Source organism: Globicephala melas, chromosome X, assembly GCF_963455315.2.
Source record: "Globicephala melas chromosome X, mGloMel1.2, whole genome shotgun sequence".
Lineage (NCBI taxonomy): Eukaryota > Metazoa > Chordata > Mammalia > Artiodactyla > Delphinidae > Globicephala > Globicephala melas.
Window position 1 is genome coordinate 26,546,911 of NC_083335.1, and position 60,948 is coordinate 26,607,858.

Below are 60,948 nucleotides of genomic sequence, written 5' to 3' on the forward strand. Positions count from 1 at the left end.
ATAATAACAAAATAAAAATAGGTACCATTGATTAAGTGCAGTCCTTACTATGTATCAGGTACTGTTTTGAGCCTTCACATTCATTATTATCTCATTTATGCCTTAAAGGTCTTCAAGGCCTGGGAAGCTTTCAGATTTTTTTAATATAAACTTATTTATTTTATTTTATTTTGGCTGTGTTGGGTCTTCGTTGCTGCATGCGGGCTTTCTCTAGTTGCGGTGAGCAGGGGCTACTCTTCGTTGCGGTGCACAGGCTTCTCACCGCCGTGGCTTCTCTTGTTGCAGAGCATGGGCTCTAGGCGCGTGGGCTTCAGTAGTTGTGGCACGCAGGCTCAGTAGTGTGGTTTGCGGGCTCTAGAGCTCAGGGTCAGTAGTTGTGGCACACGGGCTCAGTTGCTCCGCGGCATGTGGGATCTTCGCGAACCAGGGCTCGAACCCATGTCCCCTGCATTGGCAGGCAGATTCTCAACCACTGCGCCACCAGGGAAGCCCCAAGCTTCCAGATTTTGAAGACATTCATCAGACTCCCAGCCTCTAGCACCAGAGTTCCATGGATTTCACTTAGGATCAATACCTGTGTGATAGTCATTCTCCCATCTAGAGTAGGGGCTCTAGCCAAATGATCCCACTTTCTGCTCCTCCTCTGCTGACCCTGATTCACTCAGGACTCTGTGAGGGAGCTGAGGCTTAGAGAAAATAAGGGACTCACTTCTACTCACACAGCTAGCAGAGTCTGAGTAGCAGAGTTTGAGTTCAGACCTAGGTCAGCCTGACTCCCTAGCCGGATTCCTGACTCTGGTCCTGTTACATCCTACTGGTCTGTGATGTTTTCTTTTCCTTCTGTTTTTATTTGGTTTTGAGGCATGGTGGCTTTGTGTTTTCTTAGGTGTCACAGCTCTTATAAATAAAACACTAACAAAATATCCTCATCTAGGAAAAACTGTGCAAATAAAACCATGTGCCTATATTTACAGAAATTGAAGGCTTTAAAATAAGTAATAACTAAGTCACCCAAAAAGGGCAATTGATATTAATTTTTTTACCACTCAGTGACAGATAAAAGAAATGTAGTTTTGCATTTTATCAGTTACAGGCATACCTCATTTTATTGTACTTCTCAGATACTGCATTTTTTACAAATTGAAGGTTTGTGACAACCCTACATCAAGAAATTTATTGGTGCCATTTTTCCAAAAGTAATTACTCACTTGGTGTTTTTGTCACATTTTGGTAATTGTCACAATATTTCAATTTTTTCATTATTATTATATTTGTTATGGTGATGTGTGATCAGTGATCTTTGACATTAGTATTGTAACTGTTTTGGGGCAGCACAAACAGTGCCCATATAAGACAGAGAACTTAATGGATTGTTGAAATGACGACAAAGGATTTAGAATATTACATAAACTTAGTTGATAAAGCAGCAGGGTTTGAGACGATTCACTCAGTGGACAAAGAATGTCATCTGCCATTTCAGTAAACAAAGGAGACGGTGGTCATCAAGGCATCAGTCACTGCAGCCGCCCCCAACGGTGCACACTGAAGGGATTCAGGATGGAGAAAAACTGGATACTGGCCCTAGATAGTTGAGGTGCACATCAAAGGGATAATTTCAATGACTCTTGCATCTTCCCACACATAGAAAAGCACTAAAATCATTAACGAGATGGCTGTTTTTTTGTGACTGGTAGTACTCTTTTACTGTTCGACTACATTTTTTTTTTTACGGCAAAAACTCACACACACACACACACACACACACACACACACACACCCCTCCTCCTTATCTCTTTGGAACAGTCCCTCAGAGCTATCTGAGAGGCTGTATCCTGGGCTATAGTCCTCAGTAAGTCCACCAAATAAAACATAATTCTCAACTTTTACATTGTGCTTTTTTTTTTTTCAGTTGACAACTCCAATTTTGAAAGAAGTTCTATGTGGGTAAAATGCTATCAAACAGGGCTTCCCTGGTGGCGCAGTGGTTAAGAATCCGCCTGCTAATGCAGGGGACATGGGTTCGAGCCCTGGTCCAGGAAGATCCCACATGCTTCGGAGCAACTAAGCCTGTGCACCACAACTCCTGAGCCTGTGCTCTAGAGCCCGCGAGCCCCAACTCCTGAGTCCACGTGCCACAACTCCTGAAGCCCACGTGCCTAGAGCCCGTGCTCCGCAACAAGAGAAAACACTGCAATGAGAAGCCTGCGCACCGCAACGAAGAGTAGCCCCAGCTCGCCGCAACTAGAGAAAGCCCACTCGCAGCAACAAAGACCCAACACAGCCAAAATAAATAAAATAAAATAAATTTATTTTAAAAATGCTACTAAACTGCACTGCGTGTTATAGAGAAATCATTGGTGAAAGGAAGAGTCAATCAATTTGGCAAACTTCATTTTTGCTTATTTTAAGAAATTGCCACAGCCACTCCAGGCTTCAGAAACCACCACCCTGATCAGTCAGCGGCCATCAACGTGGAAGCAAGACCCTCCCTCCACCAGCAGAGATTATGACTTGCTAAAGGCTCTGATGATGGTTAGCATTTTTTAGCAATAAAGTATTTTAAAATAAGGTATGTACGTTTTTTTCAGACATGATGCTATTGCATACTTAATAGACTACAATATAATGTAAATGTAACTTTTATATGAACTGGGAAACCAAAAAATTCGTGTCACTCACTGTGTTGCTGTGGTCTGGAACCGAACCCGCAATATCTCTGAGGTATTCCCATACTTACATAGTCTTGATTACCATTTATTAGTTAATCCTCTGTGTTCCTTTTAAACAGCTTTATTGAAGCATAACTGACATTCAATAAACTACACATATTTAAAAGGTACAATTTCATGAGCTTTGAAATATGCATATGAACGAAACAGTTGTGGTGTCTCTTTTCTATCCAAGTCATCTACAGCCAACCCAGGAGAGGAGCCAGGCTTTGTTTGGTACAGATTCTTGCGCCATAAAGGATACCAGGTGACTAAGTGCGCTGGAGAAAGACTTCAAAGCAACTACTGTCGGTGAACTCAGAATCACCAACGTTAGACATAAAGGACCGCCGCACTTTTTTGTTCTTTTCTCCGAGAGGCCGTGACTAACTGGTCAGAATTGCAGGCTACTCTTGGCGCCAAGGCCAAGAATAAAGCACCATCGCACTGCAAAAACAAACTGCGTTTAAAGGCTAGGCCTACAGGGGGAGAAAGCTCCTGGAGGAATGCCTGGAAAGCGGCAAAGCCTCCGGAGTCACTAGCTCAAAGTACAATAGTCGCTTTGCTGAGCAAGGTCGCCTTGACCGCTGCCAGCAATCGCGGCCGCCCACAGCTGCAACGGGCCCTCCGAAGGTACCAAACGCAGGAGACACAAAAAGCCAATGTTTCGCCCAGATCGATCTGTTCCTGTTCCCAAAACGCTGACCCACATGTCCAAAGGCGCGACAGGCGGGCCAAGATCCCTCTCCTTCCGCCACCTCTCTCGGCCTGGCCCGTCCGGGTGCGCCCCGCCGAGGAACCAAAGCACGGAAACCCGTGTTCCCAGCTCCTGTAACAATACCAAGACGGGGTGGAGAGGGCAGGGAGCCAACCACTTCTGGTTAAGTTTCGTTTTTATTAAAATCTTCACGTGACTGCCCGACTCTTGACTCAGCGATTTCTCCGAACAGCCTCCTTTAATGTATTGGTTTGTCATCACCGCCTTCACCTTTTTTTGTATAGTCCTATCTACCAGTTTTGAACTTTTATGGGGAATTCTCCCATTGGATACAAAGAACAAATAAATCACGGGTTAAATTCATTTAACCAATTCATTTCAAGCCCGCAAAATGATAAGATACGGGTTTTAAATGATCACTTGACAGTTTCCTCCCTCATTCTCCACGGAAGCAACTGCCACACATTTTCTCGAAAAGATCTTAAAAGGTTTTTTTTTCTTCCCACTCCTCTCCCTTAGTTATTGGATTATTATAGACCTATTTTTAAACAAATGGGAAAATTATATAAAGACTTCATAAACAGATGTCCTGGAATCCACCACCCCTCACCAGACACACCCCAGCAGTGACAATTCTGAAGTTTTGTGTGAATTGAATTTTTAAAACTCAAACCTTGATTTTTATTTTTAAAAGTTTATTTTAATCTTTATGATAAAAATACTACAGCTATTATAGAAAATGTGGACAATCAGACAATTCAAAAGACAAAAGGAGACTTACGTGGTGGTCCGGTGGTAAAGAATCCACCTTCCAATGCAGGGGGATGCGGGCTCGACCCCTGGTCAGAGAACTAAGATCCCACATGCCGTGGGGCAACTAAGCCCGCGCGCCACAACTACTGAGCTCATGTGCCTCGAGGAGAGAGCCGGCGTGCTGCAAACTACAGAGCCCACGCGCCCTGGAGCCCGTGCACCACAACTAGAGAGAGAACCCGCATTCCACAACTAGAGAGAAGCCCATGTGCTGCAACTAGAAAGAAGCCTGCAGGCCACAACTAGAGAGAAGCCCGCATGCCCCAATGAAAATCCCATGCGCCACAACAAAAGATCCTGCATGCAACTAAGACCTGACGCAGCCAAAAAAATAAATTAAATAAACCAATATATTTTTTAAAAAGACAAAAAGGAAGTTATTTACAATCTCAACACTCAGAAACAATCCCTGTTAATAATTTGGAGTCTTTCCTTCCAGGCTTTTTATCATGTATTTTAAAAAATCATTGTAGGGCTTCCCTGGTGGTGCAGTGGTTGAGAGTCTGCCTGCCGATGCAGGGGACACGGGTTCGTGCCCCTGTCCGGGAAGATCCCACGTGCCGCGGAGCGGCTGGGCCCGTGAGCCACGGCCGCTGAGCCTGCGCGTCCGGAGCCTGTGCTCCGCGACGGGAGAGGCCACAACAGTGAGGCCCACGTAATGCAAAAAAAAAAAAAAAAAAAAAAAAAAAAAAAAAATCATTGTAATTATACAATTTTGTTTATTTCCAGTTTTTTCTCCCTCATTACAATGTTTGCATTTTCCCATTGTATAACTTTTAATGACCCTTTGATAGTCCATTGTATGAATGTAACATGCTTCACTTAATCCTCCATTTTGAGACATTCAGTTTCAGTATTTTCAATTGAGTAAACTATTTGAAATAGCCCTGTGGTAAATTCTTTCTGTGAAGTGAGGCATCCTTTGAAATGCAAATAACCACTCCCAGATCAAATCTACCTTTATAAGTGTAAGGGCGGAAAACTTTTCTTACCCTTCTAGATTCTTTAGCTGATCTAATAATTAAATTGACATAAGGCAGATTAACAGGAGAAAAACAATTTTAATTATATTTAATTACATATGTATAGAAGACCCACAAAGAAAATGACGAGTCCCTGGCAGCCAGGTACTTAAGGCTTCTGTACCTTCCTGAGCTAAGGAGAAGGGGGTAGGGGTCTGGGGCTTCAAAGGGGAGGAAAACAATTCACAGGAAGATGGGAAGAGGAAATGTTTAGTAAACAAATGTTTGCCATGCCTTGCAAGGGAGTCTTTGTGATATAAAAGTTCTCTCTGGGAATAGCTCTCTTCCTCGTATTGGCCCCCTACCTCAATTCTTCTAGGCAGTTAAGGGGGAGGTAAAAAGCTTTTCCTGAGTCTGCTGGGGTTTAATTGCCTTCATCTCAAAACAATACACATGGCAAAGTGTTACATCTTGGGCTGATCTGTTCTGCTGCCCCTCAGCAGTTTTTGAGTTCTCATTTATTGGGTTTGCTTAAGGTAATACACACCTGAACTTTTTTTTTTTTTTTTAGTTTGGGAGTTGTTTGAGGTTTTCCTACAAATATATGTCTGAAAAAAAACCCCAAAACTATGTTCTAAGCATCCTTTGTGTTTTATCCACAGCGCTTCAACACCATGTATATCCATAAGTATCTAGATCAGGGACAGGAGTGATGTGACTCCCTTCCCACTCTTTTCCACTGAGTAGAGGAGAGAAACTTGGAGAGAATAGGCAAGCACCGGCACAGTGATTAGGCGTGGGGAGGAGGGGGAGATAGGGACTGAGCGCCTGGGGACTAGAGGGAAGTAAGAGTGTACTTGTCCCCAGGTGTTTATAGCCTGGCGGGTCAAACTAAATCAAACCTGGGACTTCCCTGGTGTTGCAGTGGCCAATGCAGGGGACACGGGTTCGAGCCCTGGTCCGGGAGGATCCCACATGCCTCGGAGCAACAAAGCCCGCGCGTGCCACAACTACTTAAGCCCGTGCACCAAGAGCCCGTGCTCTGCAACAAAGAGTAGCCCCCGCTCTCCGCAACTAGAGAAAGCCCATGCACGGCAATGAAGACCCAACGCAGCCAAAAATAAATAAATTTATTTTTTAAAAAAATCAAACCTGTGTGTAATATTGGGCAGGCCGATTCTAGGTCACACAGCGTCTTATTCTTTCATAGCTGTACCTCTGATCTGGCCTAGTGTCAGCACAGGGAGGAGAATAAATCCATTCCTCCAACAATGGTTACTGAGTATCTTTTTTTTTTTTTTTTTTTTTTTGGCATTACGCGGGCCCCTCTCGTTGCGGAGCACAGGCTCCGGACGCGCAGTTACTGAGTATCTTTTACGTACCCGGCACTGTACCTGATGCTTAGGATCTATCAGTGAACAGCAAAGGCACAAATCCTGCACTTTGTGTCATTAGCATTTTAGTGGGGGAAGACAGACCCTAAACAATAAACATAATAATTAATAAATTATATTTTATGTTAAGAGGAGACAGGGGCTGTGAAAAAAAATGGGCAGGAAAAGGGAGTTTGAAAGTGTTTGTGTATGGGTATGTGTGTGTGGGTGTGTGTGGGTGTAGGAGGGTGTTTCAGTATTAAATAGAGTAGTCAAGACAGGCTCCATTAAGAAAGTGACAGGTAAGCAAAGACTTGGAAGAAGTGAGAGAGCCATCTGGATATCTGAGGGAAGACTATTCGGGGCAGGGTGGGGGAGGGATAAATTAGGAGTTTGGGATTAGCAGATACACACTACTCTATATAAAATAAATAAACAACAGGGACCTACTGTATAGCACAGGAACAATATTCAATATCTTGTAATAACCTATAATGGAAAAGAATCTGAAAAAGAAAAAATATATATATATGAATCACTTTGCTGTTCACCTGAAACATTGTCAATCAACTGTACTTCAATAAAAAATAAATTAAAAAAAAAAAGAATGTTCCAGGCAGAGAAAACAGCCAGTGTTAAGGCCCGGGGGTGTGACTGTACATGAAGAACAGAAAGGCCGCTAATGCGGATGGAGAGGGGCAGAGCATCTTGCTTAAGTGAGTAAATGGCTAGATACTAGATTACAAAGCAAGATGTTAGCAAGGATGCAAGTTGAAGGTATGAGTGCTTGAGCAGCCCCTGAGTTGGAAAGAAGTCATCAGATGAAGATGTTTCTAGGTAGATTTCCTGGAAGTTGAGTGGCAGAGGGGAGGGAAGGGTGGGGAGGGCACGGAAAACGGAGACAGGGCCTCACACTGCCCCACAATTGTTGTCCAGATGTGCAGGTTTCTAGAGGGCTAGATGAGAAACCAAACTCTTTATTGAGACCATTGAAAACTGGCATGTGCTCTTATTCTGGGACTTTTAAGTGGCAAAGGAAGCAAGCAAACCAACCAAAAAAACAAAAACAACATTTTCCATCAAAATCTTATAAATGCCAACTTTGGGGGCAAAATGCTCAGGGCTCTTAGTCCCTAAAACTTGCTAGTCTTTCATACAGGGGTTGTTGTATTAGTTTTCTGTTGCTGCTTTAACAGATCACCACAAACTTGGTGACTTAAAACAACACAAACTTATTATCTTACAGTTATGGAGGTCAGAAGTCCGAAAATCGAGGTGTCAGCAGGGCTGCATTCCTTCCGGAGGCTCTGGGGGGAGATGAGTTTCCTTGCTTTTTCCAGTTTCTATAGGCTGCTTGCATTCTTTATCACGTGGTCCCTTTCCTTTTATAACATCGCCGTCCTTTGTATTTTCATTCACTGTAAATTCCCTGCTTTAACAACTACTGAGGCACGAGGAATTTCAGAAAGCTGTGGGATCTAAGTTGATAGAGTGCTTAGAAGTCATCTTATCTAACTTTTCTTTTAGTGCTGAAATGCATTTTGCATTTTCTGGATAAATGCTCCTTCAGCTTCTTTGTAATACACTTTAAGTGACTCAGAACAAGTCAGTGCGAGTTCTTACTTTTTAAGATCTTATGGTTAGAAACTCTTCCTTCCTACTGAACTGAATCCTGGCTGCTGACTTCAAACTAATCTTCCTATGTCCTCTCCAGTTCAACCTGTAGGACTTTGAAGACAGCTACCCCGTTAGGACTTCTGTTCTCCAGCATGAGCAAGTCCCCGTGGGGAGATCTCGCAGTTCTCTCCATTCTGGTCTCCCTTTCCTGGAGGCTTTCTGGTTTAATGTCCCAAAACTGTGGTAACCCACCCAGAACTGGATCTATGACTCCGGGGCAGAGTCCATGGGGATATCACCTCTTTTGACTCGAGTTTTCTACCTAAGTGGTCCAAGCTTGCACTTTACACCTTTTTTTTTTTTTTTAAGAGTCACACTGTTGACTCACATTGAGTTTGTCAGTAATAAGCACCTGCAGATCTTTTTCGCCAAGTATGGTCTCTTCCATCCTGTACCTGTGAAACACTAAAAACAAACAAACAAAAAAGTCAAAGCAGACTTTATGTTGATCTCTGTTTAGTTTTATCTCAGTGGTTTGGACCCACTGTACCAGTCTGTTCCACATTGTTAGAAATCTTGATGCATTTGAATCTGAATCATCAGAATAGCTCGAGCTCCTAGATTTGGATCATTTGCAAAGTTTATGACCACTTAATTTTAAGGAAAATATTCCTATCATTTAAAACACAATTTTCTTCTTTCTTTTCCATACTTATACTCACTTCTAACGCATTGGAAATTAGCATTGTCTTTCGGTGTGATTCATTAAACACTGAACAAATCTTGGGTTTTTTTTTTTCTTTAGAGCAGAGAACCATAATTGCTTTTCCCATATCTGACTTACAACAGCGACAGATTAATTTTCTGCCAAAACTATATTTTTAAGCAAGTAAATGGACCACAGACTTTTCTAGATATGTTTTCATTTAGGTTAGAGTTTCTCAAAATGTATCCCACAGACCAAATACACCTGAATCACCTGGCTATTTTCTAAAAATGCAGATCCCTGGGCCCCAACCAGACTCTTAGATTCTCTGGTAGTGAGGCTCAGAAATTATCATTTGACATAAAGCACAGGTTATTCTTATGGACACTAGAGTTTAAGAACCCTGCTTTAGGACTTCCACACAGTGATCTATAGCAGTGGGTCTGAACCCTGACTGTACAGGAGAATCACGCAGAGACCTTTTAAAACCTCTGACAAACAGACCACACCTGGCATTAAGTCAGAATCTCTGGAGGTGGGATCCTGACATCTGTATGTTTTAAAAAGTTCCTCAGGTGATTCCACTGTGCAGTCATTATTGAGAAACACAGATTTTTTTGAAGTATAGTTGACTGAGAAACACGAATTTATATGTTCCACAATATAGATTTTTTTCACATCTTTAGGTAAAATCTATATTTTATATATATAATTGTATACCTAAAGTTCTGTTTTCTTTTTTTTAAATTTTATTGAAGTATAGTTGATTTACAATGTGTGTTAATTTTCACTGTACAGCAAAATGATTCAGTTATACATATATATATATATACCTTCCTTTTCATATTCTTTTCCATTATGGTTTATCACAGGGTATTGAATATAGTTTTGTGCTATACAGTAGGACCTTGTTGTTTATCCATCCTATATATACTAGTTTGCATCAGCTAATCCCAAACTCCCCATCCATCCCTCCCCCACACCCCTCTCCCTTGGCAACCACGAGTCTGTTCTCTATGTCTATGAGTCTGTTTCGTTCCACAGTATAGATTTCGGGGTTAAATAATATTTAACAACGTGTCAAATCTCAAAAAAAAACCCTTTGAGCTCATAAAATGTCACCTGCTTACTTTGGACTTTGAATTATTTGTGCTGGAGTAAAAAAAGAACTTATTGCAAAAAAAAAAAGAACTTATTGAGAGGAGAGACATAAGGTGCCTCTTATTCAGCACTAAACATTCCAATAGTTTACAGACACCATTATTATTCAGACAAGGAAGGTTGATGACTGCAGCACCATGTTAATCACTGCTGGCAGCGCTGGGGAAAAATATGCTAGTAGAAGGCATGCTCCTCAAGGAACTTAGTCTGGTTGGAAAGTCAAAATGGACCTCGGAGAAGCTAGAGTGAAAAGCTATACAAAACATCGTAATGAAGTACCGAACTGTAGGACACATGTTAAATGCTAGTTTATAAGCTCACCAGAGAAGGAGGGTTTGAACTGCATCTTGAAAGCATTTCAGGATTTGAATTGTTGGTGGAACAAATGGACAGCTTCATGGATGAAGGATATTAGTTCTGATGACTTCAAGTGCAAGCAACGAAGTTCCCCAACTAACAGTGACTTAAGGTTATACAGACTTTTATTATCCCACTTAACAAGAAGTTGTGATGTGGGCAGTCCCAGGGTTTGTGTAGCAACTCAACCATATCATTGACATTTTTGTCTTTTTGCTCTGACATCCTCAGTGCAACAATGATGTCTCCCCTCATGGTTCCAAGATAGCTGCCACAGCACCAAACATCACATCCTAATTCTAGTACCTCAAGCAAGAGGTTGATGGAGTGTTTTTCCAATTCATCTCATTTTGTGAGAGGAAAAATCTCTCCCAGAAGCTCCCTCAGAGTCCTCCTCATGTCTCATTAGCCAGAACTAGGTCACTTGGTCATTCCTATATCCATCACTACCAAAGGCTTGCATGAGTGGTTTAGAGCAATTGTGACTCATCTCTTGGAGCTGTGCACATTTTCACCTGTAACATAATCAAGGTTCTGTCACTAAGGAAGTAGGGGGAATGACTCTTTGGTAAGCAACAAGTCGTGTCTGCCACAGATGTAATGTCAATGAAAACTTATGTAGCAATAAGGAGACCGACAAAGCTAGAGAAGAGAATGTATACTGTAAAGATAAGATTGGCTTGGTAGAGAGGAAATAGATTGTGGAGGCCTTAAAAGCCAAGCAGAAAAATCTAGAGTTAATATAGTCAGAAAGAGAGAGCTAGCGAAAGGGTTTTGAGTAGTAAGAGGATGTGGTAAGAGCAATATCTGAGAGAGATCAATGTGACATTGGTGTGTAAGAAGGATTAGAGTCAAGGAGAGCAGCTAGACAATGACGGCCTGGTCTAGGGTGGGAATAGAGTGCTAAGGATAGATTCAAGAGAAATAGTAAAAGAAACATCAACAGCATTTGGTGAGTGGCTAGTTTGGGTATGGAGGAGCTGGATTAAAGATAAAGTTAAGACATTAAAAACAAAGTCTAGAAATCTTCATGAGGACAAAGGAAATGGGAAGGGTCATCTGGCTTGGGGAACAAGAGAAATGATGAGTTTGGTTTAGGAGAAATTAAGTTTGAGGTGACAATGAGCTGTTTGAGTGGGTATGTCCAATGGGCAGATGGATTTTCAGAGATTAGAAACAGCACCTGGTGCTAGAGACTTTGTACAACCAGGGTAATGGTTAGGAACATGGACACTGGAGCTAGACTGCCAGGGTTTGCACTTAATAGACATGTGACCATGGGCAGTGCTATGATCAAATGTTTGTGTCCCCCCTAAATTCATATGTTGAAGCCCTAATGCCCAACGTAATGATGTTTGGAGGTGGGGTCTATGGGAGGTAATTAGGTCATGAGGGTGGATTAGTGCCCTTATGAGAAGAAACATGAGAGAGATGATGTCTCCACCATGCGGGAACACAGAAAGAAGGTAGCTGTCTGTCAACCAGCTCTGGCTCTCACCAGACACTGAATCTGCCAGCACCTTGATCTTGGACTTCTCAGCCTCCAGAATTGTGAGAAATAAATATTTGTTGCTTACGCCACCCAGTCTATGGTAATTTGTTATAGCAGCCCGAGCTGACAAAGACAGGCAGGTTATTTAACCTTTCTGTGCTTCTGTTTCCTCATCTGTAAAACAGAGACAATAATACCTACTTTATAGAGTTGTGAGAATTCCATGTGAAAGGCTTACAACAATCCCTGGCATATAGGACACGTGTAGCCATTACTATCTTTTTGGTGCCACCAGCTTAGAGGTGACCCTAGAGGCCTGCCATGGATGTGCTCTTCAAGTCTTCTCATTTTAGCTGCTCTTTTTAGAACAAAAGATACCAGAATCCTTCATTATCAGACAGACCTATCTTGGAAACCCAGAAAGAAGCTAGGATTTTAGACTGTTACAGCTGAAAGTGACCATGGCGATTTTCTAGTCCAAAGTTTCTTGCAGTTTTTTTTAGCCACAGAGCCCTTTGTTCAAGCAAAATTTCCCACAAAAACCCATGATCTAAAACAGAGAAAACTGGGGACTTCCCTGATGGTGTGGTGGTTAAGAATCCACCTGCCAATGCAGGGGACATAGGTTCAAGCCCTGGTCTGGGAAGATCCCACATGCCGGAGCAACTAAGCCCATGCGCCACAACTACTGAGCCCACGTGCCACAGCTATTGAAGCCTGCACGCCTAGAGCCCGTGCTCTGCCACAAGAGAAGCCACTGCAATGAGAAGCCCGCGCACTGCAACGAAGAGTAACCCCTGCTCACCGCAACTAGAGAAAGTCTGCGTGCAGCAACGAAGACCCAACACAGCCAAAAATAAATAAATAAAATAAATAAGTAAAGATCTAGCAGTAATTAAAAAAAATACATAAAACAGAGAAAACTGGAGCCATTCTTGTTGGTGTGGAGTGAAAGTCAGGACATCCTGCCCATCTGCTCTGAGAAACCTCCTCTGAGCCCATGGACTCCCTGGAACACACTTTGAGAAACACTGCTGTTGTCCAAACCCTTAGACAGTAGAGGAAATTGTGATTAAGTGGCTAAAGAGATTAAGTGACCTGAACAGGCCACGGAGTGAGTAGTGGCCAAACTGGGCTCAGAAACCAGCTTTCCTGGGTTTTATGCTGAGGAGCGTGAGCGAGTGTTAGGTGCGAGCCCTGTGCTGGATGCGGCAGGAAGGTTGGTATCTGAATCCTGGTTTCACAGGTCTGCAGGTGGCTGTGTCTACCCTGGAAGCCACCCTGGCTCTCAGAAATCACTGTGTCTGGAGAGAAAGGGGGGGGGGATATGGATGGAAGGAAAGGGATGGAATCAAGTGAAGTGTACTTATTGTTCGTGCCTCCTATTACATCCCTAATGAAGGAGTTGACCAGATGGACTGTCTTCCTCAAAGCCCATTGTAAAGCCAACAAGGACTTCCATGAACAGTCAGCCGGAAAAGGGAATAAATAACATCTGGAAGAGTGAAGTTGCTAGGAAACTTACACATTTCAATTCATAAGAGCGCTAAGGTCTCCATTTAATAAATTCCGGAACTGAACAGGGCCCTCAGTGTTTTCCTGGCCTTTCTCAATGACATGAAATTTTAATGAAGGGGGCCTTTTAGAGCACAGGGTCTGAGCTAACTGAGAATAGGGCACTAGGCAACAAATACAGAGGTAAGAGTTCTATTCCCAGCTCTGCTGCCTATTTGGCCAAGTAACTTGACCTCCCTGGGCAAAATGAAGGGGTTGAAGCAGACAAGAGCTCTTCTGATTTTAAATGTCTATCATTCCCTATCAGGAGCCTGCAGTAAGTGGCTGCCATCTTACTCCAAAGAGCTGGCAGCAGCCTTCTCAGTTACACTTGAAGCCTCAGGTTATTGTCACTGTCAACAATGTCATAAAGTGGGGAGGTAAGAACCTCTGACTCTGAACCCTCTCCTCCAAACCCCAACTGCAAAGGAAGGGAATGATATGACATTATTGCCTAAGCAACACACAGTCTCACAGTTTTGTGGGTCCTAATGTCCCTCTCCTTCATAATCTATTCAGTTGAAAGAGAATGTGGAGATTCCAGTGAAGAGCTAAGGGAGGGGTGTGTGTGTGTGTGTGTGTGAGAGAGAGACAGAGACAGAGAGACAGAAAGAAAGAAAGAAAGAAAGAGAGAGTGCGACAGAGAGACATATAGACGAAGAGAAAGTGGTAGAAGCGGAAGTTAGCAGTTTGTCCTCGGTCAGCGGGCTGGTCTAGTGGAAAGAAGGCATGTATCTTGCCACTTTCCCTGATGTGACACAGATGGAAAAAACTTGGGAAATATTCTGCTGGGGAGACCATTCCGCCAGCTCAGCACTTAGGCCATATGATCTCCAAAAGCGAGAACCTATTCTGAGACTTGCCATTCATTCGTGAATTTGATAAGCATTTACTGAGCGCTTACTATGAGCATAGATCGGTGAAAAAAATGGCCATGTCCCACTTGCTGTACAGCATAAATTATTGTGACATTGTAAATCAACTATATTTCAATAAAAAATAAATTAAACAAAAAATGGCCATGTCCTCTGCCCTAAAGAAGCTCACAGGCTCCGGTGGGGTCTGGGCCAGTGAACAGACAATTACAGTGTGCTGAACGCCATGATGAGGGAAGTCCAGAGCTTTAGGGGAGCACGTTGGTGAAACCCCCTTAACTCAGCCTTGACTGGTTAAAGTAGATTTCTTGGAAGAGAGTCATGTCACCTGAAGGAGAAGCAGAAGCCAGCCTGGTGTTGGAGGAGGTGGGAGGAAAAGGAATGTTCTAGGCAGAAGTAGGACCACAGGTTATTTTAATCTTCCTCTTGGTGTTTAGCAATGTTTTACAAGCGTTCTTCATTGGACATGTATGCATTTATATAGAAAAAAGTTTTAAATATGAAGGATAGCAATGGCCCTTCCTTAATCAGTGAGCACCAGTGAGAAGTCATTAGGTCTATGACACACTGGCAGAGAGAAGGGAACCCTACAATTACTACGACTAATAACAGTAACAGGAATGTTTGTCAAGTGCTTACTACTTGTCAGAGTTTTTCATGTACCTCATTCAATCCTTGCCATAATCCTACGTCATAGGTACTACTATTATTATCTCCATTTTATGGATGAGGAAACTGAGGCCCAGAGGTCACACAATTAGTAAGTAGTAGAGGCAGGAGTCAAATCGATGCAGTACAATGCCACAGCCCTGCTCTCAACTACTGCACTATACCACCCCTCTTTAAATGATTAAAGTGAAACACACACACACACACACATACACACACACACACACACACACACACACACACACAAGACCAACTAGTGTTTAAAGTTGTCCCTCTTCTAAGAAGTAACTTCCTTCCATCAGCTATGTCCCTTCTCCTCCAAGTCGGAGGGGGGTGTGTGGCGAGGAATATCAGATGCACACAGAGCATGGAATGACCTTCCTAATGTTGCATGATAATCAGATGGCTGAATGGGTTCCAAAGATCCACTTCAGCATCACAATGGCTGGACCTCACTCTGCTCCGGCCACACCAGCAGTGCTTACCTTGTGGCAAGTTTCCACTTTTCAAAACAGTGACATAAGTCTAAGTAATTTATTAAAATTCCCTTATTATTAATGGTGTTGTTATGTGATGCAATTCCTATGTTAACCACAGGGTGATGCTGCAGACAGATCTAGGGATTTGTTTGGGGAAGAGGGGTTTAAGAATATTTGCGTTTTATAAATTATGGTACAGGAACTTCCCTGGGGGCGCAGTGGTTAAGAATACGCCTGCCAATGCAGGGTACATGGGTTCGAGCCCTGGTCCATGAAGATCCCACATGTCGCGGAGCAACTAAGCCCATTCAACACAACTACTGAGCCTGCACTCTAGAGCCCACAAGCCACAACTACTGAGCCTGTGTGCCACAACTACTGAGCCTGCGTGCCACTACTACTGAAGCCTGTGCACGTAGAGCCCGTGCACCACAACAAAGAGAAGCCACCGCAATGAGACGCCCGCGCACCGCAATGAAGTGTAGCCCCCACTCGCTGCAACTAGAGAAAGCCCGCGTGCAGCAACAAAAACCCAACACAGACAAAATTAAATAAATAAATATAAATTATGGTACAGCTACGCAATGAAAGCTAGTTAGAAGAATGAGGCAAAGCTATACGACTTTTAAAGACCATCTTCAAGATATGCCACTAAGTGAGAAAAGCAAGTCAGTAAACAATATGTAGAGCATGCTCGTATTTATCTAATTTAAAAAATGTAAATATATATGCAGGTACATGCATAATTTTTTCCCAAGAGTTGAGAAAAAGAGATTGTTACCAGTTATTACTTTGAGGAGTGGGACTGGAGTCCAGGAGCTAGTGGGAAGCAGCCGCATAGCACAGGGAGATCAGCCCGGTGCTTTGTGACCACCTAGAGGGGTGGGATAGGGAGGGTGGGAGGGAGACGCAAGAGGGAGAGGATATGGGGATATATGTATATGTATAGCTGATTCACTTTGTTATAAAGCAGCAACTAACACACCATTGTAAAGCAATTATACTCCAATAAAGATGTTAAAAATTTTTTTAGAAAGTGTGTTTCCCTTAAATTTCATACTTTAAAAAATTATTTGATTTCTTAAAATGATTTGCACTTATTAATTTAAAAACCATTATTACAAAAAAAATCTGATTGCTGTAAAAATTGAAATACTGTAGAAGTTAATGAAAGTCTCTTCTCCCCCACCTCTTAACCCCATTCCCCAGAGGACAGGTGACCTCGGTTTGGGGTCTCTTTACTCAGAGTTTCCAGAATGGCAACATCAGGATCACCTGGGAAGTTGCCAGAAATGCAGATTCTCGTGCCCCACCCCAGACTGGCTCAAACTCCACAGTAGGGCCCAGTAATCTGTGTTTTCAGAAGCCTTTTTGGTGATTGTGATGCATGCTGCAAGTTGAGAATCATTAGCAGGTTAGACCAGATCTTTGGGGGACAGGTCGAGAAGAATCCTGCTGGGGGAAACAAATAACTCCAATGGCCTGTTTCCACTCACCCAGCGCACTCTAGCTCGAGGCTGGCAGCCCTTTGAGCCCACTGTGACCTTTCCGTTGGGCTGAGTGATGACCGTACAGTCACAGTTTGGAGGCTTACCCAGAAAAGGGGGCCATGCCAGAGGGGAAAGGAAAAAGGAGTGTAGGAGAAACTAAAAAAAAATGAGTAGGGAAAGGAAAAATGGCAGAGAAAGAATGCAAATAAAATAATTGCATGATGTGGGGAGAAAAAAATGTAGCCTGCCATTTCAGTAAACAAAGAATGTCGCCCGCCACCAAGCCAGCAGCCTCGGCAGCCACCCCCAACAGTGCGCCCCAGGGGCATTCAGTATGGAGGAAAACAGGATAGTGGCCCTAGATAGGGAAGATGCATATCTAAGGAATAATTGCAATGAGCCCAGATTCTTGCATCTTCCCATACAGAGAAAAGCACTAAAATCATTAACTTGAGATGTCTGTTTTTTTTTGTGATTAGCAGTAATTTTTCATGTTTGACCACATTTTTTTTTTTCCAGCAAAAAACTCCTCTATATCGCGGCTCCTCCCTTGCCTCTTTGGAACACTTCCTCAGAGCTCTCTGAGAGGCTGTCTCGGGTGCGGGCTATAGTGCTCAGTAAACTCCCCCAATAAAACAGAACTCCCAACTTTTAGACAGTGGGTTTTTCTTCGTTCAACAGATGGCACCAGTACCTCAGGGTCGCTCGTTTATTTAATAAGCATTTGTCATTTTTTCCATTCTAAATCTGTATCTTTTTGTTCATTTCCTCCCTCGGACCCACACATCTCATTGTTTTGTCATTTACCAACTCTGAGAGGGTCATTATTTCTGCCACCATTCAGTGTGTTCACATTTAGGGCAGTGTTTGCCGGTGACTCCCTGTTGCCTGGCTAAAAAGTCATGAGCTCTCAGAGCTGCTCCAAAGAGTCAGAATCTACCTATGGTGGTGGGGGACTGAGGAGTTTTGCCCTAGGTGGGGGTACGAGGTCGGGTAGGAGAGGAAGTGCACGTAAAAGCGCTCTGTTTACAGCAGTATCAATAATCAAGTCCACAGATGTGAAGCTCAGATCCCAGGGGATCTCACAAAGTTCCTCAAACCATGGACCCTAGTCCCACATACGGATCTGCCTCTCCTGCAGAAGAGCTCTGGTCAAGTTCTTTCAACTGGGTGGGGGTGATGGGAGACAGTGCACAAAAAAGGGAGTAGTTCTCACAGTGTTGGAGGAGGGGACATTAAACAACTGCAAGTATGGACACTCAGACCAAACAAAGGTTTGAGAATTTTTGGCTTGTTTCTTCTGACAAAATAACCCAACCTTTACTCACCACCCCCAAAACATTGTTCTGTCTCCTGAAGGAGGCTGTCCCAGTCAAGGAATGAGCATTTGTTTTTGCCAGGGGAAAAGGTGGTGATGGTGGTGGATTTCGCTTGTAAGGCCGCTGATATCTCTCTGTGTTCCATGCTTTCATTTGATGACATCTGCAAGAAGTTCAGGACAACAATTTGTTAAATGGAATGTTTGACTCATTGGGACACTTTGTTTTCTTTTTACTCTCATAGAATCCTAGAATTGTAAAGCTGGGGCTACCTTAGAGAGATCATGTCTGGCCCATTAATATTGCCTTGGGGAGTTTTGAGAAAAACATAATGCCCAGGCCCAACTCCATATCAACTGAATCAGAATCTCAAGGGGCGGGACCAAGGGGCATCTCTAGTTTTTAAGCCCTACAAGTGATCCCAATGTGCAGCCAGGATTGAGAAACAGCTCTAGTCACACTATGTTATTTTTGGATAAAGATATAGAAGCTCAAAGAGATGAATTGACTCACCCAAGGTCATGCTGCCAGTAAGTGGTATCTCATACCCAACTCTTCTGACTGCCCATCCAATGTTCTTTCCATCATCCTCTTTTGTCTCTTCTTCTGGAACTTAGAATTTCACTGAACATTAAAGTTAGGCAGTTTACAGCTGAGGGAGAAGGGAGAGAGTTGCTTCATTAAGAATTGGGGGGCAACTTCTGAGTGCTCAACTCAATTGTGGGTTCTTCAGGACACAGCTGTTGTCTAGGCTTATTGATAGTGGGGCAGTCAAATGACCTTGTTTTGCTAAAGGCAGTGCCTAATACTGTAGTGTATGTCAGTCCCTCTTAGAGGAAGTCACTTGCTCATGACTCAGTTTCACCCATGACAGAACACATTCATTGCTAAGTGTTCTCACTTTCAGGAATTAATCACATTAAAGCAAAAGACAGTGGGGGCTAGATATTAATATTTGAGCAGGGGCGGGTGTTAGGGTGAGGAGTCACAGGTCCCACTTAAGAATCAGTAAAAGTTATAAACTTCCCCAGAAAAATACACATACAGAAACCTTGCATGTAATTTTTGGGGATTCACAGACACCCCCCGACCCCAAGTTCATCCATTGGAACCAGATTAAGATCTCCTGGACTAGGTGATTTTGAAGCTCTATTTTGGTGTTGCTCAAAATGTAGTCTGGGGACCATAGGAATCAGAATTACTTGGGGTTCCTGTTAAAAAAATAAAAACAGATTCCTAGGACTGCCAAAGATCTACTGTTTCAGAATCTCTGGGGAATGAGGTTGAGGAGTTAATATGTTATTAAAAATCCTCATATAATTCTTTTGGAAACTAATATTTGAGAATCAGTGCTTTATCCCAACTTGAGATTTTTATAGTTTTTGAATGCTTTCGTTTGTTGAATATTTCAGGTTTCATCCGTCCAACTGTCAACTATACCAAGTAGTATGTTTAGTATGAATTCTAATTAAAGAATATTTACATGTGTATAGGCAGAGGAAAAACAACCTGAAGGATGGACAAATAGATAGATAACAGTGTCTTTCTGTGTAGTAGGAACATGGATGATCTTTGTTTTTTTCCCTTTGTCCTATTTTATTTCTTTCTTTCTCATTTTCTTTCTTTCTATATTTAAATAAGACTCTTCCTCTTTCTGAGTTCAGTTTCCCCATCTGAAAAACAGGGTGTTGTAACTAGGTGAACTTCAAGGCCAAGCCCTGCTCTGGCGTTCAGTGACTCTGTATCACCCTCTAGCTCCCTTGTCCTTTTAATGACATGAACTGCATGGGCATCAGTGTTTGGAGAATAATCATGTATTATTTTTGTAGGTATTCCTTTGCGATGCCTAGCAACCATTTTTACTCCAGCAAAAGTATTCTCTCCTTCCTCAAGGAGTCGGAACTGAAATAATCTCTGCCATCTAGCCCCCCTGCCCCCCCAAAAAAGTTCGTTTCTCTTTAGCCTTAGAAACGGCCGTCCGCACCCATCTCCTAGGAGCGCAAGAATGAGTGTGAACCAAAAAGCCAGGGCGTGGTCACCCCGCCCACCGGGCCATGCATCACCACCCCTCTGGCCGCCTTCAAGCGCGGTGACTGGCTGAAGGCAAGAAAGAGTCCCGCCCCTGGTCTTATGACCGGTGCTGAAGCGCCGAGTCCTGGGTTTTGCAGCGTTGTGGTCGGTGGTCAGCGGCGCTCTTGACCCGGTTCCGCGAGGCTTTTCTCTGCTGTCGCTGCACTTCTCGCCGCAGCAGCCTGCCCTGCGGGATCATGGTGTGCTTCCGCCTCGCCCCGGTTCCGGGATCCGGGCTCCTTCTGCTCTGCCTCGTCCTGGGTGAGTTGTCGGGCCCTCCTGCTTAGTCCCTGAGCCTGGGCCCGGGGCGCCCAGTTCAGAGGCCACAACCTGAAAGACTGGTCCGGGGAGAGGGGGTTGAGAAGCTGAACGACTGACACTGGGCCTCGGCGCTTGGCCTGAGGTGACGAGCGATGACCTAGAGAAGGCCCGACCGAGGGATGGCAGGGGAGAAGGGCCCATAACGGGGCAAGTAAGGGGGGGGGTGGACGCCGAGGGAGTAGGTAGGGAAGAGAGAGGAGTGGAGCACCTCGGGTTAGAAAGAGTAACTTGGGGGAGATACTAAGGAGTGATGAGCATAGGAGGGCGGTACGTGCAGATTCTGGGTGTCATAGACATTTAGAATCTTGGTCCTAGTATCAGGCAAGAGTTTTGAAGATGGTGGAAAACTGTGGGGCGGGAGAGAAAACTGAGGGAAGAGACTGCCTGCGTGGAGAAAAGCTTGGGGTAAGTGGGGGGAACAGATACGAGTAGATTCTGAGAGGCAGTGAGAGGCTTGGGTGGTGGGGGGTAGGAATTTGACGCTGTGGAGGAAGGGTGATTAAAGAGGTGAAGAATGATGATGGATTGGAGTTTGGTACTTGGGGTTTTGATGGGGAAGGGATCTAAGGTGGCTGGGGCAGTTTCCAGGGGAGAAAACTTGGACCCAACCTCTGGAGACTAAAAGGGATGAGTAGGAACTTTGGTGGGGAGTGAATATCTGACTTGGAGGTGCTGAAGACATCGTGGGGTTTTTTTTCTTCTTCCTTTTTTACCAGTTTTGTTACTTCCTCCCAGCTAGACCCTGACAAAAATGTCCCCAGATGTTGAGGTTTTAGAGGGATGCTATATCTGAGTCTTGTATACTGCCTCTTTGCCTTCAGAAGCTCCATTTCTTCTTCCCTCTCACACAACTGGCCTATTACCTCGTTTTCGGAGGAGGAGGAGGGTAGGTAATTTCCTAAGGATTGGGTTGTTACCAGGTCCTAAGAATGACTGGCTGAATGTTGGCTGATGGTGCTATGATGCACCCCACCCCCAAGCATTGGGTCCCTGAGGCCTTTTAATGCCTGAAAGGTGAACTTTGACCAGAATATCTCTTCCTGAACTGATAAATCCTGTGCTTGTTGCTACCACTGACTCTTGCTGTTTGTGACCTAATAAAAGATCAGAAGGAATAGATCCAGATGGGAGTAGAGAGGAAGTAGATATATTAGGGGCTTGAGAAGGCAGTGAGAGGTGCACATTTTGTAATTCACATTTCAGTAGAATAAAATCAACACCCTGGAATGGTGGATTCTCAACCAGGGGACATTTGGCAATATCTGGAGACATTTTTGGTTGTCACAATTGGGGATTGCTTTTGGCATCTAGTGGGAAGAGGCCAGGGGTGCTTCTAAACATCCCACAATGCACAGGACAGCACTCCCCCACCCCCGACAAAGTATTATCCACCTCAAAACGTCAGTAGTGCCAAAAGATGAGAAATCTTGCTCCAGATCCATGGCGTTGGAAGGGGTCTTGATGATCTAATCTAGTGATTCTCAAGGATCTTTCCGGGGGAGGGGGTTCTGTCAGATCAAAACTATTTCTAGAATAATATTAAGACATTTGTCTTTTTCACTTTCATCCTCTCATCAGTACAGTGGAGTTTTCCAGAGGCTATAGAATGAATGTGTGATGACATCACCACTCTCATGGGTCTGATGTGTTTTATTCACTTATTAGTTTTAATTTCTAGTACAGCAAATACCAATAGATGTAACTCACATAAACCAAAGCTCTTTGAGGTCTTCAGTGGATAGAGTAAAGGGTCCTGATGCCAAAAGAGAGTCCAGCTGTGCACACAGCGCAGGAAACTCTTCTGTAGCCCTTCTTGAAAGTGGGCCACAGAGGCTTTGCTCAAACACAGTTCGAAGCCTTAACTCCCCTGTGAAGTACTCAGTGAGGGCCAAGCGACCCTAAGAGAGGATTGTTTACAACGAAAAGCACCTTATCACTGACTAGAACACATCTGACCAAGGCATCTGGTAATCAGTAGTTCACTGCCAATTGGATCTGCACAAACAACACTGTTATTGTTTAGAGAAAGTGAAAAAAAATAATCATTGTCTTGTTGACTTTCATGTCATTAAATTTTTTTTAATGAAAGCTTTTTTTTGTTTTGTTTTTACAAAAGCAGTGCTTGCTCATTGCAGAAAATAAACAGGCAAAAAGAAGCACATAAAAGAACCCATCAGCTCATCTGATAGTTTGCCATTTATTGATTGGGACTAACTAGATTCATTCTCTTGGAAGATTTCCAAGATTGATTCCCTCCACTTTCAAGTTCAGAACAGGGTTTGGAGAAGTAAAAGTTAATAATGTAGGTAGGTCAGATTTTTCAGAGGTACCGGGATGAAATGGAAACTCCCTTTTCTCTACAGTTGCTTGTGCTGCCAGCTATTGGTTCAGTGTGGAGCTCAAACTCCTTCCATGTGTTCTTTTTTTCCTTAAGAATTTAGCAATTCTTCAGTTGCATGGTGGGTTTTGCATGTTACTTTTATATATCAAAATGGATACCAAGAATAGTTTTTTGAAAAGTCAAGAAATATTTGTAAAGTACCTGCTATGAATTTCATGCTGTTCCTGACTACTGCAGAGGGTACCAACGAAGGAGGATCTGTTCCTGAATTTATGGTCTCATTCGCTTCCAGCTGGGCCGTTTTCACTTTGTAACTTTATAACACTATCCCAGCTGCAGCAGGTAGCTTTTAAAAATAGTTGCTCTAGAGTAAATATAGAAAAGAATTCTCAGAGCCTATGTATTTGTCTTTTTCACAGAGATTAAGTTATGCTGGTATTTATTTGAATGAATTATAACTGACTAGAGACCTTTATGAAGAAAAGCTGTATAGAGGCATTACAAAGAGAGTAGTGGTGAAAAACTTTTCGTAGCATCACTGCTTATGTTCCCTTTGTGACATAGATTTCAGATTTCTGTGGTTATTGATTGCTGTAACTAGTCTGACGTCTGGTTTTTATAGGGTTGAGGCTTTTCTGGGTGGGAAAAAAACCTGATATAAGTGTCCTGAGTGTGTACTTCACTGGTAGGAGTCCCTCCTTTCCACAGTTGTTTAAGGAATGACTTTTGTGTACCAGCCACTAGGTGAAAGGGATAGATAGAGCAGTGGAGAAGACAGATCAGGTTCCTGCTCTCACGGAGCTTACATTTTAGTGGGGGAAGACAGCCCAACAGGTAAATAATAGAATTTCAGTGATAAGCACTGTGAAGAAAATGAGGCAGGTAATGAGGAAGAAGAGCAGACGATAGGGAGTGGGTGGTGGGGTTGACCCTCCTTGACATTTTGTGGTCAGAAGGCCTTCACTGTTGGCTGACATTTGAGCAGAGACCTGAGTGTTGGAAGGAGGCCAGCCAGGTGACTTATTTGGAGGAGTAGGAGTAAATCTTGTCTTTCCCAAACTCTTAGGTTATTAGGCTAGCCTATTTTCCACTCTTTTTTTCCCCCAGTAATAGTCAAGTCTCCCCTGTGGTCTTAGTCTCTGAGAGTGGAGACTGTCTTCTGTACTGTTACTTCCCATTGCCTCCCTAGCACAGGGCCAGGTGGCACATGGTTACCTCTCAGTAAATTTTTGTTGAGGGTCTTCATTGGTGGGCACTGGGGATATGACGGTGAACTAGACCAACTCAGTCTCCTTTTTCTTCTGTGAACCTTAAATTAGGTCTTGCAAGATATTTTGAGTGTGTTTTCCGTTGGAGAACTTCGAGATCAGTGCTAAGCAGTACAGATAGCAACTTATTAAACTATAATCCCATACAATAATGCTAGTATCTTACCTGTACCCCTTCACATACACCTACATAGTAGTGGAGGTTCACCTGGGGAGCTAGGAAGTCCTAGGTGAAAAGGAGAATAAGGTTTCCACAAAGAACCAATCTCTATCTTTTGGAGGTGATCAAAAAGCAAGAAAGTAAGCACTGAGATTTTTCTGTAGCCTTACCACTGATAACTTTGATTTCAAGATTCTGCTGAAATTATTCTAGCTTTAATAAAGATACTTGAAAGGACAGGCTTATTATTCATCCATTAGTCCTTGGTTATCACATCTGATAGGATTTATAGATATTCACATCTGACTTCAGTGCTCCATGGTGCAGGAAGACTGCTCTTCCTCCTGTAGTGACAAAAGCATTCCAATCATAATTTCAGATTAAAATGATCAGAGATCCCATCAGATCCAAAAGTGTACTTTATAAGTACTTGTTGGTATCCTGCTGTGCATTGCAAAAGAATTCTGGAGGTCTGCCAAACAGCACTCAGCAATAAGCCCTTTCCATTAGTTGAATGGTGTTGAGTCTTATTTCCTTACCCACTCTCTGACCTTAAAAAAATTATTTCATAGCTTAAAATCTATTATTACTTTTAGTTTTTAAGAGATTTACCAGAAATCCAGAGTATCAGAAACCGAAACGGTAATCGTACTTATATTAGGAATTGAGGAACAGTCAATTTGACTTAACAGACCTATGAGTTGAAAAGAAAGAGTAAATAGATATTGTTGCCTATGTCCTGATTTTTTTTTTTTTGGCTTGTTTTGTTTTTAAGACCCTTTGCTCAACCTCATTCTGAATTGATGAGTTTGAGGACAAGAGTCCATAACTAAGTATGATGAAAGTAGACATACCTAAAATTAGGGAAGGATCCCTTTAGGTGCTGTGTTTACTAGAAGGGAAACTTTTTTTTTTTTTTTTTTTTGCGGTACGCGGGCCTCTCCCTGCTGTGGCATCTCCCATCGTGGAGCACAGGCTCCAGACGCGCAGGCCCAGCGTCCGTGGCTCACGGGCCCAGCCGCTCCGCGGCATGTGGGATCCTCCCGGACCGGGGCACGAACCCGTGTCCCCTGCATCGGCAGGCGGACTCTCAACCACTGCGCCACCAGGGAAGCCCCTAGAAGGGAAACTTTTAAGCTGGAATCTCTAACTTGCTTGGCAAAGTTCTCTTAGCTCTGAAGGGCTTTCATGCTTTCGAAGAATGTATTGGAGAAGTGAAGTACACACTACAATTCTTAGCAAGGTTAACTTGCCCAGAGTCTCACAGCTAGTAAATTGGACTGCCTGATTTGAATTCTAGCTCTTCAATGCCAGTGATGGGACTCCTAATCGTCCCATTATATTGCCTCTTAGATCGTTGTTTTTTATTGGTTTTGTTTTACCACTAGTGTTATGTTCCCACCCCACCCCCATATTGTTTACAAATGTATGTTTTTCAACTACACTTTGGGTCAAATAGACTTATAAAAACCTAGCCACTTTTTGCAGTGTGCCATGCTTGGAGAACAGAGTTTGTTCTGAGTTCTAAAAGAACCTATAAATGATCTCTTTGGAAACAAGATTAAGAGGATATTTGAATTTGAGAAAGTTGATTTTGCCTTTTTCTTCTCTTTGGAGAATAAACTGTCAGCTCTATAATTACACACTCTAGGATATATTCAGCTGTGGTTTTTTAATGTCAAAGCCTTTTAGACAAAAATGGTTTGGCTATTCGAAACTCAAACACTTCAATAAGGATGGAAATGGCTTGCTGAAGATGTTTTTACCAAAGTGTAAATGTTTCAACTATAAACTTAACTTCTGGGAAAAGGATTATTCCTAGCTTGAAATCCATGTCAAAATTTATTGCGAAAAATGGACATGGGGGTTGAGGGAGTACCCAGAAGCCTGATAGGTTGGGTTCATGATTTGGAAGAGCTAAAGGCTCTTCCTGTAATTAGATTAAGCTGTGTTCTGGGTCGTTATTGCATGGTATTTTCACCTTGATCTAATCAATCAGTATTTATTGAGAATCTAATACGTATTCTGCACTGCTAGGAATGATAGGAGATAGAGGGAAGTAATAAACATGGTCTCCCCCACCATGACACTTGTGATGGATGACATTCATATAAAAGACACACGCCTGGGGGCTGTGGCATAGATAAGATCATCTGTTTAAGGGAGCATATTGAAATTCAAATGAGTGGCAGAGACCTTATGAAAAGGGAATCTTGAATCTATCCATGTATATCATTCATTCATGGACTTTGTTACTTTTTTATTAGTTAACAAATTACTTGCTGTATACTATAACTTACCATGGCACATCAGTTTGTTGCGAAGTAACAGTTGAAAACTGTTGTTCTGGAGCTTATGACTGTAGGGGAGACAGGATTTACAGGCATAAAATAAATGAATAATTCATGATAGTGTAAAATACACTCAGGTGTGGGGCTATGCACTATGACTGCTCCTTGAGGGCTTTTGTAGTCAAGGAAATCTTTATGGAGAAAATGGCTGCTGAAAAGTGGACAGCATATCAGTTTGGGTTCTTAATTGTAAGAAACAAATAAAATCTCACTGTTTTTTTTTTAAGCAGAAAAGGAATTTATTAAAAAGATATTGGGACATGTGCAAACCCTCTGACCCTGCAATTTCATTCCTAGACACATACCCAATAGACACACATACACCTGTGTTCACCTGTGTTCACCGATGTGTCCATTTGTAATAGAACCAAACTGGAAACTATCCAAATGCCCATCAGCAGTAGCATAGACAAGTAGTGAAAGAAGGCTATACACAGAGAGAAATGACAAACTGCAGTTACACACAACAGCATGGGTGAATCTCACAGACATAATATTGAGTGAAAGAAGCCAGATACAAAAGAGAGCATAGTGAATGATTTCATTTACACCAAGTTGTAAAAGTAAACTATACTGTTAGAAGACAGGATGGCAGCTGCCCTTGGGAGGGAAATCGTAACTGGAAGGGGGAACCGGGGGACTTTGAGGAGTACTTGGAATGTTCCTGACACAATGTTTCCTGACACAGGCGGGTTCAGTTTGTGAAAATTCTTTGAGCTGTATACTTTGTGCACTTTAAATCCCTTCCGAATGTATGCTGTGTACTTTTCTGTATGTAACACATCAGTAAATTTTTACTTTATAAAAAAATGTTCATTAGGTAACTCAGAATTACTGGAGCTCTTGACTATATACCCCAAAGCCTAGTTCAGTACCCTAACACATGCCACTGAACTGCACTGCCATCACCAAGCATTAACCTGCAGCTTGCACTGGTGGCCACTGCCATTAGCTGTTCTGGCCTTGTTGCCTGGGACCCTGATCCTGCTGTAGCTACTTCCATCTGAGTGTGATAGTTCCCTTCTTGGCTGCATTTCACCGCCCTCTTATTCAGAATCTGGGGTGGATGCCTTTGCTGGGTGGAGCCTAGTATAAGTAAGTGCCATCCTTACCACAAGGGAGGCTGGGAAAGCAAGTATCTAACATTTTCAGCTGTTGTAGTGGGTGGGGATATTTGCCAGAAATTGTAACAAAAAGGCAGGGTGGCGGGTGTTTCAGATTTTGGGACCGCGAGAAAGAGTGAAATCCCTCCTGAGGTGAACAAGTAGATTTAAAATGTTAGGAGCAGTAGAAGCCTGGGAGGTTGACTAGAGCATGGCGAATGGGACCAGTGGAACAAGTTCAGGCAAATTAAAGGGTGTGTTCTGGGAACATGGCTTGAGAGAAGTTGAACGAATAGGTTGGGACAAGATTAAAGATTACTTTGAAAGTCAGGCAGAGGAATTTAAATTTAATGTGGGAATTTTGGAGCCAGTAAAAGGTTTTGATCAAGAAAGTATCCTGAGAGAAGAGGTATTTAATTTAAAAAGAAGTTTTTATTTTATTTATTTTTGGCTATGTTGGGTCTTAGGTTGCTATGCGCAGGCTTTCTCTAGTTGCGGTTCGTTGCGATGCTCAGGCTTCTCATTGCAGTGGCCTCTCTTGTTGTGGAGCACAGGCTCCAGGCACGCAGATCTCAGTAGTTGTGGCTCGTGGGCTCTAGAGCACAGGCTCAGTAGTTGTGGCGCATGGGCTTAGTTGCTTCGTGGCATGTGGGATCTTCCCGGACTAGGGCTCGAACCCCTGTCCCCTGCATTGGCAGGCGGATTCTTAACCACTGCGCCACCAGGGAAGCCCCAGGAAGAGGTATTTAAGGACCATTAATCTGACAGCAGTTCTAGGGGTAGCTAGGAGGTATCTATAGTAAGTTAGGGGTGTGGTGGTGGAGTTGGAATAGAAATAAAAGGCAAGGGGCCTTCCCTGGTGGCGCAGTGGTTGAGAGTCCGCCTGCTGATGCAGGGGACACGGGTTCGTGCCCCGGTCTGGGAAGATCCCACATGCCGCGGAGCGGCTGGGCCCATGAGCCATGGCCGCTGAGCCTGCGCGTCCGGGGCCTGTGCTCCGCAACAGGAGAGACCACAGCAGTGAGAGGCCCGCGTACCGCAAAAAAAAAAAAAAAAAAAGAAATAAAAGGCAAGGGATTGGATTTCAGAGGGGATTTGAAGGGAAAAAAATCAATAGGACTTAACAAAGAGAATGAAGTAGAAGCTAATTCCCAAAACCTTTTGAGCCTGAGTGTCGGGACAAGGTCCTGCCTTTCCTTTCAAGCCAGTGAGGCTGAGAAGGGGGGCTCCGATTGGAGGAAGTCGAAGAGTAGATTTTCATTGTGGAATTGTTGAGTTTGAGGTGATAGGCATTGAGTAAAAGTGGCTCCTGTGCAGCTGGAGATGTAGACTGGGATGCCAAGGAAGCCCTGTGAAGGCATAGCTCTCACAGCGACAAGGACTATGAAGGCATGAGAACAGAATGTTTTGGACCCTCAGAGCATTTCTCAGTTCTCATTTATGGGTTGGCAGATAGGCTGTTTTGATATTAATGTAGTGGCAAATGTGAACCACAACCTGTGCCTTCTGCTCCATAGCGTGGAGTTCTCCACCCCAGCACACGTTGATACTAATCATTGTTTTACACTGTTTTGTTTGTTACTCTAATATCTTTGGAAAGAAAATGATTAATACGTGCCAGGCTTTTCTTGGTTGTTTCTGATAGTTTTGAATGCTTTGAATATTCACAAGGAGAATATGTTAAAACGAGGGACTTTAAACAAGACCAAGAGAGATTGTGTATGGAAAGCAGGCCTCCAGGTGATTAGAAGAATTCTAAGCTGCAGTTCTCAACACCACTGCAGGGTAGCCTTGGATCAGTGATGCCAGCTCCATTCCAGATTGTTCTGAGAAAAGAAAGCCTGTAAAACCTACTTGGGCCTCACAAGGTCTTATTGGGACCTTAGCCAATACATTTAGGCATTGTCAGCAACCACAAGCTTTAGCATATCAGATTCAGGCTTGGTGAGGCAGCCCGGTCTCCAGAGCATGCAGAGCATGACGGGAGCTCTGTGTACAGCTTGAAAGCTGTTGCTGAGGCATGCCTTCTTGGTATTCCTCTTAGGACTTTATTCTCTGTAGTCTATAGCATGTCCCCACTTGTAGGTGACGCTGGTGTGCTCAGGTATCATTCAAGGCTATGCAGCTATCTTAACAGGAAACAGCTCACCCCTTGGGTATATGTGTGAGACAGTGAAGAAAATCCTTAGATGATGGCCCATCATTTCTGCTGCTGGTAAGTGTGCTGGCGTATCGTATTTTGAGTCCTTGGGCTCTTCAGTGCAATAGGTAATGTCTCCATGTTTAACCTAGTGTAGAAGATCAGAGTCAAGTTAGCTGAAAAGTCCCAAGGCTCTTTTGTCCCTGAAAGGTTTCTCTGCTAAAAGAGAGGTAGCAGGTTGAGAATGTAGGAAGGGACTTTAAGTCCGTGTCAAAAGATTTTTTTTTAATTAATCAATTAATTTATTTACTTATTAGTTTTGGCTGTGTTGAGTCTTCATTGCTGCGCGCGGGCTTTCTCTAGTTGCGGCGAGAGGGGGCTACTCTTCCTTGTGGTGCATGGGCTTCTTATTGCGGTGGCTTCTCTTGTTGCGGAGCACGGGCTCAGTAGTTGTGGTTTGCCGGCTCTAGAGCGCAGGCTCAGTAGTTGTGGCGCACAGGCATAGTTGCTCCGTGGCATGTGGGATCTTCCTGGACCAGGGCTCAAACCCATGTCCCCTGCATTGGCAGGTGGATTTCTGAACCACTGCGCCACCAGGGAAGTCCCATGTCAAAAGATTAATTAGGCTTTCTAATCAATTGGATTTTATTATGAAACAAAAATGATGAATGCTGCATTTATAAAAATTAACCTTTTGCTTATGGATCTAACAACCTTTGCAGTACTGTTCCTTTGGTCATATGGTACACACGCTTAGCCCTGGCCCACATCATCATTTTTTCACGTTGGAATAAAATAGTTTGCCAAGACTTCTAAGTGTCATAGGTCACATAGCTTGTGACAGGATTTAAAGCAGCAAGACCACAGAAATCAGATCTATCATTATTTATGTAGAGAAAGTTCCACCAGCTGATTTGAGAAAAGCAGGAGTTTAACACCCCTCCCACGCTTCCCCTTCACCTCATTTACCTTAAAAACCAAAAGTCCTAACAAGTAAACTATAATTGCCCAAAACAAAACTAGCAAAGCACAGAGTGTGGAAACGATTATTAGGAGGTAAAAGGCAAACGTCACCAGTCTGTGCCATTACCTGAGCATCCTATGTTGAGTAAACTTTTTGGGGAAGGGGTATTGCTAACTTTATCAACAGGATTTCGATAAAAAGATAATCACCAAGTTACCATATATATTAAAAATACTTTGTTTCATTTTAGAGCTGGTTGAACTTCAGTGCTGGATAGAGCTTGTTTTTATTTTATGTATGTTTTTGTAGTCCAATTTAAAAATCTTACTCTTTTTAATCTAGGAGCTGTCTCGTCTTATGCATTGGAACTTAATTTGACAGATTCAGAAAACGCCACTTGCCTTTATGCAAAATGGCAGATGAATTTCACAATACGCTATGAGACCACAGACAAACATAATGTAAGTATTTTTATTTGTCTTTTGAGTTTTATAGTAGGAATTTACTTCTCTTTTTTTAGCCTTTGTATTCATTTATACAAATAAGATTTCATATGTTAACTGACTTAACGTGTAAATTCTGTGGAGCTATTTTAGCATGTACACTTGAAGGTATTCTATTTAGTGTTGGAATGAATATTTTTTATTTTATTTATTTATTTAGGAATGAATATTTTAATTCATCAGTTCTTCAGAGGTTTTTTGGAGTTGGTTAAGGGCAAATAATCTGAAGACTGTATGGTGTTTCTGTATGGTCTAACTACTTCTATCGTGTTTGTAACATGTACTAACATCAAAGCTTGTCCTTTTTTTAATAGCTTGCTATTAAAGTCTCCTTTGGGGGGGTGGGGTATCTTCTCAATCCTTTTTGCCTTCTTATTTCTTTTGGTTAAGGTCCTGCCTGCTTACAATCTGATTTTTTTAAAAAAATCAACTTAATAACAGAGGTTCAGGTCGGTTTTCCTTTTCCTTTTAGACTTGCATGGATTTGTCCAGAGGGACTGGTGTGTAGCTGAAGAATATGAGACTGGTCAGCACAGACGGGCCAGGCTGGCCACGGGGTGTGTGAAGTCAACTGCAGTGGCACCCCACTTGGAAATGCTTGTGCTCATTGCTGCCTGTTTGGGCCTAACTCCCAGATTTTTTTTTTCTTTTAGAAAACTGTAACCATTTCAGACCTTGGTCCTGCAACGTACAATGGAAGCTCTTGTGGGGATGACCAGAATGGTCCCAAAATCGCAGTGCAGTTTGGATCTGGTTTTTCCTGGATTGTGAATTTTACAGAGGAGAAGTCTTTTTATTCAATCGACAGTATCTCATTTTCCTACAACACGAATGATAACACAACATTTCCTGATGCGAAAGAAAAAGGTAACCTTAAGAATTGGATTGTGTTGTGTTCTCTTGCTCTTGATTAATAATAAAAAGAAATGTAAATAATTTAAAAGCCATCCTTATGCAAGTCTGTCCTCCTGTTTGTAATGGAAACATCATGTCTTTGTATTCCCTTGCATGGCATAGTGTTGGACACAGTAAGGATATTTGCTGTCATTGCTTGGTGCTTTACTATGTACCATGTATCAATAGTATCCTAAGTGTGTTGCCAGCAGCATCTCACTTAATCTTTAACAGCAACCCTGGGAAGTAGATGTTATCTCAATTTTACAGGTAAAGGGAATGAGGCTTGATGAGATTAGATGTCTTTCCCAAAGGTCACACAAGCTAGTAAGTGCATGAGCTGGTGTTTGAACCAAAGTGTGTTGAGCTTACAGAGTCCATGCACTTAACTACTATTATTTATTTCATTCAATAGTGGGCATTCAACAAATGTTGAATGAATGAGAAAATCCTTTACTAATAACTATTTTATTTTATTTTATTTTTTATTTTTTTCTTTTTAACATCTTTATTGGGGTATAATTGCTTTACAATGGTGTGTTAGTTTCTGCTTTATAACAAAGTGAATCGGTTATACATGTACATATGTTCCCATATCTCTTCCCTCTGGCGTCTCCCTCCCTCCCACCCTCCCTATCCCACCCCTCCAGGCAGTCACAAAGCATCCGAGCTGATCTTCCTGTGCTATGCGGCTGCTTCCCACTAGCTATCTACCTTACGTTTGGTAGTGTATATATGTCTATGCCTCTCTCTCGCTTTGTCACAGCTCACCCTTCCCCCTCCCCATATCCTCAAGTCCGTTCTCCAGTAGGTCTGTGTCTTTATTCCTGTCTTACGCCTAGGTTCTTCATGACATTTTTTCCCTTAAATTCCATATATATGTGTTAGCATACGGTATTTGTCTCTCTCTTTCTGACTTACTTCACTCTGTATGACAGACTCTAGGTCCATCCACCTCATTACAAATAGCTCAATTTCGTTTCTTTTTATGGCTGAGTAATATTCCATTGTATGTATGTGCCACATCTTCTTTATCCATTCATCTGATGATGGGCACTTAGGTTGTTTCCATCTCTGGGCTATTGTAAATAGAGCTGCAACTATTTTAAATGTGTACAAGTTTAGTAACCTGAGACCAGCAGAAATAGTTCATCTTCAAATCTTTTTTACCATTTAGGTAGGATTTTGGCTGAGAAGTAAAAAAGGTAAGGGAAAAAAGTTTTAAAAAAATGTAAGATGACTGAAATCAACATTTGCTGCTATTTTGAGAGAATTTTAGGTCAAAATGAACTTGGGAAGGCATTGGGAATTAGGCCGTTGTTGTGACTACTAGAACTGAAATGTGTGTTAAAATATTTTGAAGGCATGGATAATGGAGATTTCAGTCTTTTTTTTTTTTTTTTTTTTGCATTACGCGGGCCTCTCACTGTTGTGGCCTCTCCCGTTGCGGACGCACAGGCTCAGCGGCCATGGCTCATGGGCCCAGCCGCTCCGCAGCATGTGGGATCTTCCCAGACCAGGGCACGAACCCGTGTCCCCTGCATCGGCAGGCGGACTCTCAACCACTGTGCCACCAGGGAAGCCCCCAGAGATTTCAGTCTTGTTAGGGATATAATTCTCTCCTTTCTCCCCCCTCCACTGAGATTGGGATATTAACACGGTGTTTGTAGTAGCTTAGCATTTCTCACAGATAGTATTTCATCCTGACCCCAGAAGCACAGGTAGATGGGCTTTAGTTTCCTGGACTTGGGGATGAGTGATTCATTTGGATTTATGGGATATCAAAAGATCATACTTTAAAGATCCAGAAGTGAATGAGCTCGTGTAAAACTTGGGAGGTATCACTAACTGAGACTTGGAAATTAAATCCTAGTTTTCTTTTTACTGATATCTTCGCTTGAGAGGATAACTAAAGAAAGTTTATTATTGGGTATCTTGGTATTTAGCTTTCTGCCATATATTGTCTTTCAGAACTAGTATTAGGATTTGCCCCTGACTTTCACCGAGCTTAAAAACTAGTTGGAGAGACAAAGTGAAGTTGTTTACCCAAGTTACATGGATAAATTGGAAAGCATTGAGATCCTTGTGAATTTGTTATTGTTTGTGTTTTGGGCATGGAGGGTTCATAAATCTTTCTGACAATGTGAGGAAAGCTCTAGACCCTCTCAAAGTACAGAGTAAACTGTATATGGTACACAGTCCCTGAGCCCATCAGTGGATGCCTGTGGACAAGAGGTCCTGATGAGGAGCAGAGGTCAGCGTGCATTGAAGGAGTGAGAAAGCTTGGTGTAGAGAAGGAGGGCCTGAGCTGAAACTCGGCCTAATGGTAGATTTTGAATAAGTGGAGAATTTTGAGCAGAATATTTCCAGCAGGGGGAAGCATAGTCTGCACAGCAGTAAGTGGAGAGCTGCCTGATTAAAGTAGAGGCTGTGTGTGTAGTAGAAGGAAAATCAAGTTGGCTAGGTGCAGTGAGTCTAAATTATAGGGGGCCTTGGAAGCCAAGGAAAGGCATTTATAGCTTGATGGGGTAGGCACTGGGGAACCATTTTAGGTTTTTAAGCGGGAGAATGATGTAACAAAAGCAGAGACAGTAGTTTATAAAGAATGTTCTGCAGGATTAATTGGAAGTGAGGAGACTACAGGCAGAGATTCCAGTTTAAGAGGCTGTTATAGGAATCAAGTGATGATGTAATGAGTAGCCAGACCAAGGGGGGTGGCAGTAAAAGCAGATGGGGTTTAATTTGACAGATTTGATGGAAAAACTGTGGACTCTGAAAGGTTAATGCCAGTCTCTCCCCCCTTTATTTATTTATTTATTTTAATTTTATTTTTTTTGGCCACGCCGTGCAGCTTGTGGGATCTTAGTTCCCTGACCAGGGATTGAACCTGTGCCCTCAGCAGTGAAAGCATGGAGTCGTAACCACTAGACCATCAGGGAATTCCCTCATCCCTTTTATTTTAAACAGGGAAAGATGCAATTTTTATTGCTAGCTTCTGTGTAATATTTGCGACTATTTGAGATTTTTAAATGGTTTCCTTAAATAGACTGTTGATGATGTTTTTTTCTTTTTTTAAATAAATTTATTTATTATTTATTTTTAGGTGCATTGGGTCTTTGTTGCTGCGTGCAGCTTTCTCTAGTTGTGGTGAGCGGGGGCTACTCTTCATTGCAGTGCACAGGCTTCTCATTGTGGTGGTGGAGCTCGGGCTCTAGGCGTGCGGGCTTCAGTAGTTGTGGCTCGCAGGCTCAAGAGCGCAGGCTCAGTAGTTGTGGCGCACGGGCCTAGTTGCCCTGCGGCATGTGGGATCCTCCCGGACCAGGGATCGAACCCATGTCCCCTGCATTGGCAGGCAGTTTCTCAACTGCTGCGCCACCAAGGAAGCCCTAAAAATGACATAGATTTATAGTGTAACTCCAGTATGTCTACAGCTTGTTTTTGCACTCGTTTTGTTTTTGAGGCCTATCTACATACAGCTAGTTCATACATCTATTCACTGATGTTAACAGTGGGAAACAGTTTTGGAGAAAAATGTTCTGGTTCATTGGTTTAAAATTTTTTTTCCTTTGGCCGTTAGGGGGTGCCAAGGCGCATAAGTCCTGCCTTGCTATGTGACGGAGAGGCACAGAAGGCAGCCTATATTAAGGGCCTTGAATACCTTCCTTCCTTGCTTCTCCAAAAGAAGCTAAGCCATTTGGGTGGATAAGTGTGATCATAGTCTTTTGAAGTTTCACCATATAGGCATTATAATAACTCTGCACAGAAAGGTGGTAACTTATTGCTTTCATATTCTGAAATTTTCCTGAAATGGAATAGTCTTTAAATCCTATCCAGGAAAAGGTTTCGAAAACTCATTTTAGTTACTATAACTTACTTTGGGATAGTAGCACAAAAATAATCGTTGATTATTCCATCTCTCTTCTTTGTTTTATCACTAAGTCCTGTTGATTCTACCTTAGCTCTGTGTCTTCAATTTGGCCTCTTTACTCTCTTCTTACTGCCCCTCACTATCTTGGTTTAGGCAACTCCTCCTCGCCTTTCCCCTTAACCAGCTCATTGGCCTTCTAACTAGTTTCCCTCTTAAATGACTTTCCTTAAAAGTTTTCTGCTCTGCCTAACCTCTGCAGTTTTGCTATGTTCCTTAAAATAAATGATACATTTGTTATTCCCAGCTTTAAAAACTGAAGCTGACCTGCTATTGCTAACAAAATAAAGCCCAACCTGTCCTTAGATCATAGAAGATGCTTCAAAGTGTGACCACCTGCAACTTACCTTTCCTTCCTAATCCCCATCACGTCTTTCCTCTTACTCCTTGTGTTTCAGCCACAGTGAATTTGTCAGTTCCTGAACAGGCCTTGTCTTTTGTCACTTCAGGAATGGGGTGGGGCAGGCAGACAGAAGGAGATGAAATTCTAATGTATATTTATATGATCACTTTCCTCCTACCTTCTTGGAAATAGCTACTGTTAATCTTCTTTTACAGGAGTTTTTATTGTTTCTGACCATGTGGCATTCAGAGTTCCATTGAATGACATCTTTAGATGCAATAGTTTATTAACCTTAGGAAAGAATGATGTTGTCCAGCACTATTGGGATGTTCATGTACAAGCTTTTGTCCAAAATGGCACAGTGAGCACAAAAGGTGAGTACTTAAAATATATATATTTCTATACTTGGGTCCTAACTTAAGATTAGAGTATACCAGGTAGCTTTAGTTGAAGTCGTTATCTTAAAGTATTTATATGTTAAGACTTACACCTTACTCTGCACTGTAAAGTTTTTATAAATAACAGCAATTCTTATTCTTGTGGAACTTGCACTTTTAAGTTTCTGATGTACATGTTGTGGAATGGTCTTTTAAAATGTGCTACCTGCAGTGTTTTCACTGGATAAAACCTAATCTTTGTTTGAACAAATCCTCAGATAGCATTTGATCCTCAGCTCTTCAGCTTTTGAAGATCCAAGACGAAGGCTGAGAAATGGGATTTCTGTGTTCTAATCTTGACTTTTATAAATTGATTTTGTGACTTTTATGTGACTTTATTGGCAATACAATAATTTCTCGTGCACCAGTTCTGGAAAACTACCAACACTTCCTAAGAAGAGGTTGGAATAAAAGGTTCATTTGTATTTAAATCCTTCAATGATTTTTAAACTTTTTTCAGTTAAAAACAGTATTTTTCCTTATAGTGGTTATATGTGGAAAAGAAGAGGGCAGGCCTAGGTAGGGGCAAACTGTTTTCAAACTTAAACCTCTGATTTTCACCTCAGAGGCAGATGAAGTTTTGGGGGAACAAAGGGACTTAAGGGTATGAAAAGATGAGTGTGTGGCCACGCATGAGTAGATAATGCATTTGTATGTGTCTGGAGCCTGTCTGCCATGTCATAACTCTTAAGACTGTCTGCATATGAAGCAGCAGTTTGAGGACCTCTGCCTCATTTAGTTTAAAATAATACTATTAAGATATTCTCTACCCTAAATATAACCCTTTTGGACTTTTATTGTGAGAAATATTTTGCTCTTCCCTGGCCTTATGAATTAAAAAATTTATTTTGTCCTTTGTTTCAGAGTTTTTGTGTGATAAAGATAAAACTTTAACCACAGTGCTGCCCATCGTTCCCACCACTGTGCCATCTCCTACTACAACACCCTCTCCAAAGGAAAAGCCAGAGATTGGATCCTATTCAGTTGTAAATAGCAATGGGACATGTCTTCTGGCTACCATGGGGCTGCAGCTGAACATTACTCATGATAAGGTGTAGTTTATAGTTTGCCTGTTTTTATTGATACATTCTTTCTGTATCTCCTTTCAAATGTAGTGGGTCCAGACTTCACCCCAAGAGTAGTGTTATTAGAATGATGCAGTTTTAAATAGAGATTTGTGTTGACTTGTAGAGTTTTGATTAATTTGAGTTATTATAACCGTGAAGAGTTAATGTCACTGTCAAGGTGTTGTATTGGCCAGCAGGAAACCTAGTAGTTTAAAGGACTCTTTGGGGTGTAGATTTTTTTTGCCATCAGTAGATCAGAATACGAGCAGTTGATCTTTATTTCAGTTAGTTTAAAATATAACTCCTTCACACTTTTACCTGAACCACACTAGGTGTGGAACAGTGCAGCTGTTTCTCCAGCTATTTGGTGACTTGAATGGTATAGGTAGATAGGCAGATAGAGGTAGGGGTGTACGATGGCACTTCTGGTTGCAGTGCTCTACTGGGGCTACAGAGGGCGTGCCAGCAAACCAATCCCATTTTCAGAGTCCTGGGATTTTAAACAAGCTAGACAGATGGCTCTTGTGCTCCATTAAAAAATGTGTTTTCATTTGGCTCATTATTTGAGGAAGCTTTCCTGTTGTCTTCCTTTTTTTTTTTTAAGTCTTCTGAGTCATAGCTTGAGGACCTGGGCCAGCTTTGAAAGTAAGGTATCAAACACTTAAGTATCCATATCTAGGAGACAAAAGGATTTTTTTGTTCTCCACGAACTTGGTCTTATTAGCGTATAAGGTTTTGCTGTAGATTTTTATGGTTCATCTGTACCTCTCTCCCTCTTCTTCCCCTGAAGGTTGCTTCGGTTATTAACATCAATCCCAACACAACCAACTTCACTGGCAGCTGCCATCCTCAAACTGCTCTCCTTAGGCTGAGCAGCAGCAGCATCAAGTATCTGGACTTTGTCTTTGCTGTGGTGAGTAACGGGTTTATCAAAACTTAGGGGAGCACATCTGAAAGTCTAAAAAGGTGTGTGTGTGTGTGTGTGTGTGTGTGTGTGTGTGTGTGTGTGTGTGTATTTGTTGAGAGGGATAATTACCTCTATTTTCCATTTCAACACTACTCAATTATAAAGTGTATACAGTCCATTGATCCCTGTTAATCCCTCAGGGTCACTTCGATGTTCTGTGGGCTGGACTCGAATTCTGCTATTCTGTTTTTATGTAGACCTTAGGGTAGGAGTAAGAATTAACCCATATTAAAAAAAAAAAGTCTAATCTATCCATATAGATATATGTTACAATAAAGTTTATTTATAAAAGACAAAGTAAGTTCCATAATATTTTCTCTACTATTGGTTAGAAAATTCTCATGTTTGTCTGTTATAATATTTTAGGCTTTTTCAAGGCTATATATTTATAATAGTATCAGTAATAATGATAGCTAACACTTATTGAGTACTCAACTATGTACAAGGCTCTGTGCAAATACTTTACGTGCATTACGTCAGGATAGTTTATAATGGCAGCATTCAGGTTTTTGTTGTTCATGATCGCATCAAGGGCTGAACCCTAAGCAGAAGTTTCCATGCATGTTCTGCTTCTAGGTAGCGTAAATTGATCATTGGGGACCTTTATTTCCACCTTCTCAGAAGCAGTTGTTACCCCATAATTTTTCAAAGTGTGTGTGTGTGTGTGTGTGTGTGTGTGTATGTATGTGTATGTACACATGTTACAGCAGATTGGAATGGGGAAGAGAGGCTATCAATGAGGGAAAATGTTGGACCACCAAAGTTATTGTATAAGGGCCTAAAAAACAGTTCTGCTTTCAAATCGGATTACTCTTATCTAGGGATGGGGAAATAGTCTCAACGTCTGATATATGAAAAGTTAGGCGTGTCTTTGTTTTGTGTCTGAACTTGGTATTTTGAGTCTAAAGCCTCTTTTCTCTATGGAATACATGCTGAGTAATTGAGGATTATATTTTAGAAAGGTTTATAAAAACCTTCCCCTTTCCAGCATTCAAATAATTACTCCGTTGTAGTACATATATGACCAGTGAATTACTATTAAGAATGTCTAGTTAAGCTTGTCATCTTCAGTGTGATAAAAGCAGGCTTCCCAAGTTACCTCACAGAGATTATATTATAGTCAATAAGAATGAAGAAAGTAATATTTTAGATTCACCCCCTTTTGAGTGATTGAGCTTGATCTTTCTAGCTGAGGTAAGATCCTAACAGGAACATGGTTTCTTCTGACTCTCATAGGGAAACATGTAATATTTAATGATTACAATATTTAATTGCCCAGCAGACTATTCTAAAATGTAATTCAAATTAGTGACATTTTAACCATGATATAGGTACTTTGAAAAATCAAGAAACGTCTGCAGTGTCACCAGAGTTCAGTGGGGCCCATCTCACCTTCAATCCTATCATGACACTTACTTCTAAGGATAATTTATTGAATTTGGTGTATATGCAGGATGTTATGGTGGGATACAAAGAGGAAGGCCTGTATTCTTCAGATGCCCATGGATTAGTGGTAAAGATAGCAATGTACTAATAATTACCATTTTTATGGAAGGCCTTGAATGTCATGCTGGCTTTTGGAATTGATTCTTTGGGCAAGTAGATTGCTGTGGGATGAGTGCTAGACCAGAGGAAGATACAAAGTGCTATAAGAGTGTAGAAGAATGAGCCATTAATTCTAGCTAGGGTAGAGTCAGGAGGGTTTAACAGAGAAGATGGCATTTAAGCTGGACCTTCAAGGATGGGTCAGATTTGTACACATGGGGGAGAAGGTGGGGAGTAAGTGAAAAAGTACAAGCTACCCCTGGATAAAGGAACACAATCAAGACCAGGTGGAGAATGAGACATGTAGCATGTTTAGTGAATGATAAGTTTGGAAGAGTACTTGGGACTAATTGTAGAGAGCCTTGAATGCCAAGCCAAGGAGAGATGCGATAAGGTTGTTCAGGTCCTCTTTATGCTTCCTCCTGAAATTCTCTTAGTCTGCCCCCTGGTTTTCATTCCCTACTGATTCAGGCCTGCATTACTTCTTACCTGGATGTTTCACACAGCCTCCTAACTAGTCCCATCTCTTCCTCCCCTCCCCCAATGTACTTTGGCATCAGCTTGATCTTCCTGAAGCTCAGCTCTTCCTCAGAAACCTGCAGTGGTTCTGTTTTGCCGACAAGAAAACATCTAAATTCCATGCCAGGGTAGTTCACGCCTCCCCTCCCTGCCATGCAATGTAACCTGCATATCCAGCTTTATGATTCCTTCTTTCCCTTTATATGAATCTCATGCTTCCCTTACCCTGTTCCCTGTGCACATCCCAGGCTCTGCAGCCAGACTTCCTGGTGCCAAATCCCAGCTCACCGACTACTGTGTAGCCTTGTGGAAGTTACTCAACACCCTCCATAATTCAGTTACAAAATGGGGTGTTGTAATTCTTCCATTCCGTGAAGCCTCATATGTAAAGTTTTAAGAACAGCGCTTGTCACTTTGTAAGTTCTCAAATGCTCGTGTGCTTGTGATTATGCTCATTTTCTGACTACCTTTACTCATGTGGTTGCTTTCTCGAATACTCATTTCTGCTTGTTTCCTAATTGAATCCTACCCAATTCAAATGGCCCACCCCTAAGCTTGTGTTATCTTTGCTCCTCCCTTAGTTGGAAGTAACGTCTCGTCTTTTAATTTTCATAACCTATCACTTTTTTGTAATATGGTTATTTATTTATATCTATCTTCTCTTACCTGGCAGATTGCAAACGCGGTGGGGGCAGGAACCATATCTGGTCCATTTTGATGGCTCCCTGGAACACTTAGATATGTTACCTTGTACATACTAAAAGCACTGAAATAATTAGAATGACTGGCTAATCAGATGAGTGCTTCAGAAAGAAAATAGCAGCGAAGGAAAGGTTAGAGCTGGAGAGGCTGAAAGGCAAGGAGCCCCGTTAAGAGGCTGTTGTGATCCAGGCTAGAGGTGGTGAGGGCTCGGAAAGTGATAGAAAGAATGGAATGGAGGGAGTGAATTGCTGAGTGTCTAAGAACCATATGAGCACACCTCTGGTACAAAAGTTGGAAACAAAATGAAGAGGGAAAGGGTTTCTGTCACATTTTGAGTCCCTTTACTTAGTTGCAGTTTATTCTACTGGTCCAGGTCTAATCCATGGTTTTATCTTCTGGGTAATAGTATTAGATTGCTTTCTTTCTGTAGACATTAACTGTACCTGTAGACAGTTGTGATGCATTGATTAACTGGAAGCTCTTTTTCACACAGAAAAATGAAAACCGATTCTATCTAAAGGAGGTGAATGTCAGCATGTATTTGGTTAACGGCTCTGGTAAGCAAAACATTGGCCTCTGGGAAAAAGAGTATGGGTTACACTGAAAGAATAGAAACTGTAATTATCTTGTTACCAAATAGTGCCTTATTTAATGGACCAGAAGATTCTATGTCAAAATTGTACTTTGACCATAACTTAAAATCAGTAACTTAGAACTAGAGTGTTCTATCTTTTGCAGTATCCCATATTTTCAAAGCATGGTAGATAATAGTTAACGATGTGAGTGAGTTTTAGACTGTAGAAACATCTATAGAAAGATACGGAACCTAGTGATCTTAAGAATGGCTTTTTGTGGGCAGACCCTGTACCCTAAGCCCCCATATTTCACAGAAAAATCCTGGGGACTGTCCCATTTTTTTTTTGTTGTTGTTGTTGATGGGATAAGAAGTTACTAACATGTTTTTTTTTTCCCCTTAAAGTTTTTAGCATTGCAAATAACAATCTCAGCTACTGGGATGCCCCCCTGGGAAGTTCTTATATGTGCAACAAAGAGCAGACTGTTTCAGTGTCTGGAGCATTTCAGATAAATACCTTTGATCTAAGGGTTCAGCCTTTCAATGTGATGGAAGGAAAGTATTCTACAGGTAAGAATCAAGCAAGTTTTATTAATAATTTATGGTCTTAGGTTGACTGCTGGGTGGCTTTTCCTTTGAGTCATGGGAATATAAGCACTGAAATACAGGAATATGAATTCACCTCTAGACTCTGTTGTAGAGTTCTCATAGCCTTGAGCAAGTTGTGTAACTATATTTAGCTCATCATTTTGCTCAAATTAGATTTGTTTTGTGATCTCAAAACCATTTGCAACAAAGTTTTTAAAGCTAAAACTGAGGAGATTTAAGTGAGCTTTACTTAAGGTGTAGACATTTCTCCATGGGTTGTAGTTTGTGGGAAGGGTGGCACTTGGGAGCAGCAGTTTTTGAGCATCTTGCTCTGCCTTCTTGGGGCCATCTTCTCGCTGGAAACATTTTCATACCAGAATTAAAGCAGTTTGGTCTCATTTTGTTAAGACAAAAGATTGCAGTAGGAAAGCCTCAGATATCATGACCTATGTTTTGGCCAGCCAGAAAGATCTGGAGAGTTTTAAAAGCATGTGCCAGTGTGAATGAGGCTTTTTGAAGGTCTACTCAGGGCTAATGGTGGTATTTATCAGATTTTTAGCGAAAGCTTTGTGAAGGGCTTATTACAGTGTGTTTATATGAATATGAAAGATGCATTTGGCATTACAAGATTAAAATTTGCTTGAAGAGGAAAAAGTACATAAAATTCCTTAATTGACTTGTCCTTTAAAACCAATTACTTAAAATTGACGGTTTGTGGATCACAGTTCTGCCCAGCAGAGCCATCCCAGTCATCCACATCCTTTTTAACAATTAATTCTATGGTTTAGAAGGAAATGTGGAAGCTGTGTTTAAAGTGAATGTGCTGTGAGCTGCTCAGCAGTTTTGCAGTAGTGCTGAACACCTAGCCTGACTTGGTTAGGCCAGAATAAATTGGGCTCTTCACCCTACCATTCTTGTGATTAGAAGGGTTAATCACAATTTAAAAGTACTTTCAAGAATTCGTTTCCCCCTTTGTCAGTTTTGCTTACAAACTTCAATTATTTTGATCCTTTAATAGTTTTACTTTTGAGTCTTTATTGATCTCCCCTACATTATTACCTTAATTTTAGGTCCAAATTTGTGTTTAGAACTTAAAATCATTTGCAGTGTAAAATCCGCTCAAGCCTGTTTGTCTAGTCAGCTGTAATAGACATGAGCTGTGGTTTTTCTCTAATTTGAAACTTTGGTTTTTATGTACATAGAATTAGAAATGTCACCCAAAGGAGTATACAACATTTAGTACTGATAATGAATGCGTAATCTATTTGTGGAGCTAGGTTCTTGACTGTGGGTACCTATAAATACAACACACTGGTAATAATTCACTGTTTAGGAGAGGAAATAGACTTTCAGTAAGGTAAGAGTGTTGATTGGATTTTACTGGATCAGACTACTGTCTAGAAATGGGGAAAATAGCCCCTGTGGGCTGCCAGCCCTGACCAGATTGATAAATGTGGTAAACACACTCAAATTAGTAAGAGGTCCCAGTTTCTTGACTTTTGCAGCCACTAAAAGCATATACTTGAAGTCGGAAGTCTGCAAACTTTTTCTGTAAAGGCTCAGACAGTAAGTGTTAGGGTTTGGAGGCCATGTGGTCTCTGTCACAATTATTCAGCTCTGCTGTTGTAGCATGAAAACAGCCACAGGCAATAAACAAATGAGTGAGGCTGTGTTCCAGTAAAGCTTTACTTGTGGATACTGAAACTTGAATTTCATATAATTCTCATGAATCACAAAATCATCATCTTTTGTTTTTTTTCCAATCATTTAGAAATGTTCAAAAGGCATTTTTAGCCCTTGGGCCAGATTTGGCTCACGGGCTATAGTTTGCCCGATCTTTGCTCTAAAGGATTCCAGAGCCAGCATGGCTGTTTTAATCCCACAGTTAAACCTTCCTGATCTGCTCCGAGTTTCCCAAAAGACATTCACTCTACCACCAAGAGTCTAATCCTGCTATGTAGCTATGTGGCTAGATTAGCTCTCTTCATTTCTGATAAAGTAATACTCCTATTTTGGAAAGCACTTGGAATATATACAAAGAAATACAGACACATGTATGTGTTTTACTCAGATATAAATGAGTGTATATTCATATATATCTATATATATACACATACATGAATGAAAGGACAAATAAGGTTTAGGATTTTAATTCTAGGACACTGCATAATTTTATGTAGCTTTATCACTAAAATATACCTGTCTTAATTACTTTAAGTTGATCTTATAAGAGCATTTCTGAATTTTGAATATCAACATCTTTTACTTTTGGACATCATTTTTTTTATTATACTCATTATTTGTTACACACTTTTTCTCACCTACAGCCCAAGAGTGTTCGCTGGATGATGACACCATTCTAATACCAATTATAGTTGGTGCTGGTCTTTCAGGCTTGATTATCGTTATAGTGATTGCTTACCTAATTGGCAGAAGAAAAAGTTATGCTGGATATCAGACTCTGTAACACTAATCCACATGTGACTCTGTTACAAAACAATAAAGCAAGTACAAGATCCAAGATCCAACATGCAATACTATTCGATTTAAGGTATATATAGTTGCAGTTCTGATCTTAACAACAGGTGGTACAGAGGATTTTGAACTTAAATAGATAAAAATACCCCTAAAACTATAAACTATAAATTAGTCACATGATTTTGGTTTTCCCAACTAAGGAATTTAAAAGTTATTTCTACAACAAAAAACATGTGCAAAATCACGTGGATTATAGATTCTATTTTATTGTCTTGAATTAGTATTGCATTGTTCTCACTTTAAACATTCTGACTGGAAATATACAGCTTAGGAAAGGGTTAACCGCACCTCCACATGTAGTCGATTTGAGACAACACATTCTACGGTGGATTTGTACTTGCTCCTTTGCATTTTTTGGTGATTTTGTTTGCAGGTTAACTTAGCTGCTTTGGCATTGCTGTGTATTTGACTATGAGAGATATGCCAATAGATTTGAACAGGGTCTAATATTATTATGTTCTTAGCAATGCATGCTTTTCTAATGCCTTTTGAATCCATTTGTATTTAACGTGGCTGTAGTGACAAAAGATACAAAAGCTTTAAAATTTTGGAATAGGTGTTAATCTTATTGTTTAATCTTTTTAAGAAAAAAACTGGATATTTCCGTCTTTTAAATTGTAAGACACAAGACTATTCCAACTGGGCATTTCAATCCATTTTCTAGATGTTTTAGAGATAATTGCTAGGCAGTGCCAATTTGGGGTGTTAGTCCCTTGTACCCGTAAATTGGCTTCTACATGCAGTGCTAAAATTAATGTAGATTTCTCTTTAGCTTTCTAGTATCCTTGTTGGTGATGGTTTGTTTTATTCTCTTCTTTTCTTTTCCTTAAAGAAGAAATGCCAGTATGTCCTAGAACCTAGATAAAGAACTTGCACCTAACCCAAAAGTCTTGGCCTTCTCTTTGTTCATGAAAAAGCTGTTCTTTGTTTCCAGCTTGTGTTGATTGCTACAACATTTACTAATTTGGCTTTCACATTTAAATAGTTCTGTGCTAATCAAAACTTACATTATTATTTTTCATTATGGTAGCATCATCATTAATTCATGTACTTTGTGTTCAGCTCTGTGCTCTGGGGAGTTGCACCAATTGTCCATTTAACCTGCACCACCTAATGTTTATATGAGAAAGCAAAACATTTCTGCTTGATAGTTAGCACATCAAGTATTTCTTGCTGCTTTTGTCTTTCTTCCTTTTTTTTTTGGTATTGAGATGGCTGAGCAAATATTAAAAAATTGTTAACATGCAGCAATATATGGCAGGTTCCGTGTTTGGGGGGATGGGAGATTATGTGTGCCTCCCATTCACTAGAAAATGAGATATCTGGGTTCCAAAATGTTGTTTGCGTTGAATAAATTTGGTAGTCTAGTGACACACGCGCAGAGGCAATTGCATGTTAGCATGTGTATGTCTATAACTACCTTTCGAGTTATATTGGCATGATAAATATTTTCTCCCACCTAAATTTGCTCTCTGTTTAGAGTAGCCTGAAAATCTTACTGGCTCAGAATAAGATTCCTGACTAAGCCCCTCTCTAAAAGCTACATTGAGCTGCATTGCCAGCTTAAGGCACTTTTTAAAGGCTAAATATAAATCTGATTTTTTAAAAAAAATTTTTATTTAAATAGTGTTTTAGTGTAAGATTGTTAACGTTGTCAGAATGGATAATGCTTGCAAGAATGTGAGCCTTAGATATTTCTCATGAGTCAAAACAAAGCAGCTTTTTTAAAAAATAAAAATTGGAAGCACAAGTGGGTGGCACACTGGCTTAATGCTGTTAATGTTTCTAAAAGTTTCTACCTTTAGATTATATATCTGATTTATATTAAAATACCTCTAATTAGTACTGTTTTATAGAAAATCTGACCTAATTGAATATTTTTGTATTTTACATGGGCCAGTTTATATGCTATCATTTACACTATCATTTCCTATAGCCATGTGTTCTTTGTACCTTTTGTAGTTTTGCTTTAACGGATTTACACCTTGATGATCTAACACTCTATTTGGTTTCTGGGTGTTTTTCATGGGTTAGCATTTGGATAAAGAAACTGGTCCATGTAAATACTTTCCATGTTTTTTCCTCAGATGTTTAAACCACTAGTTGATGTATGGTATTTCTCTTCAGATATTTGCCTGTCCATTTGCTCAACATATTGCTTCTAAAACAAACAATAAAGATTCTTTTATTTCTTAAGGAAATTTGCTCACATTTCTTTCCCATTGGCTAAAGTCTAGATTTTGTATACTACATAATGGCAATTTCTTCCAAAAGGAAAAACTTAAGAAATGCTTAGAAGTAGAATTAATTATTTCCAGAATGTTCTGTGTATTGCTGTCTGGAAGAGTGGTCCCATACATAGGTCCCTACTGATGTTGGAGTGGCTACAGAGTAAGAATCAGGTCTGGGATGAGACGTGTGTGGCGCGCACTTGTGTGTGTGTGTGTGTGTGTGTGTCTGTGTGTGTGTGTGTGTGTGTGTAAACTCACCAGCTGAATCTAATGTTTAGGCAATTAGGAAACCAGTGATCTAGAATATTTATTTCATAGTAAAAGTGACAGAATATCTCTGTACACTTTTCTCAGGTCCTAAATTGAGGCTGATATTTAGTATCTGTACTAGGTCAGCCACACAAACTGACCTATTGATCCGAGCCAAAATAGGATTGTGTGTAATTTTTTTTTTTTGGTGGTATGCGGGCCTCTCACTGTTGTGGCCTCTCCCATTGCGGAGCACAGGCTCCGGATGCGCAGGCTCAGCGGCCATGGCTCACGGGCGCAGCCGCTCCGCGGCATGTGGGATCTTCCCGGACCGGGGCACGAACCCGTGTCCCCTGCATCGGCAGGCGGACTCTCAACCACTGCGCCACCAGGGAAGCCCTAATCTTTCTCTCAGATCACCTTAAAATTCTTGAACCTTCCAATTTCCAGATAGCTTCCCAGTCCACCTTAGTATATCACACACAAATTTAGCAGCCTGGCTAGTCGCTTTCCTCTGGATTACCCAGTTAAGCCACGTGACTGCCAGTTACTCATCAGAGCTCCCAGCTCTACTAGCTACGATGTGACTTGGTCAAGCTACTCAACTGGGGTCTCTCTCGTTTTTTCATCTGGGGACTGAGGGCTGTTAAGTCCTGTTACTCTTATTTCTTTGAGTGATAGTTTTTCATTTCAATGAAGAAAAATATACATTTGAGTATTTTTAGAAGGAACCTGATTAGAAGCTACATCTTAGGCATCAAGAACATATTTACATACAGTGTAAAACACACCATCTGAAGTTTCTTGCGTTTTTTTAGGAGGAATTATTATGAGACTCAGATATTTTTAGGATTATAGCCTTTTATCTCTGTTTATTTAGATAGATAATGTTACATTGTCTTGGGCTCAGCTCTCTCCTACCTATCTCCTGATCTTTTACCCTGGTATATAACTTTCTGCATCAATAATTACCATATCTTATTTTTGAAACTAGTATAGAGTAGCTTCAAGTTTCTTTTCAGATTCATGTAATATATTTCAAACAGTTTGACTATAGATCTAAAAGGTATATAATAGATAAGATGTCACATAAGGATGTGCTTCTAAATGCTGATTCTTCCAAAGAGAATTTTTGACACATTGGTTTTGAAGAGGTGTTTGTTTTATACTTTATTATAAATGTACATCTTGGCTTTTCAGCCCTCACACTGAAAACTGGATTTGAAAAATTTCTGAACTAACAGAAAATTGAAGATTAACAGCATTTAAAAAATCTACATGAACCTTTCCATTGAAATTTCAATGGTCAATGAAACTTTGTCTTTAAAAATCTTCATTGCTTCCGTGACTATTAAACTCTTCTACAAATACACTTTTCCTTTCCCCAGAAAGGTCTCAAGTGTACATTAGGCAAATAGATCAGGTCAAAATGACTTATAGAATGAGGTTTTCTTTTCTTGGATGTGATTTTATTAAAATTACTGTTTTACCAAAATTTCTTTCATTACCTAAAGAATTTTTAAAGGCCAAATTCATAAAAATCAATTATTATAAATTAATACTTCACATACTGAGAGCATTTTAAGTAAATGACAGCATCTAGAAAGATCTTTGTATTAGCAGAATTGCCTTTTTGATCTACTCTGGGAATATTTGTCTTGCATGAAAGCCTTAAGAAAGCCTTATTGGCAGTATTTATGAAAGTCGTTTCAGTACTAGGTCAAATACCCAATTTGGGAAAGAGGACTATGAATTCGTTGCCAGAATAAGAAATTAATCTAATGAATTTTTTAAAAACCAAGTTATATTAAATCCAAGACATAATACTTTATGGTCATGTCACCTAATAGTTTATATGCTGGGTGGTAATTTGGGAAATTGAAGGGGAGGAGCTAACTGGGTGCTCTTAACACCATATATTCACAAGTCACATCTGGCAACCTCAGCTATCTGGATTTTTAACAAAACCAAGAAGCAAGTAAAAAAGATCATTGAGCTGGCAGCCAAAATTGATGTCATAAAGTCCATAAACTCTAGGATTGCATCTTGTTCCCAGTTATTGCCCCAGAGACTAGCAAAAGGCTGGCACATTTCTTACATGCAAACACAATCAGATGTGCCTTGCAGCTATTCATTTTTATTTTCGGCACAGTTCTAATAAGTTTAATTATCTGATTTATCAATCCCTGGTAAATTGCAAGCTAGGAGGAGAACTAGGGCAATAAGAGGCAAGGAAATGGAAAATAGAAGCGGTGGTTCAACACGCTAGCCACCTCCTCTCTCTGCAAACATATCTCCATCTGCACTATCCCTTTCTTCTCCAGTCTCAGTAGGTTTTCTTCTGGTCAGTGCTTCTGGAATCCCATTTCCCCTGCCTCCCAGGAGACTTTGTACCATCGTCTTCAACCTGTAAAATGCTCATGGCTCTTTCCCACATCCTGTAACCACAAGTCTCTTCCACCCTGAAGGTATCCTTTCTTGACCCTGTGTCCCCCTTCTACCTACCTACCTTTCTTCTAAACGTCTCATAACGAGTACTGTGTGTTCCCCATCCCAAGTTCTTGATCTCCTAACCAGTCAATCATTTCCCATTCACTCCTAAACCTGCAACAATTTGACTCCTAGCCCCCACCCTCCGTATTGCTACATCCAGTGGACATTTCTCAGGCGTCTCTAATATTTTACACTGTTCTCCCATGATAATTGAAACTGTTTCCTTCCTTGGCTTCTGTGGCACCATTTTCTACCTGCCTTTCCTACTTTTTCCTGCTCCTTGATTCTTCACATATTGGTGTTCCCAAGGGTTTTATCTCTGATCCTCTTATTACTCTTATCTGCCCTTGCTGAGAAATATCTTTGTCCCTGGTTTGAACTAGCACGTCAACCACTTGGTTAGGACGTAGGTATCTTAAACTCAGCAGATCTAAAACGGAATGTCTTCCTCTTCCACATATCCCTCTCCACCCTCCCCTGACATGCAAATTTTAAAAATTAAATTTAAAAAAACCCACACAAAAATAACTACAAATAAAACTGAAATGCATATATTCCCCCTGTATTCCCTATCACTATGAATGGCACCAGTGTCTACATAATCAAGGGATTGGAAGCCATTCTACAATATTGTCTCCTCCTACATCTGTTTGGTCAGTTCTGTCTTCTAATTGGATCTCTAGTCCATCCCTTCTGCATCTGCACTTCATTAACCAAGTTCAGGACCATATTATTCGTCATCTGACTTCTAGCAGTAGAGTTGCTTCCTAACTTAATACCTCCAGTCTTCCATCTGCCATAACTTCTGAAAAAAATATCCTGCTTAAAATTCTGCAGAAATTTTTTTTGGGGGGGGCCATCAGTATAAGGCCAAACTACCTAGAGCATACGGTGCCTTTGTGAGCTGATCCTAGTACCGTTTTCCACCTCTTTTCCAAGAGTACCTCTTTTATTTATTTTTTTCTTTTTGCGGTACGTGGGCCTCTCACTGTTGTGGCCTCTCCCATTGCGGAGCACAGGCTCTGGACGCGCAGGCTCGGCGGCCATGGCTCACGGGCCCAGCCGCTCCGCGGCATGTGGGATCTTCCCGGACCGGGGCACGAACCCGTGTCCCCTACATCGGCAGGCGGACTCTCAACCACTGCGCCACCAGGGAAGCCCCAAGAGTACCTCTTAATCCATTGTTCTAGCTATGCCAACCTGCTTGCATTTCACCCGAAGTGCTGTTTTCTTACCCTCCATAGTTTTGTCTGTGCTTTCTATACCTGGAACACCCTTCACCCATTACCTGCATGGTTAATTCCTACTCATTCTTAAAAATTCAGCTCTGGTGTCACCTCTTTCAAACTGTGTCTTGTGTAACAAGGCTGAGTTGAGTGTGCCTCTGAAATATTTCGATGACACTGTGTGTTCCCTGCCCCTATTACAGCACATTTTGAAATTATAACCGCTGATTTTCTTATCTGACTCCTACACCAGACTGAAATCTTGAGGCAAACAGTTATGCAATCAGGGCCAGTTTATACTTTTTCTTACTACTAAATGGCCCCATATTCCTATGCATTGAGTTCTTACATCTGCTTTATGTAGTTGTTCATTTGGTTCATTTCATTAATACTTCCCAATCTGCAGTGTTCCAGGCACTGTGCTTCTTCAACATCATAACAATTTGCCTCTGAAAGCTCACAGCCTGATCATCAAGGAAAGGCTAATTATATTTATCCATTATCTTCCATTTGAAAAATCTGTGAAGTATGTGATCATTTTATATATCTTTCATCCAAAATGACTGCATTTTTGGGGGTACTTAAAAGTATATGATTTGGTTATTTGGAAAATCACTTTTGTGGAACATCTCATTTGCTGGTAATGAATTCCAATGACTTGTTGCCTTGGTGTAAAAAACAAATATGTGTGTTGGGAAGTATTGTCATATTAACTTAAAATGTACAGATCTGAAATTTTGTCACTGTTTCTGTTCTCAATTGTGCTTTCTCCACATCTAGCTCAAGACTGCAGTGCAGATGACGACAACTTCCTTGTGCCCATAGCGGTGGGAGCAGCCTTGGCAGGAGTGCTTATTCTAGTGTTGCTGGCTTACTTTATTGGTCTCAAGCGCCATCATGCTGGATATGAGCAATTTTAGAACCTGCAGTCTGATTGATTATATAAAAATACATGCACATAACAAGATTTTCTTCCCTTTCAGTTTTGAAATACTTTGTTCTTTAAGATTGATATATTGAAACTTTAATTCTTAAATCAGTCCCAGCATTTTGAGATAATTCTTTATTAATAAAAACTGTTAATAGAACAGCATAATTTTTTTTTAAATGTTGTATTTACTGGTCCTGAAGACAAACTTGTTGAAAAGAACATCGGTGTGCAGTGTTTTAAGGTCTATCTTAAGAAGCCTTGGCCAAATTTTGATTCTAACCCAAGATGCCTTAAACTTATTAACATGGCCATTATGAAGATAAAATATGTAGTTGTCTCCTAATGGAATTAATAAATATTGTTTCACTACCGGTGTTCTGTTTCAGTATATAAGAATTATCCTGATTTAAGCTCATCGCAGTGCCTTTGCATATAGTTCATTAAATAAATGTTGATGTGGCATAAATGCCCATCAGATGCTTAAACTTGGTTTTCAGTTGAATGTCCTCAGGACCATCAGCATTTTTTAGGTTATGTGACTTTCTTTGAAGATGAAGTCAGTATCTTTGGCTTGTGATTTTTCCCTAGGTAAAAAACAGACCCAAGAGGCTGCAGCAGAGCTTCAACTGGCTTCAGAATTAGAGTTTTCAAAAAACTGTTTCTTTTTCAGCAATAATAGACAGAAAGGATTCAAGCATATTTAACCAGTTGCCTTTTTAAAAATGTTTTTCTCTTCCTTGGATGCCTGATTAGCATTGCAAGATAGAAATATTCTATGAACTAATTAGGAGAGATTGTGTTGTGTTTCTCTACCTCATCTTGTTGGTCTCTAGAGCATTAAAATCTATTTAGTGTTGTCATCAGACTGGTACTTATGAGCTGTAAGCAGCAGCAATCTCAGAAGGGAGGCAGCGAAGCAAAGCAGCAACTCGGCTCCTGCCTTTTCCAAGACAGCCCCTGTGGGGCAGAGCATAGATGGGGTGTAGACAGAAGCTGTTGGCATGAAAATGAGCTAGATATTCAGCCCCTGTTGAGGCACGCTCCATGTTAGAAGTGCAGCACAGATATTGAATGTATAGACAAATAAATAAGAAGGAAGCTTAATCAGTAGACTCGAGAATTTCACATGGAAGTGATTATTTTATTAATTCATTCTGTGTATATATTGGCTTGTTCAGAATTTTTGTAATTCACTGATTACAGCATTTTGGTACCCAGCTATCAGTCTCTGAAGGCTTTCAGTAAAATACAGTAAATCTTTTTAATAAAAGCTAATGTCATTACTAAAATCTGTTCTATATACTCAGAACCTCAGCAGCATTTTTTTTTTTTTTTTTTTTTTTTTTCAGCAGCATTTTTTTATGAATGACAAAAGTGCAAGAGGAGGAAGAGATAAAATTCGAGGAAAAATGCAAGTTATTATTCAATCATAAATCACACCAAGTATCACATTTTGTTAATTGCATTAGACTTATACTGGAAAGGACCTTAAAGATTCCTTACTATAACCCCATAATTTTTTCAGAAAGAGGAGTGACTTCACTGAGGTTACATATCTAGCGGGCAACAAAACCATTATTAGCATTTTGATTAAAAATTGTCCCAATGAAGTCTAGTCACTCAATAGTAAGAATAGTTTAAACTTGAAACTGGGAGATCAGAACTGGGCACTTTGAGTTTCTGTACTAACTAATTTCAATAAATGACACATGATACCAACTTTGTTTGCTTAAGTATTTTTAAAAGTACTGAATATTGGCTTTTTCAATGGCTCCTATTTTGACCTCTGCTACTTCAAAGCCTAAACCTCCTTGGATGGGATCACAAACATGGGAGGAAAAGAGAAGGGAATGAACACTTGTTGACCTCCTGATGTGTATCATATACTTTAGAAATATCATTTAATCCTCAGATACCTTATAATATAGGTATTCTTCTCCCCCTTTTACAGATGAGGAAAGTGAGGCCCAGTTTAAATTACTTGACCAAGGTCCTTTAGCTAGTAATTGAAGGAATCAAGATTCAAACTCAGTTCTGTCTCAGTCCAGAGCTCAGAAGCTACATTGCATGTGCACACCGCCTTCCTGGTGGTCCAGTGGAGTGGACTGCAATGTCCATTGGACTCTGCTATTATTCTTCCAGGCCACTGCTCAGCTAAAAATAATTACATATAACCTGATAGCTACCTAATGCTTGTATGAAAAAAATTATACTGCATTTTTCTTGATCATGAGTCCTTTTTAACTTAGATGTTATTACTCATACAGAATTCTTATTTGTATTTTCACGATAGCTGTGGCAGGGGAGAAAGGGAGTGGGGAAATACGCAGGTAGTGGTTTTAAGTGAAGATTCCCGCAGTGCTGCCCTTTCCCCGCAGTGCCGCTCTTTCCCTGCAGTGCCATTAGACAATTCAACATAAAATCTTCCCATATTAGGCAAGCACAGTTCTTTGTTTTGGACCCTTTCCCGTTCTTCCCTTAACTTCTGCTTTTCGTACTGAGGAATTAGGTGTGATTTGAGATGAAGTGACAGTGAGAGATACAGGAGGATCAGTTGCTTGGAAATACTTGGGTGGACATAGTGGAAAATAAGAAAATAAGGGTAATGCTGTAAAAGACTAACCTATGTACTCTTTCAAAATGCTTGTTTCTTGTTTCTGCTTAATTGCATTCCTTACTAATTTCCTTTCCTTGCTTTCTGTCTGTTCTTTTCTAACAGCTGAAGAATGTTCTGCTGACTCTGACCTCAACTTTCTTATTCCTGTTGCAGTGGGTGTGGCCTTGGGCTTCCTTATAATTGTTGTCTTTATCTCTTATATGATTGGAAGAAGGAAAAGTCGTACTGGTTATCAGTCTGTGTAATCAATTAAATCTAGTGCTTTTTGTTTTTTTTTTTGCCATTAGAAGTTATGTTTTCCACTGGCTAAAAAGCCAGGAAATGCTGTGCAATTGATTGTTTGAGATACGCAGATTAACCTCAGTGAGTTGCTAGCTAACTTGGGCATGAGTAGCACTATTAGGGCCGATTTCTTCTTTTTTTCCTATTTTTTTCTTCCTTTGTAAAAGTGTAATTGAAAGAAAAATTGTGGCTTAGAATATGTTTTTTTTAGTGAATAATGATTCTAAGCCTCTGGATCCAATTATGAAAGCATTTCTACTGAAGTATAATTTTATATGTTGCAGTTACTTGTATTTTGCCTCTTTGACATTATTTGCATAATCAAAGCTGTTAGAGAACTTAACTTGCTTCAGGAAATAAACTCAAGAACATAGTGAATTCGTTTTCATTGGTGGCAAACATAAAATTTGGTTTGTAATAAGACTTAGATTCCGAACCGCCTAAACAAGATTATTTAAATTCTGATTTAATTTTCCTGCTAGTTAAAAAGAAAGAAAGAAAGGAATGTCTTCATAATATTGTATTTAATAGCAAAAGTCTGGCTGTTTTCTTTATTACTGTTAGTGGCTACTATATTTTAACAAGGATGTCGCAACTAAGACTCGGTGCAGCCAAAATAAATAAATAAATATTTTTAAAAAACCCCAAACAAACACGGATGTCTTTTTTTTTTTCCTACTGGAGTTTGGAATATATTGATTACCTCAGACTTTCCATTTATGCTGAAGGATGAAGTAAGATCTATGGCGTTTTTTTTTTAAGGTGTTGATACAGAAAGGGTTATTTTTTTTTTAGAGTTATGATTTAGAATTTTTTTTCCCTTACAGCCTTAACTTGTTCACAAAGTTAATTCATCTTCCACTATAAAAACAAAACAAAGCTTCTCTATTTTGTGTGCCTCCTGTACTCTCTCATCCCCTGTATGAATAAGTTCTAATTGATAATTTTAATGTATTGGTTTCTTTTTTCTCACAGCAGCATGTGCTAACTTTAGAGGCTAGTGGCCCTGAAGTATCATCAGTCAGATGGCTGCCTGGCCAGAGCTGGACCAGGATTGTTCTGTAAATTTGTTGATCTTGATACAGACTTATATCCCTGTAGGGACCTCTAATGGCTCTGGCTACTGGAGTAAGGTACTAGAGGCCACTCCTCCCAGTGTCTGCTTGATTGGCTAGGCTATTGAATTGTCCTTTGATTTGGAAGCACACTGTTGTATTTCTCTAGTGTCCAAATGGCTGCTTTGCACTCCTGTTATTAGCATAAGGCAGATGTTTATTTTATCAAACTATTTTATCTCTATATAACTAAAAAAGAAAAGTTTCCCAAAGATCTGCCTTCACTTTTAAAATGTTCCTTGGATTGGGACTTCCCTGGTGGCGCAGTGGTTAAGAATCCGCCTGCCAATGCAGGGAACATGGGTTCGAGCCCTGGTCCGGGAAGATCCCACATGCCGCGGAGCAACTAAGCCCGTAGGCCACAACTACTGAAGCCCATGTGCTTAGAGCCTGTACTCCACAACAAGAGAAGCTACTGCACCTCAAGAAGAGTAGCTCCCGCTCACCGCAACTAGTGAAGGCCTGTGCGCAGCAACAAAGACCCAACACAGCCAAAAATAAATAAATTTTAAAATGTTCCTTGGATTAAAAAATTAAGCCTAAACCTTAAATAAAGTTAGTTATTACATCCAAGGATTAGGTCCCCATCTACCTCTTAGCACAATGCAGATGCTCACCACTGTATTGCTGCCATTAACTGATGCCAGAACTCTTTGCCGATAAGTGAAGTTGGAAATTTTTGTTTTTTTTAAAAAAAAGAAAATTCATCAACATCTTTCTTTACTATCTTTATATGCAGTGCATCTCAAAAGCATATATTCCAAACTGGAGTAGAAATAGATTGCTCAACTACATTTCCCTTAGAACTCTCTGGTTCTGACTTGTAGGCTCAAGCTCTCCTCTCTTTGCTAAGTATATAAAGAATGTTTCCTTTTAAAATGTTCTCCTTTGAAAACAATTGCTTATTTGTTATTTGGTCAAAATGATGGCATCATAAAGAACAGTGGCTTTGTTTCAAAAAATATTTTTGAGATGATTGTCTAAAAGCCAGATTATTTAAATCAGCTTGTGACCTTGCTAGGTATATGGATTGGAAAATTCAGATACATTCAAAATTATGGGTTCATTTAAAAGTTTTCTACTTTTGGGGTAGGAGACTAACATCACTAATTCTTCATTGGGTATCATGGTTTTATCTTAGATAATTAGCAAACATGTTTTAATTCTTTGAGAATTAAGATTAATTGAAATATAAAATATTAACAGAGGGTTCAAACAATAACTGCTTCAACTCCAATAAAATACAGGAAGCCCAAAATCTATGAACTGAGTGTTCAATAAGCTTTGCTCACTGAGTTCATTTTTATTGTCAGTACAACAGGGGGGTCAAATAGTAGGACTTTGAACTCATAAAGAATTGTTTTTACCTAAGCTTCTTTGGAAGAACTGATGCCTGCTGCTACCTAAAGTTTTGTATATATCAATATAGTAAACTAATTAATACCTACAAAATAAATACTGTGGTACTCCTGTTTGATCTGATGTGTGTCAATTTTAGATTGATGGATTAAAATATAATAAAGATCATACAATCTATATCACTATGGATAACTTCATTTTTATTCCATGTTCTCAGTCTTAAGAGCTTGGATTGATTTATAAAATCTAAGTTCCTCAAATTATTGTCTTTGGAATTGTCAGTAGGACTCATATGATCTCATACGTCTGCAAATTAACCAAGTGCCGTCATTAAGAAGGCATTAGAACCTTTAATGCAGACATTTCAAATATGGGGGCCTATGTAGTCATGAAAATTACAAGAAAGTATTGAAAATAAAATATGGAAATCAAATTTAAGAGCTTCATAATAAATGTACTTTGAGCATATTATGTCTGCATTGATATAATGTACTCACTGTTGAAGTTCATTCCATTCTGAGCAAGATACACCTCAGGGATATGACGGGCTGAGAAGGAGCTATCCATTTTCTGAAAATTCCTTATAACCCAGCCTAATGCTTAAATGTTATATGATTGGATTAAATGACATACATTCCTTTTTACTTCCTTTTTACATAAGAGACATTTTTGGTGGGAGAAGGAATTGAACTTTGGATCTCTCCACAGTTCCTGAGTAACAGGGTTTCATTTTCTGATAAATGTTTAGTGGCTTCTAATTCAGTCCAAAAATGGCCTTACCTTGCGTTTGTGGGACTGGGGAGGGGGTTCTCAATAGAACCTGTCTTGTCTCAGCTTTGCTGAATATATTGCGCAACTCTGCACCTCATAGAGCCTCTGAAAGAAGCACTTTAGGATTATTGATAGCAAGTAGAGTGGTTCTATGTATGTTGCCATGTATCTAAAAAGTCAACTTGGAGGTCCATCTTTTTAAATTCAGTGTGTACACTGTAATGCTAGAACTGCCTAATTCTAAGGAAACGTTGCGCTTTCTCTTTGCTTTTATTGTCTGTATGTATTTTGATGGCAGTTGTAAATTTGAGTTCCTCTCTTTCAAGAGATAATGAACAGGAGAAATCTTGGTATACAATACATTTTTAGTAGGAAAATGCAGCTATAGTTTTATTTGTTTATTTTATAATTTTTTATTTATTATTGTCTTTGGCTGCGTTGGGTCTTCGTTGCTGCGCGCGGACTTTCTCTAGTTGCGGCGAGCGGGGCCTACTCTTTGTTGCGGTGCGCGGGCTTCTCATTGCAGTGGCTTCTCTTGTTGCGGAGCACGGGCTCTAGGTGTGCGGGCTTCAGTAGTTGTGGCTCGCGGGCTCTAGAGCGCAGTCTCAGTAGTTGTGGCGCACGGGCTTAGTTGCTCCGCAGCTTGAGGGATCTTCCCGGACCAGGGCTCGAACCCTTGTCCCCTGCATTGGCAGGCGGATTCTTAACCACTGTGCCACCAGGGAAGCCCTATAGTTTTATTGAGCAGTTACAATGCTGTGCACTTTACACACATTTCATTTAATCCTCATAGCAACTCTCTGAGGTTGGGCAGTATCATTCCCAGTTTACAGAGGAGGTAACTGAGGCTTGAGTTGGTTACTTAACAAAAGTCCCACAAAGAGTAAGTAACAAAACTGACATTTGAGCCCAGCTCCGTCTGCCTTCAAGGACCATACTCTTAACCACTATGCATCCTGGCTGCTAAGAAGCAAAAGATTTTTAAAAAACCATGTACCTTACATTAAATGGTTACAGAAATCTGACTTCTGTACTCTTCTGTCCTACATGTAGTTACCCTGTAAATGTTCTTCCGTATTCTTAAAATAACTTTAGTTTTGTCCAGCCCACTTGAAGCAAGGACGGATGCTGTGGCAGCATGCCTTCTGAAAGATCAAACCAAGGCCAGTTTGTGCTGTACCTCATTAGTAATGTTAAGCCCTGAATGTCACTCTTTTTTTCAGAGTAGCTTCATCTAGTTATTCTGATCACGTATCATTATCATTCTGCCCTCAAACTGTTCTGCACCATGAATCATTTTGACTGTGCATTAGTGTGTTTAAGAGACTAAATGGAACTGTCTCTCTCCTCACTTTACCTAAATTAATGCCATCTCTACCCCCCAGCCATCCCCCAGCCTTAAGTGCAGTGTAGCCATGACACTCGGCAATCCTTGCTAGGTGGTTGTGAGCCCCAATACGCAGTTCCTACTCTTAGATCTAGAGCCTTTTTGAGAGGATTTCAAGAAATCCTTATCCACATACTTAAAGTTTCCAACTATAAGCTGCAGCACTTCCCCCTCCCACCTCATTTATGGCTTCTCTCCAGCCATAATGGCCCTCTTGCTACCCCTCAAAGACCCTAAGGGTGCCCTCACTTCAAGGCCCTTGCGCTTGCTCTGCCTTCTACCTGGAAAGATATTCCCCCAGCTATCCTCATGGCTCACCCTCTAATCCCATGCAGGTCTCTTCAAATGTCACCTAGTCAGGGCAGCATTCCCTGTGCACTCTGTCTAATAGAGCACTCCCTGCCCCCACCACTTCCCATCCCCCTTACTCTGTTTCACTTCTGTTACTTACCACCTCTTACCATCTGACATACTATATACTTGTTAATCTGTATTTCATGTTTGTCTCCTACTAGAAGGTAAACTTCATGAGAGCAAGAATCTTTGCTGTGTTTACTAGTCCGTCCCAGTCCCTAGAACAGTGCCTGGCACATAGTTCACACTGAAGAAATATTTGCTGATGGATGAGTGGTCATCTTGTGTAATAGCTAAACACTTATTAAGCACTTTCTACC

General features: G+C 40.8%; 1 protein-coding gene across 3 annotated transcripts; it reads left to right on the forward strand.

Moving 5' to 3' along the window:
- The first annotated feature begins 20,417 nt into the window (after nt 1-20,417).
- LAMP2 (lysosomal associated membrane protein 2) lies at nt 20,418-56,436 on the forward strand. 3 transcript variants are annotated; one of them, XM_030844907.2, is made up of 9 exons: nt 20,418-20,624; nt 31,354-31,472; nt 32,168-32,381; nt 36,892-37,050; nt 37,978-38,165; nt 38,971-39,093; nt 42,407-42,470; nt 42,893-43,057; nt 52,593-54,088. In XM_030844907.2, the coding sequence occupies exons 1-9, from the start codon at nt 20,561-20,563 to the stop codon at nt 52,730-52,732; spliced, it is 1,236 nt and encodes a 411-aa protein (XP_030700767.1). In that variant the 5' UTR covers nt 20,418-20,560; the 3' UTR covers nt 52,733-54,088. The 3 variants fall into 3 exon arrangements, with proteins under 3 accessions (XP_030700767.1, XP_060147948.1, XP_060147949.1); XM_060291965.2 differs by lacking the exon at nt 52,593-54,088 and adding an exon at nt 55,463-56,436 and having other exon boundaries at nt 20,419-20,624; XM_060291966.1 differs by lacking the exon at nt 52,593-54,088 and adding an exon at nt 45,397-47,809 and having other exon boundaries at nt 20,419-20,624; nt 42,893-43,051.
- Nucleotides 56,437-60,948: the final 4,512 nt, after the last annotated feature.

Bases quoted from the DNA above. Each gene is read 5' to 3' on its own strand.
- LAMP2 (XM_060291965.2), top strand. From the start codon at position 20,561: ATGGTGTGCTTCCGCCTCGCCCCGGTTCCGGGATCCGGGCTCCTTCTG. The intron at 32,382-36,891 runs GTAACCTTAAGA...CTTCTTTTACAG, and splicing joins TCCTGATGCGAAAGAAAAAG to GAGTTTTTATTGTTTCTGAC. The intron at 39,094-42,406 runs GTGAGTAACGGG...TTTTTCACACAG, and splicing joins TGGACTTTGTCTTTGCTGTG to AAAAATGAAAACCGATTCTA.